The 72,089-nt window shown below is 43.0% G+C and overlaps 1 protein-coding gene across 1 annotated transcript; it reads right to left on the bottom strand.

Moving 5' to 3' along the window:
• Positions 1-21,328: 21,328 nt before the first annotated feature.
• On the bottom strand, positions 21,329-45,876 carry LOC123396694 (serine carboxypeptidase-like 9; the record flags this gene model as incomplete). The annotated part of the gene is made up of 14 exons (XM_045091552.1): positions 21,329-21,528; positions 21,608-21,806; positions 21,905-21,950; positions 22,040-22,153; positions 22,237-22,358; positions 42,301-42,372; positions 42,488-42,622; positions 42,716-42,796; positions 42,898-42,999; positions 43,138-43,175; positions 43,377-43,479; positions 43,566-43,691; positions 43,773-43,849; positions 45,657-45,876. Coding segments are annotated over 13 exons (1,320 nt in total), but the record flags the coding sequence as incomplete, so codon positions are not given.
• Between the last annotated feature and the right edge of the window lie 26,213 nt (positions 45,877-72,089).

Genomic DNA, 72,089 nt, shown 5'->3' with positions numbered 1-72,089 from the left:
TTTTCTCCTTCTCCTTCTCCTCTTTAGCTCCACAATGGCATAATTATCCTCCAAAATGACATAATTAGCTACTTTAGCTCAAAAATGACATAATTAGCTACTTTAGCTCCACAATGGCATAATTAGCCTAGTTAGATAAAAAAACATGACAAGAACCTTGGTTAGCTCATAACTTAGCGTATATTCCTCCTAAATTACATAATAAGCTCAAAATAAGAAAAGTATTTTTAATCATCCTCTTCCTCTTCCTCTCCTTCTTCTTCTTTTTCTCCTTCTTCTCGTTCTTCTTCTCCTTCTTCTTCTTCTTCTTCTCCTTCTCCTCCTCCTTCTTCTCCTCTTTCTTCTTCTACTTACCTTATTTTACCCAACAAAGACATAATTAGCTAATTTAGCTCCAAAATGACATAATTACCTATTTTAGCTCCAAAATGACATAATTAGCTTAGTTAGGTAAAAAACATCACAAGAACCTTGGTTAGCTCATAACTTAGGGTATCTTCCTCCTAAATGACATAATAAGCTCAAAACAAGAAAAGTATTGTAATCATCCTCTTCCTCTTCCTCTCCTTCTTGTTCTTCGTCTTCTTCTTCTCCCTCTTCTTATTTTTCTTCTTCTTCTTCTCCTCCTCCTCCTCCTCCTCCTTCTCGTCCTATTTCTTCTCCTCTTTCTTCCTCTCCTTACCTTATTTTACCCAACAAAGATATAATTAGCTAATTTAGCTACGAAATGACATAATTAGCTAGTTTAGCTCCAAAATGACATAATTAGCTTAGTTAGGTAAAAAAACATCACAAGAACCTTGGTTAGCTCATAACTTAGCGTATCTTCCTCCTAAATGACATAATAATCTAAAAATGGCATAATAACCTTGGTAAGCTCATAAATGTTATATACTCAGCTTGTTTTCCTGTAAAATGACATAATTAGCTTAGTTAGGTCAAAAATGGCATAAGAACATTCGTTACATCAATGTAAGATAGTTAGCTTATTTTCATCCAAAATGACATAATTAGCTTAGTTAGGTCAAAAATGGCATAATAACCTTGGTTAGCTCAAAAAGGTCATATACTTTGCTTATATTCCTCCAAAATGACATAATAAGCTCAAAATGTTATATATTGTTCTTCTTATTCTAACTTTCATATTCCCATTTTGCAAATTAGATTTGCTACATGGAAGCTGGCATTGATGGAGTGCTTTAGTTTTTGTTTTCATTTGGTTGATGAACAATGTGGAACTATATGTATGTATATATGGATGGACAGTGTAAAAATTTGTATGTTGGTTCTTTCGATCTATGTGTTGTGATTGATGAACAAATGGAATTGGTGAACTTTATATGTATATCATATATCTGATGTGAATTATATATATGTGTTGTGAACTATATATCATATATGTGTTGTGAAATAACATAAAATAAACAAAGGGGCCACGTGGAAGTGAGTTGTGCAACCTAGAGCAACAGGCGGCTGACCCATAAGGTTAATTTGCCGTCTGCTGCCCCAGCAAGATGACGACAAAGGGCTGCCGTGGCAGACGGCAAAGAACTTAAAGAAGGAAAACAGCAAAGGTCTTAAAGAAGGCATACAGATCAGATCTTAAAGAAGGCAGACGACAAAGGTCTTAAAAGAAGGCAGACGGCAGATGGCAAAGCACGAGGCTGACGGCAAATACTTCGTTAGCCACCTAACGGATTAGTTGCCTGTCGGCTGTCGTCTAAAGGGCTTTGCCGTTTGCTTGCACCGCTGGCTGACGGCAAACTCCTTTGTCGTCTATTTTGCTCAGGAAGACGACAAAGAAGGGCCTTTACCAACGAAAGTAGTCATAGAAGTTTTGCCAACAAGAGGCTCACGGCAAAGCAGACGGCAAGGAAGCTGATTCCTATAGTGTTGCTTGCGATAAGTTCAGACCTTATATTGTTGATTCCAAAATAACTATTCACAATAATCACGCTGCTATTAAATACCATATGGAATAGAAAATGCTAAACCTAGACTTATTAGATGGGTTCTCCTGCTACAAGAATTTGATCTGCATATTATTGATAGAAAGGGTGCTCATAACCACGCTGGAGATAGAACTGCACACAAGGTATTACAATCTGGTTTTTATTGGCCTACTCTCTTCAAAGATGCTCGTAAGTTTGTCTTATCTTGTGATGAATGTCAAAGAATTGGTAATATTAGTAGACGTCAGGAAATGCCTATCACTACTTGAAAACAGTTATTTGCCATCTGTTGCTTCTTTGCCGTCTGTTGGCTGATGGCAAAGACCCTCTTTGCCATCAGCTACCAGAAACCAGACGGCAAAGAGCAGGCTGATGCCAAAGGTACTATTTGCCATCAGCCAGCTCTTTGCCGTTTGCCAGCTCACGGCAAAGAGCATGCAGGCAGACGGCAAAGAGCATGGGCGGCCCACCCCGCAGCCCCTCTCTCCCCCCTAACGGCCACTTTCTTTGTCGTCTGCGTGCATGCTCTTTGCCGTCGGCAGGCGGACGGCAAAGAGGGTGCCCCCCTAACGGCCGTTAGCCCCACCCCCACCCCCATGCGCCTCTCTCTCCCCCTAACGGCCACCCCGACTCCCCTCTCTCTCACCCCCAACAACACCACCACCGCCGCGCCCTCCTCCGGCCTCCCTGCGCCGCCCTGCGCCCTCCTCCCCCGACCGCTCTGCGCCCTCCTCCTCTCCGGCCGCCCTGCACCCTCTCCACCGCCGCCCTGCGCCCCCTCCTCCACCCCGGCCGCCCTGCACCCTCCTCCACCGCCGCGCCGCGCCCCCTCCTCCTCCCCGGCCTCCCTGTACCCTCCTCCACCGTGGCCCTGCGCCCCCACCTCCACACCGACACCCCTCTCTCTCACCCCCGACACCACCACCGCCGCCGCGCCCTCCTCCGGCCTCCCTGCCCCGCCGCCGCCGCCGCCGACGTCACCCCCACCCCAGCGCCTCACCCCACCACCACCGCCCTCCTCACGCCCCTCACCGTGCCCCTCCTCCCCCTGCTGGCCTCCTCCCCCTGTGGCCTCTCCTCCCCCTGCGACCCTCCTCCCCCTGCGGCCCTCCTCCCCCCGGTTAGTTTTCTTTCTTCTTTTTTAATAGTTGTTGTTTAATTAGTTATATGTTTTACTCAGGTTTTGGTTTAGTTTTAGTTTAGTTTAGGTTCAGTTTTAGTTTAGGTTTAGTTAGGTTAGTTTCCTGTTTAATAAAGGAGAAAAGGAGAAGAAGAAGAAGGAGAAAGGAGAAGAAGAAGAAGGAGAAAGAAGAAGAAGAAGAAGAAGAAGAAGGAGAAAGGAGAAGAAGAAGAAGGAGAAAGGAGAAGAAAAAAATAAGAAGAAGAAGGAAAATAAGAAGAAGGAAAAGGAAGGGAAGGAGAAGAAAGAAGAAGAAGAAGAAGAAGAAGAAGAAGAAGAAAAATAGGAGAGGAAGAGAAGAATAAGAGGAAAAAAGAAAATAATAATAAGAATAAGAAGAACCTTGGTTAGCTCATGAATATTATATACTTAGCTTGTTTTCCTTTAAAATGGGATAATTAGCCCATTTAGCTCCAAAAAGACATAATTAGGTAATTTAGCTCCAACAAGAGGAGAAGAGGAGAAGAAATAGGAAAAATGAAAAGAAAGAAGAAGAAGAAGAAGGAGAAGAGAAGAAGGAGAAGGAGGAGGAGGAGAAGGAGAAGGCCAAGGACCTTCTAGTCCTTCTCCTCCTCCTCCTTCTCCTCCTTCTTCTTGATTTCTTCTTCTTCTCCTCCTCCTCCTCTTTCTTATCCTCTTTCATATTATCCTTGCTTTAATTTCCCCAACAATGACATAATTAGCCCATTTAGCTCCAAAATACCATAATAAGCTCAAAATGTCATAAGAACCTTGGTTAGCTCATGAATATTATATACTTACCTTGTTTTCCTCTAAAATGGGATAATTAACCCATTTAGCTACAAAAAGACATAATTAGGTAATTTAGCTCCAACAAGAGGAGAAGAGGAGAAGAAATATGCAAAATGAAAAGAAAGAAGATGAAGAATAAGAAGAAGAGAAGAAGGAGAAGGAGGAGGAGGAGGAGGAGGAGAAGACCAAGGACCTTCTAGTCCTTCTCCTCCTCCTCCTTCTCCTCCTTCTCCTCCTTCTTCTTGATTTCTTCTTCTTCTCCTCCTCCTCCTCTTTCTTCTCCTCTTTCATATTATCCTTGCTTTAATTTCCCCAACAATGACATAATTAGCCCATTTAGCTCCAAAATGCCATAATAAACTCAAAATGGCATAAGAACCTTGGTTAGCTCATGAATATTATATTCTTAGCTTGTTTTCCTCTAAAATGGGATAATTAGCCCATATAGCTCCAAAAAGACATAATTAGATAATTTAGCTCCAACAAGAGGAGAAGAGGAGAATAAATAGGAAAAATGAAAAGAAAGAAAGAAGAACAAGAAGAAGAGAAGAAAAATACCTTCTCCTCCTTCTCCTTCTTCTCCTCCTCCTCCTTCTCCTCCTTTTTGATTTCTTCTTCTTCTCCTTCTCCTCCTCTTTCTTCTCCTCTTTCATATTATCCTTGCTTTAATTTCCCCAACAATGACATAATTAGCCCATTTAGCTCCAAAATGCCATAATAACCTCAAAAATAGCATAAGAACCTTGGTTAGCTCATGAATACTATATACTTAGCTTGTTTTCCTCTAAAATGACATAATTGGAATATTTGTGTTGATCGGGTGGATTTACATGTGATAGCTGTCTCGTCGCTGTGAGGTCTGCTGTGCGAAGACCTGCCCGTGCGTTGTACGAGCTCCGCCCCTGCATTCGTGGGTCGGTTCAAATTTCATCTCCTCCCCGCCCCTTCATTTACTGTGGTTCGGTTTCCGGATGAAAATTTCTAGATTTAGGTAATTCAATTAATTTATCAGTATGCGTGACCAGTATGCGTCTCCCGTTCGAAAGGGCGACATCTATAAATATGCATGTCTTTGCATATTTATAACCGCCATCCTTTCGAATTGTCCAACATTATCCATCGACAACCCGAGTATGTGTAGCTTGGGTTCGTTTTCCCGTATGCTGTGCTCTGAATCCGATGCGGAATTTCGTCAGTGCCTCCCTGTTGTTCTCCGGATGCACATCCTCTTTGTTTATTGCGGAGACGTGTATCAGGAGAATAGCGGGGAGGTGCTGCCGAAATTTTGCGTTGGATCCGGAGTAGAGCATGGGAAAACGGACCCAATCTACACATACTCGGGTGGGATTAGGACCTATCTTTACCTATTAGCGTGTAGGTTGCCTGGACGTAATAAAAATGGCGAACCTGATTAACCGATGAATATAAATGCTAAATTATATATAAATATATTTCTTCTGTCTTTAGTAGCTACGCAAGATGAGTGATCGTGCGTGAATGTATACCGGTCACCCTAGTCAGAAAGAGATGACGAAAGAATGGTTTGTAAAAACAAAGGAATTTTTGAAAGCCGCATTTGCAAATGGCCAGGAAAGATACTATTGCCCCTGTCCTGGATGCGACAACTATAAAAAGACGACAGAGGCTGTAATGATTAAACACCTGCAGAGGAGGGGTTTTAAGCCTAATTATACGGTGTGGACATTTCATGGTGAGTCTATACAACGCACAAGAGCTGAGGTGGTCCGTCGTCGCACGGACGACCATGGTACCGGGATCGAAGACATGGTGCAAGACTTTGATGATGCTCGGGATTCGGAAGATGAGATGGAGCAATCTGCAAAGGCCTTTTATGAAATGTTGGAGTCTTCAAAACGTCCTCTCCATGAGCACACTGAGCTCTGTCAGCTGGATGCAATTGCACAAGTAATGGCTCTGAAGGCTCAGTTCAACTTGGGAAGAGAATGTTATGACGCGATGATGAGACTATTTGGATGCTTCCTACCCAAAGGCAATGTCATGCCTGCAAACCTGTACCAGTCGGACAAAATACTTCGTGTACTTAAGATGCCCTATGAGAAGATAGATGCATGTGAGAAAGGATGTGTCTTATTTAGGAAGGAGTATGCACACTTGGACTATTGTCCCAATTGTGAGTCTTGCAGGTATCTTGTGGTAGACAACGGTATGGGTGAGAAGAGGCAAACCAAAATCACAGTTAGTGTTCTTCGGTATATGCCAATCGTAACAAGACTTCAATGTATTTTCATGGTCGAAGAGACAGCCAGGCAGATGACATGGCACAAATTGGGCAAAAGAACCGAACTAGATGCGGATTGTAATAAGATGGTGGTACACACATCGGATGGGGAAGCGTGGAAACATTTCGATGGATTGCATCAAGATAAAGCGGCAGATCCAAGGAATCCTCGAGTCTGCGCCGCCACGGATGGTTGTAATCCCTTCGGCATGACGGCAACCCAATACAGTTGTTGGCATGTATTTGTCATTCCACTCAATCTCCCCCCAGGCAGATTATGCAAAGAAAGAACATATTTCTGACGTTGATAATTCCAGGGCCCAATTATCCGGGGAAGAATATGAACGTGTACTTGCAACCGCTTAAGGATGAATTGGAAGAAGCTTGGGATAATGGGGTCAAGACATACGATGCCGCTAGAAAAGAAAATTTCAAAATGCATGTGTGGTACATGTACTCTATGCATGACTTGCTAGCGTATGTGCTATTCCCTGGATGTTGTGTGCATGGAAGGTTCCCGTGCCCCCAATGCAAGGCAACTCTTCAGTTTCATTGGTTGCAGGAGGGTCGGAAGTATTCTTGCTTTGACTTGCATAGACAGTTCCTGGATCCTGACCATCAGTTCAGAAAAGACAAGAAGAACTTTACGAAAGGTAAAGTTGTCAAAAACTTGGCACCACCTGCGTTCACAGGCCAACAGATCCTGGATCAGTTAAACGCCCTCGAGCCTGATCCAGAGCGTCGAGGGTATTTCAAGGGGTATAATTCAAAACACGCCTGGACTCACAAGCCATGCTTCTGGGATCTGCCTTACTTCAAAGACCTCCTTCTTCCACACAATACCGACATGATGCACACTGAAAAGAATATCGGAGAGGCTATTTTTGGTACATTGTTCGACATAGATGGCAAGACAAAGGATAATACTAAGTCTAGAGTCAATCAAGAGACACTATGTCATAGACCGTTACAAAACATGCGAGAAGGCGAAGGAAAGCATAAGTGGTCGAAGCCAAAGGCCTGGTTCAATCTTGGAAGACCAGCTATGAGGGAAATTATCTTGTGGGTCAAAATGCACTTGATGTTCCCCGATGGGTATGCAACGAATCTAAAGAGGGGAGCGATTCTTGAAAAAATAAAAATCTTTGGTCTCAAGAGTCATGATTGGCACATATGGCTAGAGCGGGTAATGCCGGTGATGTTATGTGGCTTTATTACTGAGGATGAATGGCTAGTACTCGCGGAGCTGAGATATTTCTTCTGTCTTCTTTGTGTGAAAGAATTGTCGCCTGGCATGGTAGAAGACATGGAGGAGTTTGCGCCGGAGTTGTTGTGCAAGTTAGAGAAGATCTTTCCACCGGGCTTCTTTAATCCAATGCAGCATTTGATTTTACATCTACCAACCGAGGCAAGATTGGGTGGGCCCGTGCAAGATCGTTGGTGCGATGCAACTGAGAGGATGCAGAAGACCCTTCGAGCTAAATGTAAAAATAAGCGTAGAATTGAAGCATCGATGGCTGAGGCATTCATTACTGAGGAGGTGGCAAACTTTGTGACAGCACACTACGAGGCCAAAAATCATCATTTGCATAATCCGAAGCCTCAGCACAATGATGAAGACCCTAAAAAGGTGGGTCCAACATCAGCCTATTCAAGGGGAAGCTCGCACCAGCCGGTGCTTCGAAACCAATAACGTTGGATGTTGAAGAATGGCGGAACATTTCGTTGTATATCTTCAACAACCTAACAGAAGTGCGGCCGTACACCGAGTGAGTTCTCGGCACATTTTCCCATAACTTCTAAGTCATTTGAACTGCTCTTATTCCCGGATATTTCAAACAGCCGTTACGTTGCCAAATTCTCGGATGGAGCGGTCATCGAAAATGATTCCGTCGAAGAGTATGAGCTTCTGTCAAAGACAGGAGGCGGCTATCCCGGTTTCATCTCTTGGTTCAAACAAACGGTAATTATCAATAATGGACCATTTCATTTCTTGGTCTAACTTGCGGCTAATGCAACAATCATTTCGTATTAAACTTGTAGGCTAATTCAGAGTCTATGGACGCCGAATTGAGACAAGTCGCTACTGGTTTTGACTATAAGGTCCGTTCATTTGAGAAATACAACATCAATGGGTATCTCTTTCGTACCTTTGGCAAAGAGCTATCTATGCCCGACCGGAAATCTACAAATTGTGGTGTCTCTGCTATCGGCGAAGGCGTTATCGAGTATTATGAAAGATTTTAAGCAATTTATGAACTTCAATTCTATGGCGAAAACCCACCGAACGTCGTAGTCTTCAAATGTTATTGGTTCCAGCCGAAGGAGACTAGAAGGACTCATGAACATATAGGACTAGTCGAAATCAATCCAAACACCCATTTAGATGTTCTTGATGTCTATATTACGACTCAACAGGCGACCCAAGTTTTCTATCTACCGTGGGCATGCCAAACGGATAAGAATTTGGAAGGTTGGTATGTTGTTTATGAAGTGCCGCCACATGTCAGACCACCTCTCCCAAATGAACAGGATTATGAACCTGACATTAACCCAGACACATATGATGGAGAATTCTTCCAAGAAACACGTCTTTCCAAGAAACGTTTCAAGAACCGCCGTGCTTCACCCAAGAACATGGAAGTAGACAACGACAATGAATCTGACTCCACCCCTGAGCCGGAACCAGAAGACCTGGAACTCATAGAGGTTACTGATGCGGATGACCTGTCAATGCTTCAACGATTAAAGAAAGGCCTTTCACAACTTCACGCCGTTGAACCCGACGAGCACGTCATTCATGAAGACATGGGTGATAGTGATGATGATGATACATTTATTGATGATGATTATTAGTTTGTAAGATTCACAACTTAAATTATATATTTTTTAATCTTTATTATTCATGTACATATTATTATTCATGTCAGTTATTCAATTTTTTTATGTTGTACTATTTTCTTTTAATCTTTATCATGGCAGGTCACCAGGTGTTGAAAGATGGTGGGCGCTGGTCCAGAGCGCTCGACGGGTTCTTCCCAGCCGCCCCGCACGTGGGGTGGTACTTCCCTTCCACCCCTATCTCTCCGTAGAGCCTTGGCAGACAGTCTGTCAACACCACCCGTGGGTTCTTCTTCGTCGGCGGCATTGCCCACTGGGAGAGGTGCTGGTCGGGTAGGGAAGAAGGGGAAGGGTATAGGGAGAGGTGGTGGCCGCGGAAGATCCAGGAGGACTGTTGAGCCGTCCTCGCCACCACCACCAACTCATTCACCCGGGCATAGGACTACTATGGTCGACCCGTTTGCGGAGGAGGCTATGGGGACTCCGGTCCAGGAGCCTGGTGTTGACGGGCATTCGTCCCATGATAATCCGGTCCAGGATCAGCCTCGGGGCGAGGTGCATTCGGCCCACGAGACTACGGTTCCGGAAGCTTCACCCGATGTGGAGAGGCCCGGATGGGATACCTGGCCGGATCGGACCAAGTTGCCGGATTGGGCCGAGGGTCCGGGTGGCTCAGGGGGCGGGGATGAGTTTACGGATAGTGAGGGCGATGTGCAGGTGGACGGGGCCACCGTGTACAAGCGTGGTAGTACATGTCTCCTGGTCGTGCCGGCTACCCGCGAGCAGAGGCCGGTGATTAAACCTGAAGGAGATAGGTAAGTACATTTACTCTTTTTTTAGCTTTTTCCTTCAAGTTTGTTCAAATATCTAATGCGTTGACCTTATCATACTGCAGGGGATGGGTACACCCTCTTGGAGTCCGCAGGCCGAACTCCGTCCTTGGTGTGCTTTGCCGGACAAATTTCCCGGGGTTTGTCACATTGCCTGGTGAGGCTCAGGTTCCTACACTAGGATTTTCCTGGGAGCACTACCAGGCTGCGCAGGCCCCCGTCGGAGGAGATTATAGATGGTGTCTTGTGCCACACGAGGGACGAGATGGTGATCAAGAGATTTTGGGTAAATTATCCTTTTACACAATCTAAAATTAACAATATAGCTAATTATTGTACTAATCGGTGTTTTCACGTTTGATTGCAGACCTTCTATAGGTGTGAGGATGGATATGAGGAGGAGGCGGCCAAGGTTCTCAAGGCCGAGTGTAGGCGGTTACTACAGAACTTATGCCACGAGGCTCGACCGCAGGCTATTCGAGACTACTACGCCACGCGTGGTATTAAGAAGCAGAAGAAGGATTGCCACGGAAAGTTTCTGAAGAAGGAGCAATACATGAAGGTAATTACCTATTCTTAAGTCCTTCTACGTAGTTTTCTTAATTTCATTCACACGCGTAGCGCTCAAAATTCTTTCTAATAACTTACAGGTGCCCCCGAGATGGTGTGCGGATAAGATGGATTGTTGGGAGGCGTTGGTTGATGAGTGGTGCACAGGCAGCTGGCGAGCCGTCCACGAGAATGCGAAGGATCGGCGTAGCCAAATGGTTGGTGTGCCACACCATCAAGGCAATGCCAACTTACTTCAGTTCGGACGAAACTGGGTATGTGATTTGCTTCATGATTCATGCAATTCATTCTTCATGCTAATATTTTGTTCCTCTCTTTTAGGCGCGTCACAATAAGACGGAGATGCCACACTTGTACGACCTTTATGGCATGGCCCATACTGCCTCGTAAAAGAAGGCGAAGGCATTCTCTGAGTCTGACCTGGATGATCCAAATAACTTCACCAACATATCATCCCACCACAAGCTCGTGGCATACACGGACACGGGGAAGGCTACGAAAGGGGATGACTTTAACCCTAGCCAGGAACCTTTGGATCCAGAGCTGGTGATGATATCTGGTGGCGGGAGGCCCCATGGCTCGATAGCCATTGGAGATGGGATAATACGTTGTCCACTCACTCTCCCGGAGATCAAGGTGCGCCAGTCGAGCTGCTATCCTGAGATAACGCGTCGTCCACGGCCAGTCGATCTTGCCATCGAGGTTAGTTGTACGGACTAAGAACACTTTCATCCAGTTCATTATGTGTGTCACCATAGATCATTACTGTGGTAATGAGAATGGTGTTTCAGGCTGCTCTTCAGAAAGAGAGATTGGCAAACCAGGCTGTACTTGAGAAAGAGAGATTGGCAAGCCAGGCTGCTCTTGATGAGAGGGACCAGACCACGGCACGATTGATTGAGGAGGAGAGGGCCCGGAATGAGGCGGGTCAACGGGCCTTGTACGAGCTTTTTGTGGTAAGTTTTTTTTCACATTAGCCAAATCAAGTGTGTAATGTCTGTTTCATTACTACGACCCACTCCTCAGGGTCTGTGCGAGAAGAGCGGTCAAGTCCGTCCGCCGATGCCCGTCTTCTCTTTGATTGACACGGTGAGTTTCATTATAAACTAGTATTAATAATTGACTGTCATCATGCTAACTGAGACATTGCAAAATATCTAATCTGCAGAATAACTCCCGAGCGGCATCGCACGACCCTTCTCCAGGTGTTTCTCCTCCTTGATGACCACTACGGTAAGTTTCTCTTCTCCTCTTTCATATTATCCTTGCCTTAATTTCCCCAACAATGACATAATTAGCCCATTTAGCTCCAAAAAGACATAGTTAGCTAATTTAGCTCCAAGAAGAGGAGAAGAGGAGAAATGAAAAGGAAGAACAAAAAGAAGAAGAGAAAGATAAGAGAAGGAGAAGGAGAAGAAGGAGGAGGAGAAGAAGGAGAAGGAGGAGGAGGAGGAGGAGGAGAAGGCCAAGGACCTTCTAGTCCTTCTCCTCCTCCTCCTCCTTCTCCTACTTCTTCTTTATTTCTTCTTCTTCTCCTCCTCCTCCTCTTTCTTCTCCTCTTTCATATTCTCCTTGCCTTAATTTCCCCAACAATGACATAATTAGCCCATTTAGCTCCAAAATGCCACAATAACCTCAAAACGGCATAAGAACCTTGGTTAGCTCATTAATATTATATACTTCGCTTGTTTTCCTCTAAAATGGGATAATTAGCCCATTTAGCTCAAAAAGACATAGTTAGCTAATTTAGCTCCAAGAAGAGGAGAAGAGGAGAAGAAATAGCAAAAATGAAAAGAAAGAAGAAGAAGAAGAAGAAGAAGAAGAAGAAGAGAAGGAGAAGGAGGAGGAGAAGGAGGAGAAGGCCCAGGACCTTCTAGTCCTTCTCCTCCTCCTCCTCCTTCTCCTCCTTCTTCTTTATTTCTTCTTCTTCTCCTCCTCCTCCTCTTTCTTCTCCTGTTTCATATTCTCCTTGCCTTAATTTCCCCAACAATGACATAATTAGCCAATTTAGCTCCAAAAAGACATTATAAGCTCAAAATGGCATAAGAACCTTGGTTAGCTCATTAATATTACATACTTAGCTTGTTTTCTTCTAAAATGGGATAATTAGCCCATTTAGCTCCAAAAAGATATAGTTAGCTAATTTAGCTCCAAGAAGAGGAGAAGAGGAGAAATGAAAAGGAAGAACAAAAAGAAGAAGAGAAAGAGAAGAGAATGAGAAGGAGAAGAAGGAGGGGGAGAAGAAGGAGAAGGAGGAGGAGGAGGAGGAGGAGAAGGAGGAGAAGGCCAAGAACCTTCTAGTCCTTCTCCTCCTCCTCCTCCTCCTTCTCCTCCTTCTTCTTTATTTCTTCTTCTTCTCCTCCTCCTACTCTTTCTTCTCCTCTTTCATATTCTCCTTGACTTAATTTCCCCAACAATGACATAATTAGCCCATTTAGCTCCAAAATGCCATAATAACCTCAAAATGGCATAAGAACCTTGGTTAGCTCATTAATATTATATACTTAGCTTGTTTTCCTCTAAAATGGGATAATTATCCCATTTAGCTCCAAAAAGACATAGTTAGCTAATTTAGCTCCAAGACGAGGAGAAGAGGAGAAGAAATAGGAAAAATGAAAAGAAAGAAGTAGAAGAAGAAGAGAAGAAGGAGAAGGAGGAGGAGGAGAAGGAGGAGAACGCCAAGGACCTTCTAGTCCTTCTCCTCCTCCTCCTCCTCCTTCTCCTCCTTCTTCTTTATTTCTTCTTCTTCTCCTCCTCCTCCTCTTTCATATTCTCCTTGCGTTAATTTCCCCAACAATGACATAATTAGCCAATTTAGCTCCAAAAAGACGTTATAAGCTCAAAATGGCATAAGAACCTTGGTTAGATCATTAATATTATATACTTAGCTTGTTTTCCTCTATAATGAGATAATTAGCCCATTTAGCTCCAAAAAGACATAGTTAGCTAATTTAGCTCCAAGAAGAGGAGAAGAGGAGAAATGAAAAGGAAGAATAAAAAGAATAAGAGAAAGAGAAGAGAAGTTGAAGGAGAAGAAGGAGGAGGAGAAGAAGAAGAGAGGAAGGAGAAGCAGGAGAAGGAGCCCTCCTTATTCTCCTTCTTCTTCCCTCCTTCTTCTCCTCTTCTTCTTCAATTTAGCTTATTTTCCCCAACAAAGACATACTTAGCCAATTATCATCCAAAATGACATAATTAGCTTAGTTAGGTAAAAACATCATAAGAACCTTGGTTAGCTCAATAAAATGACTAATTAAGCTCCTAAAAGACATAATAAGCTCAAAATGCATAAGAACCTTGGTTAGCTCATTAATATTATATACTTAGCTTGTTTTCCTCTAGAATGACATAATTAGCCCATTTAGCTGCAAAAAGACATAGTTAGCTAATTTAGCTCCAAGAAGAGGAGAAGAGGAGAAATGAAAAGAAGGAAGAAGAAGAGGAAGAAGAAGAGAAGAAGAAGAGAAGGAGAAGGAGAAGGATAAGAAGAAGGAGGAGGAGAAGAAGAGAAGAAGAAGGAGAAGGAGGAGAAGTAGGAGAAGGAGCCCTCCTTCTTCTCCTTCTTCTTCTCTCCTCCTTCTCCTCCTTCTTCTTCTTCTTCTTCTCTTTTTCTTTATTCTTCTTCTCCTCCTCCTTCTCCTTCTCCTTCCCCTCCTCCTCCTCCTCCTTCTTGTTTTTATTCTCCTTGTTCTCTTCTTACTTCTTCTCTTTCTTCTTCAATTTAGCTTATTTGTCATATATATGTTGTTGTTGTTCTTTTTCTGACTTTCTTATTCCCATTATGTAGATTGGATGTACTACATGCATGGAACCTGGCATTGATGGAGTGCTTTAGTTCTAGTTTTCATTTGGTTGATGAACAATGTGGAATTATATGTATATGTATATCTGGATGAACAGTATATGTGGAACTATATGTATATGTGTTGTGACCTATATGTGTGCTATGAATATGGATGAAACTTTGTGCTATGAATATGTGTTGTGACCTACATATGTGCTATGTATATGTATATGTGTTGTGACCTATATATTTGCTATGTATATGTATATGTGTTGTGAAATAAACAAAAAAATAGAACTGTGACAATATGGGCTCTTTGCCGTCTGCCAGCTGATGGCAAAGGCCTTTGCTATCAGCTGACCGACGACAAAGGTGCCACGTGGTGCCCAGCTGTGCAACCTGGACAGCAGCAGCTCGCCATATAGTATCTTTGCCGTCTGCTTCCAGGGGGAGGACGGCAAAGAAGAGGGCACAGAGGAGGTGGGAGGAGGGGTAGGCAGACGGCAAAGAGTGGAGGGGGGGAGGAGGTGGAGGCAGACGGCACAGAAGAGGGGTTAGGAAGACGGCAAAGAGTGGGGGCAGGAGGTGGAGGCAGACGGCAAAGAAGAGGGGGGAGGCAGACGACAAAGAAGAGGGGGGGACGTAGACGGCAAAGCCTCCGTTAGCCCCTAACGGAGGCAACGCCTGCCGGCTGCCGTCTCGACATATTTGCTGACTGCTCTTATGAAAAGCTGACGGCAAAGCTCTTTGCCGTCCGCTTCGGTGAGGCAGACGGCAAAGAAGCTACAATGGCGTCGTAGGCTGACGCAGAAATTTTGCCGACAATGGGATTCTTTGCCGTCTGTGATTTACTCTTTGCCGTCGGTGGTTTACTCTTTGCCGTCCGTGATGGCAGACGGCAAAGAAGCTAATTCCTGTAGTGTGGTGGAAGATCATATGTTCAGATCCTTAATGATTATCAATACTCCTCTGGTTATGAACATGAATATGATTTTTGAGTAATTACGTTTGTTCCTCAGGACATGGGATAAGTCTTGCTATAAATAATCATGTGAATTTGGTATTCGTTCGATATTTTGATGAGATGTATGTTGTCTCTCCTCTAGTGGTGTCATGTGATGGTCGATTATATGACACTTCACCATTATTTGGGCCTAGGGAAAGGCATTGGGAAGTAATAAGTAGATGATGGGTTCCTAGAGTGACAGAAGCTTAAACCCTAGTTTGTGTGTTGCTTCGTAAGGGGTTGATTTGGATCCATATGTTTCATGCTATGGTTAGATTTATCTGAATTCTTCTTTCATAGTTGCGGATGCTTGCGAGAGAGGTTAATCATAAGTGGAATGTTTGTCCAAGTAAGGGCAGCACCCAAGCACCGGTCCACCCACATACCAAATTACCAAAGTAACAAACGTGAATCAATGAGCATGATGAAAACTAGCTTGACAGTAATTCCCATGTGTCCTTGGGAGCGTTTTGCTTTATATAAGAGTTCGTCCAGGCTTGTCCTTTGCTACAAAAAGGATTGGGCCACCTTGTTGCACCTTTGTTACATTTTTTACTTGCTACCCGTTATGAATTACCTTATCACAAAACTATATGTTACCGATAATTTCAGTGCTTGCAGAGAATACCTTACTGAAAACCGCTTGTCATTTCCATCTACTCCTGGTTGGGTTCGACACTCTTACTTATAGAAAGGACTACGAGAGATCCCTACACTTGTGGGGTCATTAGGGAGGCACAGCTACTCACCTTGGGGAGCTTGACGTGGTCGAACAGGCTCGGGGACGAGAGCAGTGGGCGAATTTAGCCGGCGACGAGCTCTGCCCGAGGAAGAATACCAGCATGGCACGACATTGTCTTCGCGTCCCACGGGGCCGTAGTAGACATCGAGTAAGGAGTCAACCCTGGCGGAGCTCCTGGACACACTCGCCTTGTGGGATATCACCGGAGAGCGCACCGACGACGATCCCCGCTCTCTGACTCGCTCGGCTATGACGGCGAAAGACGGATCTGGTGTCTATCTCACCTGGTGGGGTTGAGGAGAGGGAGAGGGAAACTCTAGCGAGGGCTCAGATGTCGAGGGGGCTTTATAAGGGGGATATTAACGGCTGGCTACCGCCATGGCCCTGGCATTGCAGCCGCATCACCTTTCTGCTAGAGTGCGAGGACGGGACCGGGGGGACGACAATGCGTGCATTCGCTGGCAGGTGGGGCCAAGTAGCTACCTCGTAGGAAAGGTGCGCGCGGGGGCTCGCTGACGCTAGGATGACTACACTGTTGGGCCGTGAGGAGCACTTGGGTTGTGGCTCAGACTAGGTTGCACTCTGCTCTCTCACTCTTAGGGAAAACAAAAGGGTTTTCCCTTTAAATTTACAACAACTATTTACAAAATCCACAGAGAAAAGAGAGGGAGGGTGTTGGGTGGAACAAAAATATATTTGAACTCCCTAAATCATGAACTAACTAATAAAAATGGTCTGGGAATTTTTAGAGAAAATAAATAAACCACCTATTTATTTACTATTGAAGTTGTTTTGTAAAAGCTACAAAAGAAAAAAATACACACATGGCAAGGTACTATTTTAAAACACCCTAGAGAATATTAGACAAAATAGCAACATTTATGTGAGTGGATTAGGGCGAGCAAAAAAGAAAACCACTATTCAAATAATTTGAATAAAAGAGACAGGTGGAGGAATAGGGGAGAATAAATGGTATGAAGGTTTCACACAAGGACAACCACTTAGGTTAGCAACACAACATCACAACACACACCACAACATAACACTTCACACAACCATGATGCACACTTATGAATTATGACATGATGCCATGATGCAAAATGATATGAGGCAAACTTAATTAAACCAAACCACATTATGGCATACATGAAGGGATCACATGGAAAAAATATATTACAAAGATGGCAAGGGTTGCACTTGGTCTATTACATTAGCCCGATTGGAGTAGTTTAGGTGCATAAAATAACCATGTGCATTTTCTGTCCATAGCTGTATTTTTGCAAAAATTGCATTGGCAAGATTCAACTTTCCTCAAACCAAGCACACGTCATCTATTTGACCTAAAGAGACACCATCCTTAGAATTTTGGTAGTCAACTAAGACACCTATAGGTCCATGGATCACTTCATCAAACACCTTATGGGCATGACAGATATTGGCAATATGCTAAACCTGCATTGGGAACTTGGTTATATGGCTGAGAAGATATGTCGTCTAGACCATTTTTACCCAAAACCATCACCGTGTTAACTCCTACTTTCATCAAAGCGTTATTAGTCACCGCGACATTCCGTGGAGCACTTGTCGTGCGTACCCGGAGCACGAGTAGAGTGCGCCTTTTGTACGTTCTCGCGTCTGAGCCGCCGCGTCCCAAGGTCGTCCCTAGCCCCCACTCATTCTGATCTGTTTGTTTCTCCCCGCATCGCACCAAGCCCGCAACCGACCTCCCCCTCCGCTCTGCTGTTCCCACCATGCCCCGGACGCATCAAGCGCTAGACGCCACCGTCGCATGATGTGCCCAGTATCGACCTAGCCACCCGGCATGCCCCGAACACTCCAGCTCATCGACCTCACTAGCATCCGCCAGGCGGTAGCGAAGTAGCTCGCGTGCCATGAGCAATGCGGCCTGCGCATTATCGTGCCCAAGGCGGGTGTGGGAGGAGGAACTCATGGCGGTGCAGCCATCCTACTGCACAGAGGGGTGTATGGAGGAGTCCTGCTACTCGCGGGCAACAAGGTCGATTGCGGCGGCAGCCCCATCATTAGCAGAGTGGTGGCTACCGTTGCTGTTGTGGCCGGAAGACGCGGTTTGAGTGACGCAGGCCGCCCGGCAATCGACACACACACGGTGAGCGTCAGCCATAGGGTTAGCAGAGCTGGAGCCGAAACGGAGCTCGAGAACCATAGTGCACCCCTACCTGACACGTCAATAGGAATTGGGGCTCTCCGGACCCAAAGAGGTTTCAAATCTGGGGTGCCTAGGTTCTCCCTCCCTACTCTAGCATGCAACCTCACGGCGACCCTTCGGCATGCTCGAGCAAAGGGATAAGAATGATGAACACAACAGTTTACCCAGGTTCGGGCCAACTCGCGATGTAAAACCCTACTCCTGTTTGTTAGGATTTCTTGAGGGTGAGAGAGAGTACAAAGGTGGGTTCTTGCTAGCTCTAGGATCCATCCCTCTCTACGGCAGTAGCCTGCCCTCTCTTATTCTGGCCACGCTCCTCTTCCCCCAAAAATCCAGGCAAAAAAGGTTGCCACAACGACCAGTTTGACGGGGGACATGACTGCAGCTTATCTTGACAAAAGCAGTATTCGCTTGCAAAAGCCTCCTACTGTGACGCGTTGGCAGGCTCAGGCATGACCTCCATCCTGACAAGCTCCTAGCCTTGGTCTTCTTGCATCGAACATGAAACCTTTGGAGATTACTTTGGGATCTGGCAAGCCGGCCCCATTACCTTAACATAAAAAAAGGAAAGCCTCCTTATCTATGTGTGTCGGCATGGCCCCTGGCACCGCTCGGCATGGCGCAAGTCACCCATGTGACGATGCAAGACCGAGCGACCCGGCCAAGCCACCCTTGACTAGTCCGTCCGCCAAGAGCCTCGGGAGGCGACCTTGTGAGGGGGGCTTCACGCGGCTCCTAATGTTGCTTGCTGATGTGCACCTGGCGGGGCAGGGGCCCTTGCGAGGCTCTTGCCTATGAAGTCCCAGGATGGGTCGTGCTGGGACCATGGCTTGCCTCGCCTCTTGGGACGCAGGTAGACAGGTCTGGGTACCCCTAGTCCCATGGGCTTGATAGTGACCCCTCCCCTTGTCCTTGTTGCCCTGCTACACTATCGGAAGATTTGATCCAGGATCGATGAGCCAAGACCGACACATCACTCCACCCCCTCCTTAGTTGTACGAATCTACAAAACTACTATCGACGGTCGAAGATGACGGAAGATTCAATGCAAGTGATCGACGAGGAAAGATCGACACATCATCGCACACCCCCTTGGAAGAACGATGCTACAATGCTACTATCGACTGTCGAGGGTGATACCTTCAAGTTCACCATGACAGTTACATCAAATGGAAATCCATCGATGGTGATTCTTCAGAATTCCCTCTTCATGACAAGGACACACTGTTACCTTTACCCGTTGCCCCTATTATTGTTATTGTGGGACTGAAGGACTGGGTCGTACATATCACCACGATTGAGGTGGACCAGAGTTCCAGACAATCTCATGGAGTCGGGTTATCCTGGAGGGTACAGCCGCGAGATAGTTATGCGACACGGCCAGGCATTCTTTGCCCTTGTTTTAAGTCCGCAAGACGGGGTGACGGGATCAGGAGGATTGTTGATCATTACCGCGAGCTAGCAAGATACTAATGGGTTTGGATATGTGATCTGAGTAGGCCTCCGTCCTTTATCGCACTAACCACCACACAGGAATAAGTATGGGCACTCTTCATCGTACATTCTCCCGAAATCTCTTTAGATGGCATAGTTGAACACGTGCCCGGGTGGCCCGCGTAAGCACCATCTTTGTATAAAGAGGTGCCAGTACTAACATCGGCTGTCCACACAACGCGTAGGATTGCAAAGGGTGATTGGCCCATAAACTCTTCACATTTAGGATGTAGACCAGCGTGTGTCCTCTTTGTTGAGCCTAGGTAGGACTACAACATGTCAATCAGCCGAGGTCAGGCATGACCTAGGAAAGTGTGTCCGGTCGGAGTTAATCGAGCGTGTTGGGCAAGTTTGTGCACCCCTACAGGGAAGTATATCTATTCGAATAGCCATGTGTATGATAACGGACGCTCGGAGAGTATCCTGATCTACTGCAACTAGAACTAGATACCTGTGATATTAAATTGAAATATTGGATCCGGGATAGCTTCCTCGCAGGGAGTCGTGGATGGATCTCTTGGCCTTGTTACCACATGCTGCATGTGTTATACTAACCAATACTCTTCTAATGCTGCAAAACGCTAAAGATGCTAATCTTTGATAGGACTACGATTTTCGCTTCTCTTCTGGCATTTCTATAGTTTAGTCCAAAGATATAGCCCCATTCCTTTGATACCGATGCATATTTAGCATAGATCTTATGTAAGTCTTGCAAATTCTTTGGATGAGTACTCATTGTTGCTTTGCTCCCCTTTTCCCTTGCTGCGATTTCTGCGACCAGATGACGGAGCCCGGGAGATGGTTGATCCCACCGACGACTAATCCTACCCCGATGGAACTTACTACTACATGGAGGTTGATGAGTAGTTAGGACGCTCCGAGGCAGGAGGCTTTACCATTATGATCTGTGATGATGTTTGTGCTAGCCTTCTTAAGGAGAACTTGTTTGTTCATGTCCGTACTCAGATAATGTTTCTTTCGCTGACTCGTTTGTATTCGATATTATGTATTCGAGCCCTCCAGGCCCCTGGCTTGCAATATAAATCTTGTATGACTTTAGTATATATCTAGAGTTGTGTTGTTATATGTTCTAGTGAGTCCCTAATCTTTATCGTGCACAATTGCATGTATGATTAGTGTATGATCAAGGCGGGGGCGTCACATGTTTGTTAGGATCCGATCAATTGTGGGTTATGATCAGATTATTCATTGAAAGTAATTAAGTATTATTTGAACTTTATTGTGCATGATCGGTATAGCTTCGTATTTCTAATGGGTTCAATCTTATGGTGCTCCATATAACAATGACAGAAGGGCAGAAGACATGTATTTATATTGTTGATATTAAGGGTAAAATGATGGGGTTTATTCATATTGATTTGGTTTATGTTGTCTACATCATGTCACCTTGCTCCAAGCATTACTCGGTTTGCATGAACGTAATACCTAGAGAGGCAAGCAGATAAGAGCTCTCGAAGTGGATTAATTGTAGTAGATGCAAAATCTTTCTGGTCTAATTGTTTATGGACGTGATGCCTATATACATGATCCTTGCAAGTAACAAGTTCAAGGGGATTGGAAACCCTCTTGCCCGTGTGGGGTGCAAGTGTTTGGTTTTGTGTGTGTAGTTGCAGACGACAAGAGTTCTCCTTGATTCTCCTTTTGGTTCGATAAACCTTGGTTGTCACTAAGAGAAATACTTACCGCTACTATATTGCTTCACCCTTCCGCTTCGGAGAAAAATCCAACATAGCTGACAAGTAGGAGAACATCACAAAATAGCACACATTTTGTATTGCTATTACATTGGCTATAGATGACATAACAACATGCTACAGCCGACTTTTGGCTATTTTATTAACCATGCTCTAAAACGAGTAATCCGCCTCCTACGTGGGGTAGCATCGTTGCATAGCAACAATCTTTAATGCCTGGTAGTGACCAAAAATGTATTACTTCGAGCAATGTTCACGGATAATAGGCGAAAGGAAGATTTTGCTACGGGCGTACCTTGTATAAAACCAGGCCTTCATTTGAAAATAGTTTGTGTAGGTCTAGAATTTTATTGAACATTAAAACCCCACGTGATTAGATTAGGGTGGAAATGGTAATTAAATAGGGCACATCAGAGAGGCTCGTTATTCAGCCACCGTTCAGCCATGGCAAGACATTCCTTAGGTCTGTTTTCTATGGATATGTGGCCACCACCCTGCAATTAACCAATTCTTATTGTAGTATTACATTATCTTGCTATCCAATCAACTGAGTGACATTATACCACTCAACAAAAAATACAAGATATCATACCTTTACCGTCACAAATGTGATATGGTTGGCATATGTGATTGTAAATCTACACCAAAGACAACACATGTGTTCCTTGTCAAGTGACCAAAAACTGAAATATCAACAATATAAACAACAAAACCCAGTTTACTTTACCCGACAGCCTGGCCATCGATATGCCATGCTCTCCAATCATCAACTATAGAGAAGTTGAAGGATCTAATCCATGCTTGTGTGCTCAAAAATGGTATTATAATATCATGGTCTCCACTGCACTTAGAGTTTATTATTTCAAGACATGTTGATAAAGTTTCTATCAACATATGTAAATACTGAGGAGAAGAGTACTCCACCTAAACACAAGTGCATGGTAGCCCCTGCTTATGAGGCTGAAATGGTGCTTTATGCTGCTGGGAACCTCAGATGGTGTATAGGGAATACTTTTCCTGCATCTTATAAACTCTCCGGATGTTCCCTAAATGGATCAATTGTGTCAATAATGATTGGAACATGTTAAGAAAAAGTTAGGGTCTTTCTCGTATAGTTTCAATATAGCTAGAAACTCCAATATTATGGAGCATCATTTATTTCGGTGGGTCTAAATTACAGCACCGTGAAACGACCGTGTTACCCAATTCTAGGACCACTTAGTCAATGTTTCACACTGAGTTGTGCCAAAAGGCCCACTAAATCAGCATCCCAATGAAGTGACACATCAAATCAAGTACCTCATATGCAAGCTATTTGATCATGTGTAATAGCCAAAGAGTAGTCATCCAACCATTTCCATGTTATTTTATTTTTATTCATCATCATATCATCATGCCGTCATTTCATTGCATCATACTAACTTGATCGAACTAATCTAAACAACATTTCCAAACATTATTGATATTGATATACTCATTATCATGGAATAGTACCACCCCTATACCTTTTGGTCTTCCTCAATGATATTAAGTCCCAAACATTGCTTAACATGTGGTGTTCTTGTATAATGTTTGAGGTACCATACAAAGTTTAGAGTTTTAGCAAACCCCTAAATTTGTACCTCTTGTTCAAACACCTAGGAAACTGGAGATATTTTCAAAATGGACATTTATGAAGTCTGAACGACCGAACCATTTTGTGTCGCGTTGTTTGATCCTAGAGAGGCTACATTTAAAATTTCTTCTCAATCTGAGTTTGGGTACCCGAATGGATTAATACGCAAATGATATAGTTGGTGAATGAAATAAATAAGATTTGTTCACAAAAATGTAGATAGGTTGTCACTTCACTCTCTCTTATAATCCCAATAGCCTACCTAAAACCCCCTTCAAAACTAGCCCATCTATCCTCATAATCCCTTGCCTATATAAGGCATGTCACCCGCTCTGAAACAAACCCATTCCTTTCCCTAAGCCGCCACCACCCTCCACAAATTCCACACTTCCCGACCGCCATTCTCCACCATGCATCTCTATCCGCCAACCATGCATGTCTATTTTCGTCGTTCGTGCAAGACCTAATGGGTGTGAGAGCGTCGTGGATCCTCTCCACCGTGCGGACCCGGGGGAAATTCCACAAGTAGAATGGGGTCCAATCAGGCCCACCTCATGCCCTACATGGTTCGCCCTTTTTCTCCACAACGGTTCCGCCGTGCTCTGCTCTACCGAGATTCTCCACCAGCGCTGCAACTTTTCATGCTATCACGCTTGTCGGCCCCTTTCTTCCCTTTTCCTCGTGCATCACCATGAATAGCCACTTTTGTCGCCGCTACTACTTGTAGAGATTGTCACGCCGCTCCTCCAGATATTTACCAACCGCCCGGAAGACGCATCACGGCCACCATCGCTGACCAGATCGAGAAGCCACGATGTTGCACAACAAAATCCAGGACGCATGTCGCTCCTAGCATCATCTCCGCCAGCCATTCCTCCATCACGAATGAGCTTAATGAGCTCCTCCCATCCTCGAGTTGACTTGAGCTAGGCGACTGTCTCGGTATGGACTTTTTCATTGACCGATATGATTCAAAGGAGTTGGATGGTTTCGCTGGAACCAATTTGGTTTGTTTCATTTAACATGACTAGATCTAGGGTTATATTATGTCACACGAACAAGTGGGGCCACACATCATATTGTACCGACCGATTAGGCCCTATAGGCCTTAGTCTATTTCCGTTTAGCATCGCGGCTCACCCACAAGCGGTGGATAGCTAAGGTGTGTCCGAGCATAGCCAGGATGGCATAATGAATCTGGTCTCACTCTTTCTATAAATCACACTCATGTGCATCGTATATTCAGCCTTTCTATGCACTGCCTGGCCTGATCATAGTTTTGGCCTCATTTATTATGTGGTTATTTGTTATTTTCAGAAGAAAAAATATTGTCAATTTTGCATTATTCACGTCATATTTGAAAGTGTACTATAGGAAAATTGTCTAGTAAAATATGAGGATCCCATATCTCAGTTCAGTTTGCACTTCTCAGCACTTGACATTTTGCACCTTGTGTAGTTATGCGCTTTAATCCCTAAAACTAGCACCCTTTGTAACTTTAGCATGCTAGCTCCGTGTTAAATATGTAATACATGGATTTTGTTAAAAAAAACATGAGTAATCTGAATATGTCATTTTCATGCATGAATAAGGAACTACAGCTAATGTTGTTAATTAATTTCACTCTAATACAATGTTAAACACAAAGTTCAATTGGAAATTCCAACACACATGGAATTCCCCTCCATTTAAATTAATTATACAAGTTTTGTGTATTTCATTATCATTTGAGCTTGCCATGTATTACCCCATGTTTGAGCATCTAACATGTTTTCTACTCTATGTTTCCCTTTCTGGTATATTCTTTCTTCTCCATAGACACTCGATCTGAAGACACTCATGTCGATGCTTACTATCACCACTACGAGGAATCTACCTAGTGGTAATAAGTAGGTTAAGTAGGCAAGGCTCACCCCTTTTTTCTCATGTTTATCACATGCTATCTTTCTTATGTGTGCACTAGGATATGATGATGTAGTTGGGTTATGATACATATCACATGCATCGCCTGTTTAGCCCCACATATTGCCATGATTGATATCCTTTACTTATGTCATGTTGCTTTACATGTTGCTCACCAGCATGCTTATGTTGTATCATGCATGATTAGGTTGCTACTTATGCCATGTTATATTATTATGGCATGCTTCTGTTGGGTTCTGATAATCATTATAAGTACCTAGAGATGATGGTTATGTTATGAAGCGGACTATGGTTGTGAGTAGGATGGTAACACTGGGAGGCCATGCGCAGTGTGTGCATTGTTTTGTTCTATTCGAGACAAGCAGGACCTGAGTTTTTGGGAACATGATTCAATATGAGTGTGCTGACCACATGTGCGGGTAATTTATGGGCCCCTTCGATGAGTACCCAGAACAATAAAAAAATAAAAGAGTTGTAACGTTAGTTTTACTTTTGCTTCTTGTGATGGAGCCACTAGGAGGTTGACCCTCGACGAGGGAAACAACCTCTCTTATGGTTCTCACTTATAATGGAGTAGTCCACAACTAGCTTGGAATAGACTTAGCTACTCGTAGCCGCTCACATATCCGGTTGAGACCGATTTAGAGCTTTGGGGGGCCTCGAGTTGGATATCAACTCATAGCATAGCTTCCTGGACTTGGATTTAGCTTGGGGGGTCATTTAATTTTGAATCTTGGATCATTCTGTCAAGACGGTTGACATTCCGACCAACTATAACTACTGCCTCCCTCCCGGTGTTCTAACACAACACTAACATTGATCGTGTTTCTCTCCTTGTGCGTCCTCACCACCAAATTGTTTGCCTTGCACCTTGCTTAGTCAGTCAAGGGCCTTTCCGTCCTTAGCATGAGGAGGATATGTCGTCACTGCCACTCGGCAAGGCAAATGTCATTTGGATCACATGTACTCCATCATCGAGGATGTATTAGTCTATACACATATATACGGGAATTGCGATTGGAGCTCGGACTCCATAGAGGCCTTTAAATTTGAAATTAAAATTTTATGAAAATTCATAATTTTACATTTCAAAAAAATCTGAAAAAATACAGAGATAAGTGAGGGTGTAACACATGTGTGTGTAAATTTTTAGAAAAAAATGCATTGAAAATAAGGGCTATTCATCGTCTCAGGGCATGATTTTGTCTTTTTTCTGGAGATCATATTTTAAGGTATTTCAACCTAATTTCTTACACAAATTCACACAATATCCTTCTTTACTTGCATATTCTTTTCATATTTTTTTAAAACCGAAAGCTTAAACTTTGAATTGTTCAAAAAAATTGACCTCCGTGAAGGCCGAGCTCCAAATATGTATATGTGTGTGTATGTGTATACACACACACACATAAACATATACATATATATGTAAAGGTCTTTATTTGGTCTTTATTTAGGTGGTCTCTATATATATACATATACATACATACATACATACATACATATACATATACATATACGTATATATGGGGAATCCCACCGCGGTTATCTAATTGTATTAGTTAGTCAGTCCATACTATTCATCGTCCATGCCCCCTCAGACCAATTAAAAAGTTGTATAATGCATCTACCTAATAAACTTCACATAATTTTGAGCTTATCATGGCCTATTTGTTTGGGCTACGGTTTCCTAAGAATCATTATGACTACGGATTCCTAAGAATCATTTGCGGCTATGGATCCATGAGAAAAAGAATCTAGTTGTTTATTTACTCCATGTTGATCAGCTCTAGCGGTTGAGAGTGTTGTGAAATTTCAGTAATATCCTCTAGTGCTGACTATGATGTTTATATGCAGATTAACATACATGGCATTCATAAGGTACTTAACAAGCAAACAAAACATTTCATACTACTTCCAATGAACACATTTGATCATACTATTGACAATGAACAAATTTGATCATACTAGTGCAAATGAACAGGAAATGGAGACATCATATATACATTCCATCAATTTTTAAATGACAAAATAAGTGCATCCTCCTCAATATGCATACACTTGTGCTACTATCCAAAGAATCCATTTTTTGGGAGATAAAACCGTAGCTCGTTCGTCCTTCTGCGGGTCAGGGATCGGACAACAAGGGTGGAGTAGGGGACCAAGGCGAACCTATGGTGCATGTAGCTCGACCTCTGGCTAGAGAGGGGCGATGGAGCCGCCGGCGGACATCAAGATCGGTACGGATGTTGAGATTAGGGACGCTGGCACCACCGGTAGAGATTGGGGGTGATGGTAGATGCGAAGATCATGGGTGACACGGCTTAGGTGGAGCTACAGAACGGACACACATAATAGCTTGTGGTCGGAGTATGTGGATGGGTAGAGTCGTCGAGGCTGGCGAAGGTGGCGGTTGACAAAATCCTAGAAAGACACTACCTCTTTTTTCTTCTACGTGTGTTAGGTCGGGGAAGAAAGAATGAGGTGGAGGAAACTAGGGTGTGGGTGCGGTAGCATTTCGATCGAAATAACATGGATATCTAGGCCTATTTTTCAACCTAGTTAAGTGGCAACTCAGTAATTAGCAAAATCGATAATTTCGGCTTCTGGCTGCGGGTAGTGCATTTTTCAGAATCGATTCTATATAAGTAATGTGAAAATCTGACTGTTTTCTAAGATTCAGATTTTTGAATGGGGTAGAATATGAGAATCTCTAGCTAAAGCCGAGATAAAGACCATCTAAATAACTACCAATACTCATTAACTAGGATTGGAGATCCCCCATTACAAGGAATGAAGTGCTTCTCCTCTGGCGTCGCCTCCTTATAAATAGCTTGCGCAAATATGACCCTCGCTACAATTGTCTTCCTTGGAATCTAGCTAATAGGATCCATGGGCAAAGCTAGCATGAACCACTACACTAGAATCCAGTAGATGGCCTTCGTCTCCGACAACAACCATCCCCACATTGAAAATAGGATCCTCACCTCGGGAGCATTCCGCTCTCTCTAGATCTAGTAGTTTCATCGTAGGTGGTGGGGGAGGATGGAGAAGGCAAGGTGTGTGTTGACAGGTAACTGTATGTGTCCCACACGTATACGTACATGTATTAGGTGTAGTTTCCTCTAAGGTTACTCTTAGTCATCTCCTCAAGGGATTTTCTTTTTCATGTAATAAAATAGATGCTCACACATGTCATGCTTGTCTTGTGGGTAAACATGTTCGGGTTCTGTTTAACTTGTCATCCATCATAGCATCGTTTCTCTTTTAGTTAATCCATAGTGATGTTTGGACCTGTCTTTTGATTTTGGATGATTTTCCCACTATGTGTGGACATTTCCTCTATGCCATAAGGTTGATGTTGCACACACCCTCATTCATTCTACTCTTATGTGTCCGCCTAATTTGGTCGCTCCATTCATGCACTCCAACCCGACAATGGAAAGGAATTCGACAATCTTGCCATCCGCACACTTCTTAGCTCCGATGGCACCATCTTCTGCCACATGTGTTCTTACGCTTCCCAACAAAACGGGCACTCTGAACGCATTCTACATACCCACAATGATTGTGTTCGCACTCTTTTGTTTCATGCCAACACCCCTCCTCGGTTTTGGCCTGACGCCCTAGCTACAACATCTTTGCTCCGCAACCTACGTCATTGTCGCATTCGTTGGAATTATGTGATGTATCACCTTCCCTTTGGATCACCACCATCATATGATGAGTTACAGGTTTTCAGGTTCCTTTGGTATCGTAGTGTCGCCTCCACTTCACGTCGTAAGTTGGCACCGTGATCCATCGCCTGCATATTCCTTGGTTATCTCGCTAAATCAAAGGGATATCGTTGCTATGACCATGTATCTTATTGAGTCATCAACTCACGCCACATTTACTTTGCTCAGAGGTGTTTTCTGTTTCATTAGGTACCGCCATCGAGGTCCTCTTTTTGTCCAGACCCGATGGGCTACGTCGTGTGCCACCTAGGCGAGCCCTCCCGCCATCTTCAGTGGCCCCGTCAGTTGTTCCAGCCTCCATGTCGTCTACACTGGCCACTCTGACATCCGTGTCGGTCTCGTCGACCATGTCAGTCATCATGGCTGCTTTGCCGAGTACCTTGTCGTCCACTCACGCATTCACGCTATCTTGCCAGCTGCCTCGTTGGCGGCTGCTTCGGTCGTCGTACTCGTACCGGTGACTCAGGCACGTGTGGGCGTCTTTCACCTGAGTAACTGCTATCCCGACGACGATCATGTCTACACTACATTGACTTTTGTGCTATTTCCGGTTCCTTCCTCCACACGTGCCGCTCTGTGCGATCCTCGGTGGCTTGTGGACTTACAGAAGGAGTTTGGTGCCTTGTCGTGGAACCAGACATGGCACCTTGTCCCTCGACCACCACATACCAATGTCATCAGCGGTAAGTGGGTGTTTCAGCATAATCTCCGCCCTGATGGCACACTCGAGCAGGCTCGATGGGTAGTATGCATCTTATGGCAGCATGCCGACATTGACTTCACCGGCACCTTTGCCCTGGTTGTAAAACCAGGCACGATTCGCACTGTCCTCCACCTCATAGTCTCATGTGCTTGGGAAATTCACTAGATGGATGTCTCCAATGCCTTTTTTCATGGTCATTTTTATGAATAGGTGTACTGTGAACAACCTACCGGCATCGTCAACGATGTGCAGCCCGATCATGTCTGCTTGCTCTCACACTCTTTATATGGCCTCAAGCACGTGAAGCGCGTCTTGTACTAGCGCATCGCGACCTTTCTTCATCAACTTGGATTTTGCTCCACTCGCTCAGATGCCTCATTGTTTGTTTACAACCAGGGCGCTGCTACAACCTATGTGTTCCTCTATGTCGACAACATTATCCTGATAGCGTGCACCACCGACCTCCTTCAACAACTCAATGAGCGTCTTCATGCGAAGTTTGCCATCAAGGACTTGGTGTCACTCTAGTACTTCTTCGGTGTCGAGGTGGTACGTTGTACGAACGGCTTCTTCCTTCATTAGTGAAAGTAAGTTCATGAGCTCCTTGACTGCGTTGGCATGCTTAATTGCAAGCACACAGCTATGCATGTGTATACGAAGGCTAAGATTTCCACCACTCATGGAGCTCCCGCCGTAGATGCCTCCTTCTACAGCTCCATCGTTGGTTTTTTCGAGCAATTGGTCCATCATTGGTGCATTGTAGTACCTGACTCATGCTTGGCCCGAGTTTCAGTATGTTGTTCAGCACGTGTGTTTTCACATGCATGCTCCTCGTGATGCTCACTGGTCCTTGGTGAAGAGGATTCTCTGGTACATCCATGAACGCATGGACCTCGGCATCACCATGCAGCCATCGCCCTCCATCGACATTGTCACTTACTCGGATGTTGATTGGGCTAATTGTCCACACACTAGCTGCTCTACATATTGATAATTTGTGTTCCTTCGACCATCACTCATCTCGTGGCCAACTAAGAGACATCCCATAGTTCGTGCTCCAGTGCTAAGCAGAGTATTGTGGCGTGGCCAATGTCGTCGCTTGAGTGCACATGGCTTCAACAGCTTCTTCATGAGCTTTGTCATCTCGTTCACAAAGCCATTTTTGTCTATTGTGATAATGTATCTCTTATATACCTCTCTACCAATATGGTTCATCATCGTCGGACCAAGAATATCGAGTTAGATATCCATTTTTTCGCAAACAGGTTGCGCTTGGGAAGATTCAAGTTCTTCATGTTCCCACGATGCAACAATTCACCGACATCATGACCAGAGGCTTGCCGAGTCTACCTTTGAAGAGTTCCGGTCCAGTCCTTGCATCGCCACGCATGGTGTTTTGACTGTGGAGGGGTGTTGACAGATAATTATATTTATAAGTGTTCCATATGTGTATATGTATGTCTATTATGTGTAGTTGTAATGCTTATTTCCCAAATTTGTATTGTGTAATTTGGGTTCTAGTTATGAACAAAACTACCCCTACATGTGCTATATTTGGGCACTCCATGAACTGAATACAATTACCTTGCACAAATCATTATTATACAATGTGGAATGTGGATGAGGAGGGGAAGGTGGGGTCCATGAAGGTAGTGACGGACGGTTAGACTACCCACAATGGGAAGTAACATAGAGTAATAATATGCATATGTTACTAGTCTAAATTACTACCTCCACAACGGGTAGTAACATAGAGATGATAACATTGAGCCTTTCATTTATTAGCTTATAGACTCATATTGTGTTGATATGTACAATGTTACTCATAGTATGAGTAACTAGCTATGTTACTCAATTTCTCTCTCTTCTCATTAATTAGCTGTCACATCATATTTTCTGTTTAGGTGGCATCTATATTACAACCTATGTTACTCTCGCTGTGTGTAGTTTTAGCAGAGACGAACTAAACTAGAGGGTATCACAGGACTTGGTTTTTTTTCTCTTTGAATATGTATGCCAACTACTCGATTGGTGGGTCCCTAATTGGATTGGTCAAAGAAGTCTCCTGTGCCAAAATAAAAAATGGAAGGCAGATTGTGTAGTTGATAAACTAAACTAAAAGTACAAAAATAACAAAAGAAACTCAACATCATCATGATGAAGTGCAGACAATATACATTCCTAGTTATTACAAGTTCAGAATAGTTCAAAGGAGTCTGGGTCTTCTTCACCGCCCGACTATCCGATATTCACACATAAAAGATCCAATGTAAATTAGAAAATATCCATTGTAGTGGGCAGTTTGGACACTCGGATTCATCCAAAATTAATGGCCCCAAGTGCTCATCGGTATGCGAATTTTGTTCAATGAGGCAATTCCAACGCGTTGCTCCTTCGGTGCTCTTCTTTAGTGTCCACTTAGAGCGTGTTCGGGAGCAGTCTTGCTCCTGAACTCCTCGACTCCAAGTCAGGAGCCGAGCCGAATCTTTCAAATCATGGTTATGGGAGTGACAAGCTGGCTATTACCTATGTACAAATCGGCCGGGGTTGTGGCGCGGGGTATTTGCTACTCCTAGAAAATGAAGGAGCTGGAGTTGGTGGTTTTTACGGCCAGCTATCACCGTCAAGTGACTTTGATGAAACCGGTACGATGAAACAGTCATGAATGCCTCTTTCACATCCACCCACCCAACCTAGCCTATTAGCCCATGCCTATTCTACAAGCCACTTGGGCTATTAGGCCACTCCAAACGGGTGGAATATGCATTTTTGGTCTTTTGGCCTCGCCGATCGCTTGTTGCACCGAACCGATCCATCGCTCCTTGAGTTTATGTGGGAAGCTGACTGCTGGAGTTGGGTGTTGGAGTTGAGGATTTTGCAGACATGGGCGGACTATTTCACTCTTTTGACCCTTTTTACATAGTTTAACCCGAGCTGATCCCGTTTGTGATTTTTTTATTCGACCCTTTTTCCTAACGCCACCCGCTATAGCGGCAGGCATACACGTACTACCGTCACAGACAATGACAATAGGGTTGTTTGACTCTGTTGACTCGGAGGAACCATCCGCATTGACCCGACCCCTACCGTCACTGCTTGTGGCGGTAGGGTGTGTATGCCTACCGTCATAGCGAGTGACGGTAAGAAAAAGGATCAGATCCAAAAAAATCACAAACAAAAATTAGATTAGGCTAAAGTTAGCAAAAAAAAAAGTCAAAACCGTGAATTTGTCGGTCGTGGGCAACTACCGACCATGCCATTAATATGTTGGAATTATGCCCTAGAGGCAATAATAAATGTATAGTTATTATTATAATTCCTGTATCAAGATAATAGTTTATTATCCATGCTATAATTGTATTGAATGAAGACTCATTTACATGTGTGGATACATAGACGAAACACCGTCCCTAGCATGCCTCTAGTTGGCTAGCCAGTTGATCGATGATAGTCAGTGTCTTCTGATTATGAACAAGGTGTTGTTGCTTGATAACTGGATCACGTCATTGGGAGAATCACGTGATGGACTAGACCCAAACTAATAGATGTAGCATGTTGATCGTGTCATTTTGTTGCTACTGTTTTCTGCGTGTCAAGTATTTATTCCTATGACCATGAGATCATATAACTCACTGACACCGGAGGAATGCTTTGTGTGTATCAAACGTCGCAACGTAACTGGGTGACTATAAAGATGCTCTACAGGTATCTCCGAAGGTATTAGTTGAGTTAGTATGGATCAAGACTGGGATTTGTCACTCCGTGTGACGGAGAGGTATCTCGGGGCCCACTCGGTAATACAACATCACACATAAGCCTTGCAAGCAATGTAACTTAGTGTAAGTTGCGGGATCATGTATTACGGAACGAGTAAAGAGACTTGCCGGTAAACGAGGTTGAAATAGGTATACGGATACTGACGATCGAATCTCGGGCAAGTAACATACCGAAGGACAAAGGGAATGACATACGGGATTATACGAATCCTTGGCACTGAGGTTCAAACGATAAGATCTTCGTAGAATATGTAGGATCCAATATGGGCATCCAGGTCCCGCTGTTGGATATTGACCGAGGAGTCTCTCGGGTCATGTCTACATAGTTCTCGAACCCGCAGGGTCTGCACACTTAAGGTTCGACGTTGTTTTATGCGTATTTGAGTTATATGGTTGGTTACCGAATGTTGTTCGGAGTCCCGGATGAGATCACGGACGTCACGAGGGTTTCCGGAATAGTCCGGAAACGAAGATTGATATATAGGATGACCTCATTTGATTACCGGAAGGTTTTTCGGAGTTACCGGGAATGTACCGGGAATGACGAATGGGTTCCGGGAGTTCACCGGAGGGGGGCAACCCACTCCGGGGAAGCCCATAGGCATTTGGGGGGGGTCACACCAGCCCTTAGTGGGCTGGTGGGACAGCCCACCAATCCCCTATGCGCCAAGAGAGAAAAAATCAAAGGAAAAAAAAAGGAAGAAGTGGGAAGGGGGAAGGACTCCCTCCCACCAAACCAAGTAGGACTCGGTTTGGGGGGGGAGAGTCCTCCCCCCTGGCTCGGCCGACCCCTTGGGGATCCCTTGGACCCCAAGGCAAGGTCCCCCTCCCTCCTCCTATATATATGTGGCTTTTAGGGCAGATTTGAGACGACTTTCTCACGGCTGCCCGACCACATACCTCCATAGCTTTTCCTCTAGATCGTGTTTCTGCGGAGCTCGGGCGGAGCCCTGCTGAGACAAGATCATCATCAACCTCCGGAGCGCCGTCACGCTGCCGGAGAACTCTTCTACCTCTCCGTCTCTCTTGCTGGATCAAGAAGGCCGAGATCATCGTCGAGCTGTACGTGTGCTGAACGCGGAGGTGTCGTCCGTTCGGTACTAGATCGTGGGACTGATCGCGGGATTGTTCGCGGGGCGGATCGAGGGACGTGAGGACGTTCCACTACATCAACCGCGTTCTCTAACGCTTCTGCTGTGCGATCTACAAGGGTACGTAGATCACTCATCCCCTCTCGTAGATGGACATCACCATGATAGGTCTTCGTGCGCGTAGGAAAATTTTTGTTTCCCATGCGACGTTCCCCAACAGTGGCATCATGAGCTAGGTTCATGCGTAGATGTCTTCTCGAGTAGAACACAAAAGGTTTTGTGGGCGGTGATATGCGTTTTGCTGCCCTCCTTAGTCTTTTCTTGATTCCGCGGCATTGTTGGATTGAAGCGGCTTGGACCGACATTACTCGTACGCTTACGAGAGACTGGTTTCATCGTTACGAGTAACCCCCTTTGCTCAAAGATGACTGGCAAGTGACGGTTTCTCCAACTTTAGTTGAATCGGATTTGACCGAGGAGGTCCTTGGATGAGGTTAAATAGCAACTCATATATCTCCGTTGTGGTGTTTGCGTAAGTAAGATGCGATCCTACTAGATACCCTTGGTCACCACGTAAAACATGCAACAACAAAATTAGAGGACGTCTAACTTGTTTTTGCAGGGTATGATTGTGATGTGATATGGCCAACGATGTGATGTGATATATTGGATGTATGAGATGATCATGTTGTAATAGAAATATCGACTTGCATGTCGATGGTACGACAACCGGCAGGAGCCATAGGGTTGTCTTTATACTAACGTTTGTGCTTGCAGATGCGTTTACTATTTTTCTAGGATGTAGCTTTAGTAGTAATAGCATAAGTAGCACGACAACCCCGATGGCAACACGTTGATGGATGATCATGGTGTGGCGCCGGTGACAAGAAGATCGTGCCGGTGCTTTGGTGATGGAGATCAAGTAGCACGTGATGATGGCCATATCATGTCACTTATGAATTGCATGTGATGTTAATCCTTTTTTGCACCTTATTTTGCTTAGAACAACGGTAGCATTATGAGGTGATCTCTCACTAAAATTTCAAGACGAAATTGTGTTCTCCCCGACTGTGCACCGTTGCTACAGTTCGTCGTTTCGAGACACCACGTGATGATCGGGTGTGATAGACTCAACGTTCACATGCAACGGGTGCAAAACAGTTGCGCACGCGGAACACTCGGGTTAAGCTTGACGAGCCTAGCATGTGCAGACATGGCCTCAGAACACATGAGACCGAAAGGTCGATCATGAATCATATAGTTGATATGATTAGCATAGGGATGCTTACCACTGAAACTATACTCAACTCACGTGATGATCGGACTTGGGATAGTGTAAGTGGATCATGAACCACTCAAATGACTAGAGAGATGTACTTTTTGAGTGGGAGTTTAGCATATAATTTGATTAAGTTGAACTCTAATTATCTTGAACATAGTCTAAGTCCACTTTGAATATATTTGTGTTGTAGATCATGGCTCACGCAAGTGTCATCCTGAATTTTAATACGTTCCTAGAGAAAGCTAAATTGAAAGATGATGGAAGCAACTTTGTAGACTGGGCTCGTAATCTTAAGCTAATCTTACAAGCTGGAAAGAAGGATTATGTCCTTAATGCTGCGCTAGGAGATGAACCACCCGCTACGGCTGATCAGGATGTTAAGAACGCTTGGTTAGCACGTAAGGAGGACTACTCAATAGTTCAATGTGCAGTCTTGTATGGCTTAGAACCGGGACTTCAACGTCGCTTTGAGCGTCATGGAGCATTTGAGATGTTCCAGGAGTTGAAGTTTATCTTTCAGAAGAACGCCCGGATCGAGAGGTATGAGACCTCCGATAAATTCTATGCTTGCAAGATGGAGGAAAACTCGTCTGTCAGTGAATATGTGCTCAAAATGTCTGGGTACTCAAACCGTCTAGCTGAACTGGGGATTGAACTCCCGCAAGAAGCTATCACTGACAGAATCCTTCAATCACTGCCGCCAAGCTATAAAGGCTTTGTGTTGAACTACAACATGCAAGGGATGAACAAGTCTCCCGGCGAGTTGTTTGCGATGCTAAAAGTCGCAGAGTCTAAACTCCGTAAAGAGCATCAAGTGTTGATGGTGAGCAAGACCACTAGTTTCAAGAGAAACGGCAAAGGCAAGAAGGGCAATTCGAAGAAGAGCGGCAAGCCTGTTGCCAATCCGCCGAAGAAACCCAAGGCTGGACCTAAGCCTGAAACAGAGTGCTTCTATTGCAAGGGTATGGGTCACTGAAAGCGCAATTGCCCCAAGTATCTGGCAGATAAGAAGGCGGGCAAAGAAAAATCAGGTATATTTGATATACATGTTATTGATGTGTACTTAACCGGCTCTCGTAGTAGTGCCTGGGTATTCGATACCGGTTCTGTTGCTCACATTTGCAACTCGAAGCAGGAACTGCGGAATAGACGAAGGCTGGCGAAAGACGAAGTGACGATGCGCGTAGGAAACGGTTCCAAGGTTGATGCAATTGCCGTCGGCACAGTGTCACTTCAACTACCATCGGGATTAGTGATGAACTTAAATCATTGTTATTTAGTGCCTGCGTTGAGCATGAACATTATATCTGGATCTTGTTTAATGCGAGACGGTTACTCTTTTAAGTCTGAGAATAATGGTTGTTCTATTTCTATGAGTAACATCTTTTATGGTCATGCACCGAATGTGAGAGGATTGTTCATATTGAATCTTGATAGAGATACGCATATACATAACATTGAGACCAAAAGAGTTAGAGTAAACAATGATAGCGCCATATTTTTGTGGCACTGCCGCTTGGGTCATATTGGTGTAAAGCGCATGAAGAAACTCCATGCTGATGGACTTTTGGAGTCACTTGACTTTGATTCACTTGACACGTGCGAACCATGCCTCATGGGCAAGATGACTAAGACTCCGTTCTCCGGAACAATGGAGCGTGCAAGTGACTTGTTGGAGATCATACATACCGATGTGTGTGGTCCAATGAGCGTGGAGGCACGCGGCGGATATCGTTATTTTCTCACCTTCACTGACGATTTAAGTAGATATGGTTATGTCTACTTGATGAAGCACAAGTCTGAAACATTTGAAAAGTTCAAGCAATTTCAGAGTGAAGTGGAAAATCATCGTAACAAGAAGATCAAGTTCCTACGGTCTGATCGTGGGGGTGAATATCTGAGTTTCGAGTTTGGTACTCACTTAAGACAATGTGGAATTGTTTCGCAGTTAACACCGCCTGGAACACCACAGCGTAATGGTGTGTCCGAACGTCGTAATCGTACTTTGTTAGAAATGGTGTGATCTATGATGTCTCTTACTGATTTGCCATTGTCGTTTTGGGGTTATGCATTAGAAACAGCTGCATTCACTTTAAATAGGGCACCATCGAAATCCGTTGAGACGACACCATACGAACTGTGGTATGGCGAAAGGCCAAAGTTGTCGTTTCTTGAAGTTTGGGGATGTGATGCTTATGTCAAAAAGCTTCAGCCTGAAAAGCTGGAACCCAAAGCGGAAAAATGCGTCTTCATAGGTTACCCAAAAGAGACAGTTGGGTGCACCTTCTATCTCAAATCCGAGGGCAAAGTGTTTGTTGCTAAGAACGGAACTTTTCTCGAGAAGGAGTTTCTCTCGAGAGAATTGAGTGGGAGGAAGATAGAACTTGACGAGATTGTCGAACCTCTCATCCCTCTGGATGGTGGCGCAGGGCAAGGGGAAACCTCTGTCATTGCGACGCCGGTTGAGGAGGAAGTTAATGATGATGATCATGAAACTCTAGTTCAAGTTTCTGTTGAACCACGCAGGTCGACGAGATCACGCGCTGCTCCAGAGTGGTACGGTAATCCCGTCTTATCAATCATGTTGTTAGACAACAATGAACCTGCAAATTATGAAGAAGCAATGGTGGGCCCACATTCCAACAAATGGCTAGAAGCCATGAAATCCGAGATAGGATCCATGTATGAGAACAAAGTGTGGACTTTGGAGATACTGCCTGAGGGCCGCAAGGCTATTCAGAACAAATGGATCTTTAAGAAGAAGACGGACGCTGACAGTAATGTGACCGTTTATAAAGCTCGACTTGTGGCAAAGGGTTTTTCACAAGTTTCAGGAATTGACTACGATGAGACTTTCTCTCCCGTAGCGATGCTTAAGTCCGTCAGAATCATGTTAGCAATAGCTGCATTTTTCGATTATGAAATCTGGCAGATGGATGTCAAAACGGCGTTCCTTAACGGTTTCCTTAAGGAAGAGTTGTATATGATGCAACCCGAAGGTTTTGTCGATCCTAAAAATGCTGACAAGGTGTGCAAGCTCCAGCGATCCATTTATGGACTGGTGCAAGCATCTCGGAGTTGGAACAAACGCTTTGATGAGGTGATCAAAGCATTTGGGTTTATACAAGTGGTTGGAGAATCTTGTATTTACAAGAAAGTGAGTGGGAGCTCTGTGGCGTTTCTAATATTATATGTGGATGACATATTACTGATTGGAAACAACGTAGAGCTTTTGGAGAGCATAAAAGGATTAGTTGAATAAAAGTTTCTCTATGAAGGACCTAGGAGAAGCTGCTTACATTCTAGGCATTAAGATCTATAGGGATAGATCAAAACGCCTGATAGGACTTTCACAAAGCACATACCTTGATAAAGTTTTGAAGAGGTTCAAAATGGAACAGTCCAAGAAAGGGTTCTTGCCAGTGTTACAAGGTACGAGATTGAGTAAGACTTAGTGCCCAGCAACTGATGAAGATAGAGAGCATATGCGCTCCGTCCCCTATGCTTCAGCCATAGGCTCTATCATGTATGCAATGGTGTGCACTAGACCGGATGTTAGCCTGGCCATAAGTATGGCAGGTAGGTTCCAGAGTAATCCAGGAGTGGATCACTGGACGGCGGTCAAGAATATCCTGAAGTACCTGAAAAGGACTAAGGAGATGTTTCTCGTGTATGGAGGTGACGAAGAGCTCGCCGTAAAAGGTTACGTCGATGCAAGCTTTGACACAGATCCGGACGACTCTAAGTCGCAAACCGGATACGTATTTATTCTTAATGGGGGTGCAGTAAGGTGGTGCAGTTCCAAGCAAAGCGTCGTAGCAGATTCTACATGTGAAGCGGAGTACATGGCTGCTTCGGAGGCGGCTAAGGAGGGTGTCTGGATGAAGCAGTTCATGACGGATCTTGGAGTGGTGCCAAGTGCACTGGATCCAATAACCTTGTTCTGTGACAACACTGGTGCCATTGCCTTAGCAAAGGAACCAAGGTTTCACAAGAAGACCAGACACATCAAACGACGCTTCAACCTCATCTGCGACTACGTCGAGGAGGGGGACGTAAATATATGCAAAGTGCACACGGATCTGAATGTAGCAGACCCGCTGACTAAACCTCTTCCACGGCCAAAACATGATCGACACCAGAACTGTATGGGTGTTAGATTTATTACAATGTAATTCACATGGTGATGTGAGGGCTAGATTATTGACTCTAGTGCAAGTGGGAGACTGTTGGAATTATGCCCTAGAGGCAATAATAAATGTATAGTTATTATTATAATTCCTGTATCAAGATAATAGTTTATTATCCATGCTATAATTGTATTGAATGAAGACTCATTTACATGTGTGGATACATAGACGAAACACCGTCCCTAGCATGCCTCTAGTTGGCTAGCCAGTTGATCGATGATAGTCAGTGTCTTCTGATTATGAACAAGGTGTTGTTGCTTGATAACTGGATCACGTCATTGGGAGAATCAAGTGATGGACTAGACCCAAACTAATAGACGTAGCATGTTGATCGTGTCATTTTGTTGCTACTGTTTTCTGCGTGTCAAGTATTTATTCCTATGACCATGAGATCATATAACTCACTAACACCGGAGGAATGCTTTGTGTGTATCAAACGTCGCAACGTAACTGGGTGACTATAAAGATGCTCTACAGGTATCTCCGAAGGTATTAGTTGAGTTAGTATGGATCAAGACTAGGATTTGTCACTCCGTGTGACGGAGAGGTATCTCGGGGCCCACTCGGTAATACAACATCACACATAAGCCTTGCAAGCAATGTAACTTAGTGTAAGTTGCGGGATCTTGTATTACGGAACGAGTAAAGAGACTTGCCGGTAAACGAGGTTGAAATAGGTATACGGATACTGACGATCGAATCTCGGGCAAGTAACATACCGAAGGACAAAGGGAATGACATACGGGATTATACGAATCCTTGGCACTAAGGTTCAAACGATAAGATCTTCGTAGAATATGTAGGATCCAATATGGGCATCCAGGTCCCGCTGTTGGATATTGACCGAGGAGTCTCTCGGGTCATGTCTACATAGTTCTCGAACCCGCAGGGTCTGCATACTTAAGGTTCGACGTTGTTTTATGCGTATTTGAGTTATATGGTTGGTTACCGAATGTTGTTCGGAGTCCCGGATGAGATCACGGACGTCACGAGGGTTTCCGGAATAGTCCGGAAACGAAGATTGATATATAGGATGACCTCATTTGATTACCGGAAGGTTTTTCGGAGTTACCGGGAATGTACCGGGAATGACGAATGGGTTCCGGGAGTTCACCGGAGGGGGGCAACCCACTCCGGGGAAGCCCATAGGCATTTGGGGGGGTCACACCAGCCCTTAGTGGGCTGGTGGGACAGCCCACCAATCCCCTATGCGCCAAGAGAGAAAAAATCAAAGGAAAAAAAAAGGAAGAAGTGGGAAGGGGGAAGGACTCCCTCCCACCAAACCAAGTAGGACTCGGTTTGGGGGGGGAGAGTCCTCCCCCCTGGCTTGGCCGACCCCTTGGGGATCCCTTGGACCCCAAGGCAAGGTCCCCCTCCCTCCTCCTATATATATGGGGCTTTTAGGGCAGATTTGAGACGACTTTCTCACGGCTGCCCGACCACATACCTCCATAGTTTTTCCTCTAGATCGTGTTTCTCCCGAGCTCGGGCGGAGCCCTGCTGAGACAAGATCATCACCAACCTCCGGAGCGCCGTCACGCTGCCGGAGAACTCTTCTACCTCTCCGTCTCTCTTGCTGGATCAAGAAGGCCGAGATCATCGTCGAGTTGTACGTGTGCTGAACGCGGAGGTGCCGTCCGTTCGGTACTAGATCGTGGGACTGATCGCGGGATTGTTCGCGGGGCGGATCGAGGGACGTGAGGACGTTCCACTACATCAACCGCGTTCTCTAACGCCTCTGCTGTGCGATCTACAAGGGTACGTAGATCACTCATCCCCTCTCGTAGATGGACATCACCATGATAGGTCTTCGTGCGCGTAGGAAAATTTTTGTTTCCCATGCGACGTTCCCCAACATAATAGCATCCCACAAGTGCCCCCTAATTATTGCAAGCGACAATGCAGCTGGGATCAGGGGACCTTCGCGGCTCGGAATTGTGCATCAGGCTGCACGTAATGGTAGTATCATAGGTAGTATCATGCATGTCAACTAGGCAATTTCGATGAGGTGGCATAAAATTAAATAAATAAAAGAGGGTTGAGTATCATATCATGATACCGTATCATATTAAATGATGTGCTACTACGTGTCTTGCATACCAATAAATAAACTACTCTATGATACTATACATTACGGATGTGGTGTCATAGACTAGTATCATATGCATGATATTATTATATGATATTACCCATTACAACCAGCCTTGGAATAGACTGGATGGCAGCGGCGTACCAGATGGAATGTAATGGACTGAATGACAAAGTGATGGATCTCAAATCATCAATTGCTGGGCGTCGTTGCGGTTGACGTGGCGAAAGACGACGTGCAGGGCATGCAACTAATTTCTTCGCATTTGATAGTGGCACAGACCGAATTCATAAAGTTTGATTGGCAGCCATCAAATAATGAATTATTTAATGGCACGAACTAGGGATGGGACTGGGCCCCGTTTAATCCCATCTAGACCCACTAATAAACTAACTGTTCAAAATTTTATATTTTATTTAAAGAAAATGAACTATAAAGCTAGATAAAGCTAACTAAACGGGACTTGCGTACACAACTTATTTGCTAATTACATCCCTACCACGAGCCCAAATTTCCTATAATTTTTTGAAATATCTATGCAGACATAGTATAAAGGGGAAATGTGACATATATGATTCTTACCTGCTTCACCCCAAGAGCATCTCTGGTGGAATCGTCATCCGCCCAAATATGACATAGATAGTCAAAATATTCCTACACATTAGAGGACAAAATTCACATCATCAGAATGCCGAAATGAAATTTGTACCCAACTAAAAACGAATCTTCTTCAAAATGATCACCCAGGGTAAATGCTAGAGTAACTTACAGAACATTTTAGGGTAGGTTGTTCAGGAGACGTCTCACTTAACTGACTGTACTCTTCTGACAGAAACCTATGTGGTAACATACCCTGTCCACAACGGACACTCAAGATATGTCCTTGATTAATTTCAGACATGAGCTGCAATTAAAACAAGGGACCGATATAATATACGTAGGTCCAACGGGAGCTCGTGTAAACTAATTTGGAACCTATTAGTAGCAGGAGTCTTACATTTGCAATGGTGTCTAGCACCATGGCGCACATTTTGTCCGTTGGTCTTATATAGCTTCCTTTACAGTTCCGCATTGCAGCCTTTGGAATGAAGAAAATGGAAAATAGCGTTACCGACTAGATATACTTCCAACACATGATTGTCACACAAGCCTGTAATTGCATCTTATATGTGGAATTACCTCATATAGTTGATCAGATATAATTCCAACACCATGAGCATATGGTACTCTGAAATTGTCATCATAATCGGAGCCTGTAACAGGGTTGCCGACTAGATAGCCCTATAATTTGTTGGATTAATAATGAACAGAACAAAGAACAAAAGATAATTGAAAGCACGACTTTTATTCAGTACAGTTACTTATTCTAGTTAATTGAATGGAACTATTAGTTGCTTGAAGCCTAATGAATTCACTTGCCTTGAGATTAATCCTGGGTTGCTTCCCCTGTTCGATTTCTGAAACCAAAATGAAGATCAAGATAAGAGGCCATGATCAATCACAAGCAACTCCAAACGTGAATTGGAACAGTTGATTATTTACTAAAGATGCTGACTGATGAAGTCCTGCAAATTTGTATCTTATATTTTCTTTGCTGCAAATAAAGTTACCAGATTATCATATCCTTATTTCCTTTTGGAATCCTTGTCCGGACTTACCTTCTGAAATGTAGTCTGCGATAATTGGAGACATCTTTCCAGCATATGAACTTCCTCCAATAAAGAAAGGATTTGTTTGGTAGCGTGGGTGATCGATAAACCACTGCATCAGTATGTATAGAACGATAAGAAAATCACACGCAATTTTTTTTCCAACTTCAACTGTTGAACATAGAAAATCAGTTTCACCTTGTTGAGAAATATTAAGACATGCAAAGAAAAGGAGAAATCCCCAATATCACGATAACCTTCCATATCACGAGCGTACGAGAAACCAGTACCCACTGGTGAATCCAACAAGATGATGTTTGCTGTCTGCAATTACTAATATGAGTACATGCTTATTTGAACAGATATAAGGAGCGTCATTAGTGTTAAGATTAAATAATATCTCACCTTGGACCATGTATATGGATTATAGGCCAACTGTGGCAAACTACCATTATAAGGTGCCAGCACAAATTTCATAGGTCCTGTGGAGCAAATATCACTGATGTATATCTCATGTAAAAATGAAATACAAATAAACATCTATCTGGTGGCAAAAGGGACCATGAGGTGTTCAGTGGGATAAATTAGTTATTTTAGTTGATCGAAACTGGGAAAACATGACATAGTGTTCTTCATTTCTTAAAAAAAAACACATGCTGGCATATATATTTTTTAGGGAAACACCAGGACTATACTGCATATTTCTATTATTTTTAAAAAATAATACAAATAGAGTTCCAAAATAAATAAACTATACAGTGCAAAAGGAATAAAAAACTAAACCAGACTTAAGCTAATGAAAATACAACAACAAGGGAAACACCAACAATCATCTGAAAGCCTCGACCCACTCCTCTATCTGATTCAGATGTAGTAATTTTTTTCTTGAACTTTTTTCTGTTGTAGGAATTGACAACAAGGGAAACAACAAGCTGACATATAGTCGTTTTCAGCAACAAAAAAAATGTATGTGCGTTCAATCATTTAGAGCAACTCTAGCAGACCCCGCAAAACAGCTGACCCGCAAAAAATCCGGCGACTATACGGGTTTGGGCTGGTTTTCCTGTCAGAGCAGACACTGCAAACACGGTCCGACCCGTAAATTTTTTGCGGTAGCCCGTAAACGCGACCGCTCGACCGGTATCACTGCGGGTTCGACCGCTGGATGCGGGTCGAAACCCTATCCCTCCGTCGCAAAAAGCCCCCCCCCCCCCACCACCTCACCGCCGGCGCCTCCAATCCGCCGCGCCGCGCCTCCATTCCGCCGCGTAGCCGCTCCAATCCACCGCCCTTGATGGCCAGCTCCGGTAGCCGTAGGAACGACGACCCCGAGAGGGCTCGTCGCGTCAGATCAGACGCCGCCCGTAAGCGTGCCGCCCGCCGGTACACGCAGTGGGGCCTGACGCCGCCGTCGTCGCTCCTCCGTCGCGAGACAGAGGAGTACGACCGCGCGCGCGGTCGCCTCTTCTCCGACAGCAGCTCATTCGAGGCGTCAAGCTCGTGCTCGTCCTCCTCCCTCCCACTGGTGAAGAGGAAGCTCGAAGAGCTCCCTTCGGTGAAGATGGAGCCGGAGGCCGAGGCAGAAGCGCATCTACGTCAAGCTCTCCTCCGACGAGGACGACGACTGAATGTAGGATATCTACTACTCCACGAGCTCGACTCCGGTGAGCTCCATTTTACGTAGTGCGGTAGGATAGGTACTAGCTCTGGTGAGCTCCGATGAGCTTCAGTAGGTGATGCCCCCCTCTAGTACTGTATGTAGTTTCTATAATCATGACTGTGGTTTCAATTTCGCCCGCGAATGTTTATTTTTCAAATTATACAGTTTTATTATGTGGGGTATGTTCTGCAGCGCAACTTTTCGTTCCGCAAAACCCCACTTTATCAAACTGCAAAACGCGTTTGGAGGCTGTGATTATACAGGGTCTGCTAGAGTTGCTCTTAGAACAGACCGGCAAAATGCCTTCCACCCTCTAAAACATGAAGGCTGTATCCACTCGTTGGTCTTGCTAGGTAGGTTGCTTTGTTGGCTTGGCCCTAGCCAAGAGTAAGAAGGACAAGAGAGATAAGGCGCAGAATTTTGTAACACATCCTGATAAACATTTGCAAACTCGGATGATTTGTTCAGCGCCATCACTGAATTGGAGATTAATAAAAGGTGTACTTCAGTCTTCATCTTAAACTGGCTCCATGTAGTTCTAGCTACTTCCTCCGTCCCCTAATTTAAGCGCATTTTTTACATATTACGGAACGGACGGAGTAGTAAACACAAGAAGACGATGTTCTTACCAACTTCAAAGAAAATCATGTCAGAGCAGAAAGGCCCTCCCGTCATCCACAGGATCACGGGGTCCGTGTCCGGCCTCCTCTCCGACTCCACGAAGTAGTAGAAGAGCTCCGCTCCCGTCTCCTCGTCCACGCTGATGTACCTGCGGAACATCACTTGAAACTTGTAAAAGGAAGAAGCATGGAAGCTTGCAGTTGCCGGAAGAGGTTGTGTTGTGGCCAATCATTGTATGTGCATAACGGAAATACACAGTTTTTTCCTCCGAGCTAGAACAAGAACAAGGAAAAGAGGGAGAAGCAATTTCGGGGCAATACCAGAAAACCCACCGTCTGCGCCTGTCATCAGGAACACAAGACTATGGGACGAAAACCTAGTACGTGTAAAAACCAAGGTACGTGTTATCTTCTCCGAGTTAAAACCAAAATTCAAAAAAGGCTTCTCCGAGTAAAATCTTGGTTTTCATTCGGAGAAGCCTTTTTTGAATTTTGCAAGGTACGTGTTATCCTATATATTGCAATATGTAAGGGGACAAACAAGAACACAAGACATGCTGCATGTGATGGATTGATGGGCTCCGTGATTATTCTTGCTCAAGACATACTGGGTCTTCCTTCACTAGATTTACCATGGATCTCATAAAATGTAGCTTTCTGTAATGGAATTTCATTTATATCATGTTAGTCACTTAGATGCAAGACATGAACATGTTAAAGATGACTAACATGGAAAGCATAGGCATGACTGAACGTATACATTATGTAGTGCAAAACTCATGTAGGATTCAAATACATAAGAGTTATAGGTCAATGGCTATCATCATGCCAAATTTAAGTCTTAAAAATATGGTTAGTTATATTATGATGTATTTTTATAACATATTTTTCATTAAAAAATTATCCTAATATAGTTTAAAATGTCATTATTGCGTAGAACACGAAAAATTACACAATATTCATATAAGGCACGTTTTCATCGGATGTACGGATTAAAAGTTACATCAGTTTTAATATAAGATAGTGTGACTCCTTACAGTCAGGCGCCACACAATGTAGTGTGGCTCATTACTCTTAGGCGCCACACAACCACGAGTGTGGCCACGGATGCCACGTTGGCCAGAAGTGTAACGCCCATATGCTAGGCGTTACATAGTGTAGTGTGACGCCCGACTGTCGGGCGCCACACAAAAGGGTCAGCTGAATGAATTTATTTTGAACGTAGTCCAGTTTATGAATTTGCTTCGTTTAGGGTCAATTTTATCGATTTTGCCCAGCTCAGGTACCTATCTACATTGTCGAGGTGGACCATCAGAAACTGTTAACTCCAGCTACCTTGATTGGACAACTCCAGCTACCTTGATTGGACAGGTATATATAGGGACCGGCCACCTACAATGACTACTGAGACCACGTGCGAAATAGACACTGGAGATGGGCGAAAATATCCAGTCATACCAACACTCCCATGCTCCCATGCTGCCAACTTAAAAAATTCAAATTTAAATATTCCAAAATATTCTGAAAAAGAATCATGAATGTTCGCAACACATATGTCGACAACCCTTAGTAAAACTCAGATCAGAATTTCAAATACACATGAAGAAGTAAAAAAGACAAATTCAGACATGAATAATATCATTTCTGTTTTTGTCTTCTTTTGACACTATTCATAACTAGTCATCAATCCGTGCATATTCATGCCTTGTTTTGAAATAGATTCCGTATTTGTTTTAAAGACGATTTTTCATGGATCAATAAATTCACAGATATCATTTCTGCTTTAAAACATATCTATGAATTTATTAATCCATGAAAATTTGTCTTTAAAACAAATATCTATGAATTTATAGTATCATTTCTGCTTTTGTCTTTTTAGATTCATAGATATTTTGTGATCAGTGTAAATTTATTCATCTTTTCCTCCTTGTTTTGCAATTAGGTGATTTCATATATACGCGTGTCTGATTTTTTTTTAATTAACTGGGTCTTCATTTTGTACGTCAGCATTGTGAAAAATAATAATTAAACATAGGCTTTCTTTTTAATGTGATGCATCTGGACTTCGTATGTTTTTTCCTTCAAGTGGACATGCATGTGATTTATGTATACGTAGTTGGAAACTGGAGTAAGCACTCTTCTTTCAGCATGCGGAAAAGTCAAATGTTCTGTACGTACTTTTGTTTTCCTTTTTCTTGGAAAGGGTAAAGGCACCTTATTTATTGGAAATTTGACGTAAGTGAACATGGCTCTCCTCTTTTTTAGCATGAGGACTTCCTAATTTTCCCGAAAAACGTGGAGAATTCTTTTGTTTATTTTTCACGTGAGAATATCTAGGTTTTTTAAAACCAATTAAACATAGGATTTCTTTTTAACGTGATGCATCTTGGGTACGTACTTTTATTCTTCAAGCGGCCATGCACATGGTTTATGTACAGTGAAAAATTGGAGCGTGCAGTCATTCTTCTAGCATGGGCAAATGATAGATGTTTTGTACGTTTTTTTTTCTTTTTTTCGAAAGGGTGAAGGCACGTGATTTATTGGAATTTGGACATAAGGGAACATGGCTGTGCTTTTTTCTAGCGTGAGGACTTCCTAATTTTGTGGAAAAAGACGGATCCTTGCTTTTTTTTTTCTTGTGAGGATATCCTTGTTGGTTTTTTACGTGGGCATTTCCTTGTTGTTTTGGTCCATTAACATTGCGCGCAACACGCACTGTGGAGCTGTCGCGGCCGTTTGCCGAGACCATGTAGAAGCCTATTTAGGGTCTTCGGCGGTCGTGGTCCGAGGCATTACGGACTCGATAATCCTGGAGATTTTTGCTTATAGAGAAGCTTTGTCACTTGCAGAGGATCTAAATATCGAAAGGCTGCAAGTTGCTTTGGATTGTCTGGGTGTGGTGAAGGATAATTCGGGAACAAGAGGTCCTCATTCAGCAACAGTGTATCAAATTATGGAACGTAGCAATAGCTTTACTATCATTGTGTTCCAATTCAATATTTTTACGTGAGCATCATTGAAATCATCATGCCTAGCTAAAAAGGTTTTAAAGAAAAGCGCTTGTTGGGAGACAACCCAACACTTTTAAATTATGTTCTTCTGTGTTAACATCCCTGTTCAAGAATTCGACCGACTAACAAATTAACTTGTCGATTAATCCCTACTCGTAGGGTCAGTGAGTAGCCGATTAACTGATAAATTGCTCGATTAATGGATTATATGGTTGATTAACTTGTCGATTAGCATATTAATCCCCTACTCGCCAGCCAACCGAGCAGTTACCAGTTAACAATTTCCTCAACAATGGTTAACATGATTAATCTACTTTATTAATCATTTTTTGTGTATTTTATTTCAATAAAGTGCCAAATAAAGCCTTTGGGATAGTGTGGAAACTTGTTAGTTTGAATCTGTGCAAAAACAAAAACTTTTGCCTCAAGTATATGAGTTATGAGATTTTACTGGAAAGTCAAAAAATTCTGAATTTTTTACACAGTTTTTCTATGCAAATTCTATGCGCTTTCCTAATTGTTCAGAATTTTTAGAGTCGGGTAAGTATGGTGTTCAGTAAGATCTTCACAGACTGTTTGGTTTTTGACAGATTCTGTTTTGCATGCATAGTTTGCTTGTTTTAGTGTTTCTATAGCTTACATTGAGTGATATAAATTATGGGATTGGTAGAATATGGTAGGTATCATGTGGTAAAAATTATGAATCTTGTCTTGACAGTATCTAAATGAATGATCTATCTTTATTATAGTAACCCATCTCACGAAGTTCCGTTAAGTTTTGTGTGATTGAAGTTTTAAAGTTTTGGGTGAGATACCGATATGAGGATAATAAGGAGTGGAAAGACCCTAAGATTAGGGATTCCCAGGACACCCCCAAGGTAATATTCAAGGAAGACCCAAGCGTCTAGGCTTGGGGATGCCCCAGAAAGCATCCCCTCTTTTGTCTTCGATACTATTGGTATATCTTACTTGCATCTATATTTTTATTCATCACATAATATGTGTTTTTCTTGGAGCATCATTTTATTTTGTTGTTCTCTGTTAGATGTTATTTATAATCTTGCATTTCAATAAAAAGTTTTAAGAATTGCCTTTAGAATGCTTGAATTGCATGTGTGATTTGTGCTGTATAAAAACAGAAATTGTTGCTGTAATATTTGAATTATGTAATTTTACTAGAACGTGGAAAGTTTCTGAAATTTTTACACAGCAGGTTCATACAAATTTTGTATCATGTCCTAAATTTTTATAATTTTCGGAGATAAAGAAGTACACTGTTTCAATAAATTGCTACAGACTGTCCTCTTTAGATAGATTGTTGTCATAGTTTTGTTATCTACTCTCCTATAGTTTTCATGACTTATATTGGTAGTTATAAATTGTGGAAATGATAGTATACAGTACCTAATGTTTAAAAAATATTATACAACTTGTCTTGGCAGTACATGAAGTGTTGATTTATTCTTATGTGTACTAAACCTATCTCACGAGTTCTTTTCAAGTTTTGTGTGGATGAAGTTTTTGAGACATAGGTGAAACCGGGACATGAGACGATTGAACAAGATACAAAAGCTCAAGCTTGGGGATTCCCAAGGCACCCAAGACAATATTACAAGAAGTCTCAAGCATCTAAGCTTGGGGATGCTACGCATCCCACCCCTCTTCGTCAACTATCGGTTAGCCTATGTTGAGCCTAAATTTTTATTCGTTCAAATGATATATGCTATTCTTGGACTGCTATTTTTGTTTTGTATGTTGTTTGAATAAAATATCAAGATCTAAAAATCTTTACTGAGAAAAAGTCCTCATATAGCTACTTAATTGTTTGACTATTCATTGATCTTCACTTATATCTTTTGAGAGTAGTTTGATGTTTACTCTTGTGCTTCATTTATATCCTAAGAGTAATACGTTGAATGAATTGAATATCATAAATTTGAAATTATATATATGCTTCATATGCTTATCCCATGGGGGGTAGTGACTTCACATACTAGGAGTATAAGCGGTAAAATTTATTGGAAGTTAGCAAACATAACATTGGTCATTTAAACGATTCATGAAAGAACATTGAAGGAATAGAGGTTTCGCATATAGATTTACTATCTTGGACATCTTCTATGATTTTGAGACCCATTAATTATTTTCAAGCTTGATCAAGTATTTGACGTTGGACAAGGAAGAAAACTTAATGGTTATGTTTGTTTATATTCACATAACAGTTATATTGTCATGGATCCTCTAACATGTGGTGCTTGTTTAGAACCTTTTGCTAGCCAAAACTTCATACTAAGTAGAGATACTACTTGTGCATCCAAATCCTTGAACCTAGTTTCTTGCCATGATAGTCCACCATATCTACCTATGGATTGTATAAGATCCTTCAAGTAAGTTGTCATCGGTGCAAAAAGCAATAAAAATTGCTCCTAAAAATGTATGATCTTTTATTGGAAGGGAAAATAAGCTTTGTACAAACTTGAGATGGTGAAGAAATAAAAGTGATGGACTGCATAATAAAGGTTGCCATCACAAGGGGCAATATAAAGTGACATTCCTTTTCATTAACAGATTACACATCCAAAAATAAAAAGAGCATGACAACCTCTGCTTCACTCTGCGAAGGGCCTATCTATTACTTTTCATGTCGAGTCAACTTCTTATTCCAATCTATTAATTCCTTAGTTGGTAAGCATCATGTGGTGGGGAAAGATCGAGACACATATATCCAATTGAATATAAGTGATCATGATTCATTATTTGTTGACATTATCCCCGAGATAAATAAGTTGGGAGGCGAAACTTTAAGCCCTATCTTCCTTGTGTTTGACTGAAACTGTTTTTTCTAAAAATATACTTTGAGTATCAGCAATCATGGAAGACTAAATGATAGTTGAGTATGTGAAATTTTTTGAACCAAAGCTCTTACATAGACCCTTCCTGAAAATAAGATGAATTGTAATTGTTTGATGACTAAAAACATAGTTTGCTAGTTTTTTCAAGAAAGTTTATGGTCTATACTTTAACATGTGAATAACTTGCTACTCGATATTGAGAAGCTTTATGAGAAATACTTGCTGGTTATGATGCTAGAAAAATGGCTGAAATTATCCTTGATCAATATTATACATTATGCTAGCATTCACACTATATAAATTATTACTTTTATCATTTACCTACTCGAAGACGAGTAGGAATTAAGCTTGGGGATGTTGATACGTCTCCAACGTATCGATAATTTATGAATTATTCATGCCATATTTGCCTATGCTTATAATAACTTTATATGGTATTGATGCACTTTATATGATTAATTTAGAACTAACCCAGACTGACGTTGTTTTCAGCAAAATTATCGTGGTGTTGTTTTTTGTGCAGAAAATGGAAGTTCTCGGAATCGCATGAAACATTTTTATGATTTTTTCTGAAACATGTGAGCAACGTTGGAGCAAAGAACCACCAAAGGAGGGCTTCCACGAAGGCACAAGCCAATAGGGCATGGCCTGGGCCTTGGTCGCACCCTGATGGCTTGTGGGGCCCACGTGGCTCCGTTGCGCATGATTCCAACGCTGAAAAATCCTATAAATCCCAGAACCCCAGAAATAAAGAGAGAACTTCTGCTTCGCCGCCGCAACTCTCTGATCACCGAAAAACCAACTGGAGCGATTCCAATACCTTGCCGGAGAGGGTAAACCTGTTGGAAATATGCCCTAGAGGCAATAATAAATTAGTTATTATTATATTTCTTAGTTCATGATAATCGTTTATTATCCATGCTATAACTGTATTGATTGGAAACACAATACTTGTGTGGATACATAGACAAAACACTGTCCCTAGTAAGCCTCTAGTTGACTAGCTCGTTGATCAAAGATGGTCAAGGTTTCCTGGCCATAGGCAAGTGTTGTCACTTGATAACGGAATCACATCATTAGGAGAATCATGTGATGGACTAGACCCAAACTAATAGACGTAGCATGTTGATCGTGTCATTTTGTTGCTACTGTTTTCTGCATGTCAAGTATTTATTCCTATGACCATGAGATCATATAACTCACTGACACCGGAGGAATACTTTGTGTGTATCAAACGTCGCAACGTAACTGGGTGACTATAAAGATGGTCTACAGGTATCTCCGAAGGTGTTAGTTGAGTTAGTATGGATCAAGACTGGGATTTGTCACTCCGTGTGACGGAGAGGTATCTCGGGGCCCACTCGGTAATACAACATCACACACAAGCCTTGCAAGCAATGTAACTTAGTGTAAGTTGCGGGATCTTGTGTTACGGAACGAGTAAAGAGACTTGCCGGTAAACGAGGTTGAAATAGGTATACGGATACTGACGATCAAATCTCGGGCAAGTAACATACCGAAGGACAAAGGGAATGACATACGGGATTATACGAATCCTTGGCACTGAGGTTCAAACGATAAGATCTTCGTAGAATATGTAGGATCCAGTATGGGCATCCAGGTCCCGCTATTGGATATTGGCCGAGGAGTCTCTCGGGTCATGTCTACATAGTTCTCGAACCCGCAGGGTCTGCATACTTAAGGTTCGACGTTGTTTTATGTGTATTTGAGTTATATGGTTGGTTACCGAATGTTGTTCGGAGTCCCGGATGAGATCACGGACGTCAGGAGGGTTTCCGGAATGGTCCGGAAACGAAGATTGATATATAGGATGACCTCATTTGATTACCGGAAGGTTTTCGGAGTTACCGGGAATGTACCGGGAATGACGAATGGGTTCCGGGAGTTCACCGGAAGGGGGCAACCCACTCCGGGGAAGCCCATAGGCATTTGGGGGGGTCACACCAGCCCTTAGTGAGCTGGTGGGACAGCCCACCAATCCCCTATGCGCCAAGAGAGAAAAAATCAAAGGAAAGGAAAAAAAAGGAAGAAGTGGGAAGGGGGAAGGACTCCCTCCCACCAAACCAAGTAGGACTCGGTTTGGGGGGGGAGAGTCCTCCCCCCTGGCTCGGCCGACCCCTTGGGGATCCCTTGGACCCCAAGGCAAGGTCCCCCTCCCTCCTCCTATATATATGGGGCTTTTAGGGCAGATTTGAGACGACTTTCTCACGGCTGCCCGACCACATACCTCCATAGTTTTTCCTCTAGATCGTGTTTCTGCGTAGCTCGGGCGGAGCCCTGCTGAGACAAGATCATCACCAACCTCCGAAGCGCCGTCACGCTGCCGGAGAACTCTTCTACCTCTCCGTCTCTCTTGCTGGATCAAGAAGGCCGAGATCATCGTCGAGCTGTACGTGTGCTGAACGCGGAGGTGTCGTCCGTTCGGTACTAGATCGTGGGACTGATCGCGGGATTGTTCGCGGGGCGGATCGAGGGACGTGAGGACGTTCCACTACATCAACCGCGTTCTCTAACGCTTCTGCTGTACGATCTACAAGGGTACGTAGATCACTCATCCCCTCTCGTAGATGGACATCACCATGATAGGTCTTCGTGCGCGTAGGAAATTTTTTGTTTCCCATGCGACGTTCCCCAACAGTGGCATCATGAGCTAGGTTCATGCGTAGATGTCTTCTCGAGTAGAACACAAAAGGTTTTGTGGGTGGTGATGTGCGTTTTGCTGCCCTCCTTAGTCTTTTCTTGATTCCGCGGTATTGTTGGATTGAAGCGGCTTGGACCGACATTACTCGTACGCTTACGAGAGACTGGTTTCATCGTTACGAGCAACCCCCTTTGCTCAAAGATGACTGGCAAGTGACGGTTTCTCCAACTTTAGTTGAATCGGATTTGACCGAGGAGGTCCTTGGATGAGGTTAAATAGCAACTCATATATCTCCGTTGTGGTGTTTGCGTAAGTAAGATGCGATCCTACTAGATACCCTTGGTCACCACGTAAAACATGCAACAACAAAATTAGAGGACGTCTAACTTGTTTTTGCAGGGTATGATTGTGATGTGATATGGCCAACGATGTGATGTGATATATTGGATGTATGAGATGATCATGTTGTAATAGAAATATCGACTTGCACGTCGATGGTACGGCAACCGGCAGGAGCCATATGGTTGTCATTATACTAACGTTTGTGCTTGCAGATGTGTTTACTATTTTGCTAGGATGTAGCTTTTGTAGTAATAGCATGAGTAGCACGACAACCCCGATGGCGACACGTTGATGGAGATCATGAGGATGGAGATCATGGTGTGACGCCGGTGACAAGAAGATCGTGCCGGTGCTTTGGTGATGGAGATCAAGAAGCACATGATGATGGCCATATCATGTCACTTATGAATTACATGTGATGTTAATCCTTTTATGCACCTTATTTTGCTTAGAACGACGGTAGCATTATGAGGTGATCTCTCACTAAAATTTCAAGACGAAATTGTGTTCTCCCCGACTGTGCACCGTTGCGACAGTTCGTCGTTTCGAGACACCACGTGATGATCGGGTGTGATAGACTCAACGTTCACATACAACGGGTGCAAAACAGTTGCGCACGCGGAACACTCGGGTTAAGCTTGACGAGCCTAGCATGTGCAGACATGGCCTCGGAACACATGAGACCGAAAGGTCGAGCATGAATCGTATAGTTGATATGATTAGCATAGAGATGCTTACCACTGAAACTATTCTCAACTCACGTGATGATCGGACTTGAGATAGTGGATTTGGATCATGTACCACTCAAATGACTAGAGAGATGTACTTTTTGAGTGGGAGTTCTTAAGTAATATGATTAATTGAACTAATTGTCATGAACATAGTCTAATGGTCTTTGCGAATTACGATATAGCTTGCGCTATAGCTCTACTGTTTTTATATGTTCCTAGAGAAAATTTAGTTGAAAATTGATAGTAGCAAACTTTGCAGACTGAGTCTGTAAAACCGAGGATTGTCCTCGTTGCTACGCAGAAGGCTTATGTCCTTAATGCACCACTCGGTGTGCTGCACCTCGAGCGTCGTCTGTGGATGCTATGAACATCCGACATACACGTTGCTGATGACTACACGATAGTTCAGTGCAAAATACTTAATGGCTTAGAAGCGAGGCGTCGAAAACGTTGTAAAACGTCACGGAACATAAGTGATGTTCTAAAGAGATGAAATTGTGATTTCATACTTGTGCCCTTGTTAAGAGGTACGAGACCTCCGACAAGATTCTTTGTCCACAAAGCACAGGAGAAAAGGCTCAATCGTTGAGCATGTGCTCAGATTGTCTGAGTACGACAATCGCTTGAATCAAGTGGGAGTTAATCTTCCAGATGAGATAGTGATAGTTCTCCAAAGTCACTGCCACCAAGCTGTGAGAGCTTCGTGATGAACTATAACATATCAAGGATACATACAATGATCCTTGAGCGATTCGCGATGTTTGACACTGCGAAAGTAGAAATCAAGAAGGAGCATCAATAGTTGATGGTTTGTGAAACCACTAAGTTTCAAGAAAGGCAAGGGCTAGAAGGGATACTTCGTGAAACGGCAAAACAGTTGCTGCACTAATGAAGAGACCCAAGATTAAACCCAAACCCGAGACTAAGTGCTTCTATAATGAGGGGAACAATCACTGAGGCGGAGCAACTCAAGATACTTGGTAGATAAGAAGGCTGGCAAAAGTCAAAAGAAGAGTGTTTGATATACATGATGTTGATGTGTACTTTACTAGTACTCCTAGTAGCACGAGGGTATTGGATACCGGTTCGGTTGCTAAGTGATTAGTGATGCGAAATGAAAGCTACGGCATAAACGGAGACTAGCTAAAGGCGAGGTGACGATACGTGTTGGAAGTGTTTCCAAGATTGATATGATCAAACGTCGCACGCTCCCTCTACCATCGGGATTGGTGTTAAACCTAAATAATTGTTATTTGGTGCTTGCGTTAAGCATGAACATGATTGGATCGTGTTTATCACAATACGATTATTCATTTAAGGAGAATAATGGTTACTCTATTTTCTTGAATATTCACCTTCAATGGTTTATTGAATCTCGATCGTAGTGTTACACATGTTCATGATATTGGTGCCAAAAGATACGAGTTAATGATGATAGTACCACTTACTTGTGGCACTGCCGCTTGAGTCATGTTAGTATAAATTGCATGAAGAGGCTCCATGCTGATGGATCTTTGTACTCACCTGATTTCGAATCACTAGTGACATGCAAATCATACCACATGAGCAAGGCCTTGTTTTCATTGAGATGAAATAAGATAGTAACTTGTTGGAAGTGGTACATTTTGATGTATGCAGCCCAATGGGTGCTGAGGCACGTAGTGGATATCATTATGTTCTTACTTCACTGACGATTTGAGTAGATACAGGAGTATATACTTAATGAATCACAAGTCTGAAATGTTGAAAAGTTCAATTCCGTTACAGAGTGAAGTTCATCGTAACAAGAGGATAAACTGTCTACGATATGATCATGGAAATGAATATCTGAGTTACGAGTTTTGGTACGCAGTTAAGACAATGTGGAAATTGTTTTGCAGTTCATGCCACCTGGAACATCATAGTGTGATGATGTGTCTGAACGTCATAGCCACGCACTATTTGGTATGGTGCATACTATGATGTCTCTTATCGAATTACCACTATCGTTTATGGGTTATGCATTAGAGACAACCGCACTCACTTTAAATAGGGCACCGCGTATTTCCGTTGAGATGACACAGTATAGACTGAGGTTTAGAGAAATCTAAACTGTCCTTTCTTGAAAGTTTGGGGCTTCGACACTTATGTGAAAAAGTTTCAGTCTGATAAGCTCGAACCCAAAGCAGATAAATGCATCTTCATAGGATATCCAAAACAGTTGGGTACATCTCCTATCTCAGATCCGAAAGCAAAGTGTTTGTTTCTAGAAACGGATCCTTTCTCGAGGAAAGGTTTCTCTCGAAAGAATTGAGTGGGAGGGTAGTAGAACTTGATGAGGTTATTGAACCATCACTTCAACCAGTGTGTAGCAGGGCGCAGGAAGTTGTTCATGTGGCGCCTACACCAATTGAAGTGGAAGCTGATGATGATGATCATTGAGCTTCGAATCAAGTTACTACAAACCTCGTAGGTCGACAAGGTCGCGTACTGCTGCAGAGTAGTACGGTAACCCTGTCTTGGAGGTCATGTTGTTGAGCAACAGTGAACCTACAAGTTATGGAGAAAGCGATGGTGGGCCCAGATTCCGACAAATGGCTGGAAGCCATGAAATCCGAGAGAGGATCTATGTGTGAAAACAAAGTGTAGACTTTGGTAGAACTACTTGATGGTCATAGGACTATTGAGTAAAATGGATCTTTAAAAGAAGACAGACGATGATGGTGATAAGTCACTATTAAGAAACGCTCGACTTGTCGCAAAGATGTTTTCGATAAGATCAAACAGTTGACTATGATGAGACTTTCTCACTCGTAGCGATGCTAAAAGTCTGTCAGAATTATGTTAGTTGTTGATGCATTATTTATGAAATATTGCACGTAGGATGTCAAAACATTGTTTTCTCGACGGTTTCCTTGAGCAAACATTGTATGTGATACAACTAGAAGGTTTTGTAGATCCTAAAGATACTAGCAAGTATGCAAGCTCCAGCAATCCTTCAATGGACTGGTGCAAGCATCTCGGAGTTGGAATATACACTTTGATGAGATGATCAAAGATTTTGGGTTTGTACAAGGTTTATGAGAAACTTGTATTTCCAAAGAAGTGAGTGGGAGCACTATAGAATTTCTGATAAGTATATGTGGTTGACATATTGTGGATCAGAAGTAATGTAGAATTTCTGTAAAGCATACAAGGTTGTTTGAAAGGAGTTTTTCAAAGGAATACCTAGATTGCGCTACTTGAACGTTGAGCATCAAAGATCTATGGAGATAGATCGAGAGCGCTTAATAGAAGTTTCAACAAGATGCATGCCTTGACAAGTTTTTGAAGGAGTTCAAAATAGATCAGTAAAGAAGGAGTTCTTGGTTGCGTTGTAAGGTGTGAATTTGAGTAAGACTCAAAACCCAACCACGGCAGAATAAAGAGAATAGACGAAGGTCGTCTTCTATGCCTTAGCCGTAGAATCTAAAGTATGCCATGCTGTGTACCGCACCTGATGTGTGCCTTGACTCAAAGTCTGTTGAGAGGTACAGAGAGTGATCCATGATTGAATCACTAGCAGCGGTCAAAATTTATCCTTAGTAACAAATGGACTAAGGAATTTTTCTCGATTATGGAGGTGGTTAAAGATTTCGTCGTAAAGGGTTACGTCGATGCAAGCTTTGACACTAATCCGAATAACTATGAGTAGTGAAACGGATTCATATAGTAGAGTAGATATTTGGAGCATTTCCGAATAGCACGTAGTAGCAGCATCTATAAGATGACATAAAGATTTGTAAAGAACGCACGGATCTGAAAGTTTCAGAACCGTTGACTAAAACCTCTCTCACGAGCAAGACGTGATCACACCCCATAACTATATGGGTGTTGGATTCGTTGGAATCACATGGTGATGTGAACTAGATTATTGACTCTAGTGCAAGTGGGAGACTGTTGGAAATATGCCCTAGAGGCAATAATAAATTAGTTATTATTATATTTCTTAGTTCATGATAATCGTTTATTATCCATGCTATAATTGTATTGATTGGAAACACAATACTTGTGTGGATACATAGACAAAACACTGTCCCTAGTAAGCCTCTAGTTGACTAGCTCGTTGATCAAAGATGGTCAAGGTTTCCTGGCCATAGGCAAGTATTGTCACTTGATAACGGAATCACATCATTAGGAGAATCATGTGATGGACTAGACCCAAACTAATAGACGTAGCATGTTGATCGTGTCATTTTGTTGCTACTGTTTTCTGCATGTCAAGTATTTATTCCTATGACCATGAGATCATATAACTCACTGACACCGGAGGAATACTTTGTGTGTATCAAACGTCGCAACGTAACTGGGTGACTATAAAGATGCTCTACAGGTATCTCCGAAGGTGTTAGTTGAGTTAGTATGGATCAAGACTGGGATTTGTCACTCCGTGTGACGGAGAGGTATCTCGGGGCCCACTCGGTAATACAACATCACACACAAGCCTTGCAAGCAATGTAACTTAGTGTAAGTTGCGGGATCTTGTGTTACGTAACGAGTAAAGAGACTTGCCGGTAAACGAGGTTGAAATAGGTATACGGATACTGACGATCAAATCTCGGGCAAGTAACATACCGAAGGACAAAGGGAATGACATACGGGATTATACGAATCCTTGGCACTGAGGTTCAAACGATAAGATCTTCGTAGAATATGTAGGATCTAGTATGGGCATCCAGGTCCCGCTATTGGATATTGGCCGAGGAGTCTCTCGGGTCATGTCTACATAGTTCTCGAACCCGCAGGGTCTGCACACTTAAGGTTCGACGTTGTTTTATGTGTATTTGAGTTATATGGTTGGTTACCGAATGTTGTTCGGAGTCCCGGATGAGATCACGGACGTCACGAGGGTTTCCGGAATGGTCCGGAAATGAAGATTGATATATAGGATGACCTCATTTGATTACCGGAAGGTTTTCGGAGTTACCGGGAATGTACCGGGAATGACGAATGGGTTCCGGGAGTTCACCGGAAGGGGGCAACCCACTCCGGGGAAGCCCATATGCATTTGGGGGGGTCACACCAGCCCTTAGTGAGCTGGTGGGACAGCCCACCAATCCCCTATGCGCCAAGAGAGAAAAAATCAAAGGAAAGGAAAAAAAGGAAGAAGTGGGAAGGGGGAAGGACTCCCTCCCACCAAACCAAGTTGGACTCGGTTTGGGGGGGGGGGGAGAGTCCTCCCCCCTGGCTCGGCCGACCCCTTGGGGATCTCTTGGACCCCAAGGCAAGGTCCCCCTCCCTCCTCCTATATATATGGGGCTTTTAGGGCAGATTTGAGACGACTTTCTCACGGCTGCCCGACCACATACCTCCATAGTTTTTTCCTCTAGATCGTGTTTCTGCGGAGCTCGGGCGGAGCCGTGCTGAGACAAGATCATCACCAACCTCCGGAGCGCCGTCACGCTGCCGGAGAACTCTTCTACCTCTCCGTCTCTCTTGCTGGATCAAGAAGGCCGAGATCATCGTCGAGCTGTACGTGTGCTGAACGCGGAGGTGCCGTCCGTTCGGTACTAGATCGTGGGACTGATCGCGGGATTGTTCGCGGGGCGGATCGAGGGACGTGAGGACGTTCCACTACATCAACCGCGTTCTCTAACGCTTCTGCTGTACGATCTACAAGGGTACGTAGATCACTCATCCCCTCTCGTAGATGGACATCACCATGATAGGTCTTCGTGCGCGTAGGAAAATTTTTGTTTCCCATGCGACGTTCCCCAACAAAACCATCACCGGTGGCCATCTTCATCATCCCGTCGGAGGCCATGACGAGGAGGGAGTAGTTCACCCTTCAGGCTAAGGGTATATACGAGTAGCTATGTGTTCAATATCTCTCTCTCTCTCTCGTGTTCTTGAGATGGCATGATCTCAAGAACACGCGCTTTGTTAATACAGTTGGATCATATGATGTATTTCCCTTACCATCTAGTTGTGATGAATTGAGTCTTTTCCTTTAAGATCTCGTCATGTTGGATTGATCATACTGGTATGACAGCACTTGATGTAAGTCTTGCGTGGTATACTCGTAGTGACATTGGGGTATTCTATTGATTCACTTGATATATGTTGAGGCATCAACTTCCGGGTTCCCGTGACCTTGGGGATCTATGCATAGGGGTTGATTGCACATTTTCATACCATGTTCTCTGATAGAAATCTTGGGGTGCTCCTTGCATGTTCTTTGTGTTGGAATGAATATGATAGCTCTGAAATTAATTGATGCATGTCGCATAATTTACCCACGGATACTTGAGGTGACATTGGAGTATATAGATGACATTAGGGTCGATTGATATGTATCATTGATGTTATTCTAGTACGAACTCTTAGATAGATCGAACGAAAAGGATAGCTTGATGTTATCTTAGTACGAACTCTTGAATAGATTGAACTGAAAGGATAGCTTGATCTTATCTTAGTACGAACTCTTGAATAGATTGAACGGAAAGGATAGCTTGATGTTATCTTAGTACGAACTCTTGAATAGATTAATTGGAAAGAATAACTTTGAGGTGGTTCTACTACCTACACCAATTCCATCTTATTGTTCTCCACTAGATAGGAACTTTGGAGTGATTCTTTGTTGCACGTTGAGGGATCCAACTATGTTAGCATTGTTGAGAGATTGCACTAGTGAAAGTATGTACCCTAGGCCTTATTTCCAAGCATTAATACAACATTTTACTCGTTGTTTTCCACTTGTTACCTTGTTGTTTTTTATATTTTCAGATTGCAAAAACCTATATCTACCATTCATATTGGACTTGTATCACCATCTCTTCGCCGAACTAGTGCACCTATACAATTTACCATTGTATTGGGTGTGTTGGGGACACAAGAGATTTCTTGTATTTGATTGCAGGGTTCCTTGAGAGAGACCATCTTGATCCTACGCCACCCACAGATTGATAAACCTTAGGTCATCCACTTGAGAGAAAGTTGCTATTATCCTACAGAACTCTGCGCTTGGAGGCCCGACACGAGTCTACAAGAATAAAGTTGTGTAGAAGACATAAGTTAGCGATGGCTTTGGGTAGCTTGATGTATGTTCTTGTTAGACCTTCATGAAATAATTAAAAAGATAGTTGTATGCATCGATTGATGCAGAGGCTGGGGGTTTTACCTCCTTTTCTAGAAAACATCTAACATGAACTATTTGTACGCACACGGAACAATCTTTTGTTGTGTAGGAAAGAGTCTCCCTGTGATCTCTTTAGTTTAACAACATAAAGGGATTCATTCATCTCAAATAGCTACTATCAAAGTCCAATAATGTTAAAAATTCAAAAAAAATGCAACAATATTAGGATAAAAGTGCAATGCGAGCTTCATGTGGACGTCGCCAATGAAACTCGCACCAAGCAAGCCATAAGCAGAGCCAAATCTTTTTTAGAGTAATGGGTCTTTCATTCGGCAACAAAATATGATGATTTCAAATCACTGTGTATCGTGGGGGTGCTGAGTAAACCCTAGTACATCTCATGTGATTCAAGTGGCAACATCGGTAAGGCATGAGCCACGCAGAGCTAAAGTTAATACTGATGCTCCAATAGGTAGAGGATCAGGAACAACAACTCATGAACACTCATAAAAACTCAAAACCCACTGGAAAACAGAAACTTGCCAACCCAAGAACTAGTTCTAGTATCTCTGGTTCCAAAGGCAATCTGACAGCTAACCTCGATGTGTCCCTTCAGTAGCATCTTCATCAATCCCTTGGTGAGGTCTTACCTAGGTACATCAGGCAAGTGATGGCAAAGAAAACCGCATAGAACTACTCAGTCATTTAAAGCTGGTGGGTGATTTTGAGCAAATCCAGGGATATGACTGTGATCTACCTGGTAAACCTAATGGGATTGAGCAAATTCAAAATGATCTTCTCCCTACAAGAGATGGTATTGAGCCTGTCCCTAACATCAACAAGAACCAGAAGAGTTGGGGCCCAATCCAGGCTGATAGGCGTAGTGGAAGATTTTCTAAAGATGGGAGAACTATGATGGAGATTGCTCAAGATATGAAGAAAGCTCAAGACACGGGGATGCAAGGGGACTACCACTCCTGGCTACAAGGTGTAATTTCAAAAAGAATTTTTTTAATGTTTTACCTCAATCTAGACTAGTCGGTACGGCTAGTCAAGTAGTTAAAATAGATTGTGTGCATGCTAAAGGCTCTCGGGATTCTTTTGGCAATCATGTTCCCATTGAACCTTCTCCTATCTTAGATAGTAAAACTATTTGTGTTGATAAAACTCCTAGTGAGGGCTCTGAGACTGTTGTGGGAAACTTTGATCACGTTTTTCTATTTGCATAGATAATTCTTGTAGCTATATTTCCCTTAGTCCAATTAGTAAACCTGCTTTGCAAATCTCATCACCTGCTTGCATGTCTTCTCAAACCTATGATTACCTAAGGGAGGATTTTGACGACTTTGATGAGTCCATATGGTATATGGAAAGTAAAAATAGGAGGGGCAAGGACCCGAGGAAAAAGTTATCAATGAATAGTCTTTTCTGGAATGTTAACGAGATCAGTTCCCCTCATAGAAAGCAGAATTTGATTGATTTGATAAACAAAGTTAAACGGTGAGTCATTGGGCTACACGAAACTAATAAGGAGCAAATTGTTGAATCTTCCCTTAAATTGTTAGTCGGTATTAGAATATTTTCTTGGAAAATCTTCCCTTCCAAAGGCTCTGTTGCTGGCATCCTCATGGGAGTGGATGATGATATTTTTTATATTCACAGATTGAAAAGCGGTGCTTTTTAGTTTTATGTCTACTTCCATGTTAAAGTCAAACCCCTTGTATTTTCATAATTTTTTTCATATGAGGAGGAATGATGACCCACAAGTATAGGTGATCAATTGTAGTCCTTTCGATAAGTAGGAGGGTCAAACCCAATGAGGAGCAGAAGGAAATGAGAAGTAGTTTTCAGCAAGGTATTTTTTGTAGGCATTGAAATTGCCGGTAACAGATAGTTTGATAGCAAGATAATTTGTAAAGAGAAAGTAATAATAATGGTAACAAAAGTGCAGCAAGGTAGCCCAATACTTTTTGTTGCAAAGCACAGGTCGGAACGGTCTCTGATAATAAGTGAAACATGGGAATTTCATGTAGTCACTTTCATCATGTTTGTTTGATTCACGTTCGCTACTTTGATAATTTGATATGTGGGTGGACTGGTGCTTGGATGTTGTTCTTACTTGAACAAGCCTCCCACTTATTATGAACCCCTCTTGCAAGCATCTGCAACTACGTAAGAAGAATTAAGATAACATCTAACCATAGCATTGAGCATATGGATCCAAATCAGCCCCTTACGGAATAACGCCTAAACTATGGTTTAACTTTCCGTCACTCTAGCAACCTATCATCTAATAACTACTCAACAATGCATTACGTTAGGCCCAAAGATGGTGAAGTGTCATGTAGTCGACGTTTAGATAACACCACTAAGGGAATCAAAACATACACATCATCAAAATATCGAACAAATACCAAATTCACATGATTACTGAAAACAAGACTTCTCCCATGTCCTGAAGAACAAAATCTACTAGTCATAGATCATATTCATGCTCAAGATCAGAGGGATAATAAATAGCATAATGGATCTGAACATTTAATCTTCCACCACATAAAACAACTAGCATCAACTACAAGATGTAATCAACACTACTAGTCACCCACACGTACCAATGTGAGGTTTTGATACAAAGAATTAACACAAGAGATGAACTAGGGTTTTGAGATTAGATGGTGCTAGTGAAGATGTTGATTAATATTGATCCTCCCAATGTGAGATGGTTGTTGGTGATGATGATGGCTTTGATTCCCCCCTCTCAGGGATAAGTATCCCGAGCGGAATCGCTTCACCGGAGAGAAAAAGTGCTCCTGCCCAAGTTCCGCCTGGAGACGTTGGTGCCCCATCCTGATACGTCTCCAACGTATCTATAATTTTTTTTGGTTTCATGCTATTATCTTGTCAAACTTTGGATGTTTTGTATGCCTTTTATATATTTTTTGGACTAACCTATTAACTCAGTGCCAAGTGCCAGTTCCTGTTTTTTCCATGTTTTTTACCCCTTTCAGAGGAGGATTTTGAATGGAGTCCAAACGGAATGGAACTGCCAAAAATATTTTTTCCGAAACAGAAAAAGATCGGGAAGCCGGAGAATCACGGCAGGGGGCTTGCAGGGACCCCACAAGCCCTCATGGCGCGGCCAGGGGGGCTGCGCCACCCTGGCTTGTGGGCTCCCTGGGCCACCTCTGCCCTAGGTTTTGCGCCTATATATTCCCTAAAATCGCAGAAAAAATCAGGAGATCATCGAAAGTACTTTTCCACCGCCGCAAGCTTCTGCCTCCGCAAGATCCCATCTGGGGCACGTTTTGTTGCCCTGCCGAAGGGGGGATTTGGATACGGAGGGCTTCTTCATCAACACCATGACCTCTCCGATGATGCGTGAGTAGTTCACCATAGACCTACGGGTCCATAGCTAGTAGCTAGATGGCTTGTTCTCTCTCTTGGATCTTCAATACAAAGTTCTCCATGATCTTCATGGAGATCTATCTGATGTAATCTTCTTTTGCGGTGTGTTTGTCGAGATCCGATGAATTGTGGATTTATGATCAGATTATCTATGAATCTTATTTGAGTTTCTTCTGATCTCTCTTATGCATGATTTCATATCCTTGTAATTCTCTTCGAGTTGTGGGTTTTGTCTGGCCAACTAGGTCTATGATTCTTGCAATGGGAGAAGTGCTTGGTTTTGGGTTCATACCGTGCGGTGACCTCACCCAGTGACAGAGGGGTAGCGAGGCACGTATCGTGTTGTTGCCATCAAGGGTAAAAAGATGGGGTTTTCATCATTGGTTTGAGATTATCCCTCTACATCATGTCATCTTGCTTAAGGCGTTGCGCTGTTCGTCATGAACTCAATACACTAGATGCATGCTGGATAGCGGTCGATGTGTGGAGTAATAGTAGTAGATGCAGAAAGTATCGGTCTACTTGTTCACCCACCGTAATACTTGCTATTTTGAGAGAAGCCTCTAGTGAACACTATGGCCCCGGGGTCTACTCCACACCATATTTTCAGCCTTACACTTTTTACTTTGTTGCACTTTCCGCCTTCAGATCTCACTTTGCAATCAATCTTGAAGGGATTGACAACCCCTTTAAAGCGTTGGGTGCAAGCTCTTTTGTGTTTGCGCGGGTACTCCGGACTTGACGAGATTCTCCTACTGGATTGATACCTTGGTTCTCAAACTTAGGGAAATACTCACTGCTCCTGTGCTGCATCACCCTTTCCTCCTTAAGGGAAAAACCAACGCAAGCCCTGTCTCCGTCAACGCGTAAATTTCTGGCGTTGTTGTCTGTTGCCGTAGCAGAAGAATTTCTGGCGCCGTTGCCGGGGAGGATCAAGCCAAGAACTCATCCAAGTAGGTGTCGCAAACTCATCTCTTGCATTTACTTTGTTTGCCACTTGCCTCTCGTTTTCCTCTCCCACACTTCACCAATTTGCCTTATTCGTTTGCCTTTTCGTTCGCACTTTTTCCCGCTTGCTCTTTGTTTGCTTGTGTGCTCGCTTGCTTGCTGAAGTCACCATGAATGAAAACACCAAACTTTTTGACTTCTCGAATACTAATAATAATGATTTTATTAGTACTCCGATTGCTCCCGCCACTAGTGCGGAGTCATACAAAATCAATGTTGCTTTGCTGAATCTTGTTATGAAAAAGCAATTCTCCGACCTTCCTAGTGAAGATGCCGCATCCCATCTTAATACCTTCATTGAGCTTTGCGATATGCAAAAGAAGAAAGATGTGGATAATGATGTGATTAAATTGAAGCTTTTTCCTTTCTCGTTGCGAGATCGCGTAAAACTTGGTTTTCTTCTTTGACCAAAAATAGTATCGATTCTCAGGATAAGTGCAAGGATGCTTATATATCCAAGTATTTTCCGCCGGCTAAGATTATCTCTCTCCGTAATGATATCATGAATTTCAAGAAACTTGATCATGAACATGTTGCACAATCTTGGGAGATAATGAAATTGATGATTAGAAATTGTCCCGCTCATGGCTTGAGTCTTTGGATGATTATACAAATCTTCTAGACTGGCTTGAATTTCGCTTCTAGAAATATCTTGGACTCCGCCTCAGGTGGAACTTTCATGGAAATCACGTTAGTGGAAGCCACAAAACTCCTATACAATATCATGACAAACTATACTCAGTGGCACACTGAAAGGTCACCTACTAGTAAGAAGGTACACGCTATAGAAGAAATTAACTCGTTGAGTGCTAAGATGGATGAGTTAATGAATTTGGTTTCTAGTAGAAATGCTCCTTTAGATCAAAATGATATGCCCTTGTCTTCCTTGATTGAGAGTAGCAACGCTAGCTTGGACGTTAATTTTGTTGGTAGGAATAATTTTGGCAACAACAATGCTTTTAGAGGAAACTATGTTCCTAGGCCTTTTCCTAGTAACTCCTCTAATAACTTTGGCAACTCCTACAACAATACTCATGGAAATTACAATAGACTACCCTCTGATCTAGAGAGTAATATCAAAGAGTTTATCAACTCACAAAAGATTTTCAATGCGTCCATAGAGGAAAAACTACTCAAAATTGACGATTTGGCTAAGAGCGTTGATGGAATGTCTAGTGATGTTGATGCTTTGAAAGTTAGATGTGCTCCTCCCAAGATCAATATGGATGAAACTTTGAAAGCTATGCGTGTTTCCATGATTGAGAGCAAAGAAAGAACCGCCCAAATTCATGGTAGATATGAATGGCTTATAAAGGCGTGTTCTCGTGATAAGAATCACGAAGATCTTAAAGTGCTTGGTGTGACTCCCATTGAATCTTTGTTTTCTTGTGTAAAACCTAATGATTATGGGACTGGATATGAATCCACTTTGGTTGAAAAGTGCCCCAATGATTCGGAGTCCATCTATCTTGATGCTAAAAGCATTGAAAGTGGAGTAGAAGATATCAAAACTTTGAGTAGTAATGAAATTACTACCATGGATTTCAAGGAATTCAATTATGATAGTTGCTCCTTGATTGAATGCATTTCCTTGATGCAATCCATGTTAAACTCTCCACACGCTTATAGCCAAAACAAGGCCTTTACCGATCATATCGTCGAAGCTATGATAAAATATCTTGAAGAGAAACTTGAATTGCAAGTCTCTATCCCTAGAAAGCTTCATGATGAGTGGGAACCTACTATCCAAATCAAAATCAAAAACTATGAATGCAATGCTTTGTGTGATTTGGGTGCTAGTGTTTCCGTGATTCCAAAGTCTTTATGTGAAGTTCTGGGTTTTAATGAGATTGAAGAGTGTTCTCTTAATTTGCATCTTGCGGATTCTACTGTCAAGAAACCCATGGGAAGGATCAATGATGTTCTTATTGTTGCAAATAGGAACTATGTACCCGTGGATTTCTTTGTGCTTGACATTGATTGCAATCCTACATGCCCTATTATTCTTGGTAGACCTTTCCTAAGGATTATCGGTGCAATCATTGATATGAAGGAAGGGAATATTAGATTTCAAGTTCCTTTAAAGAAGGACATGGAACACTTTCCTAGAAAGAAAATAAGGTTGCCTTATGAATCCATGATGAGGGCCACTTATGGTTTGAGCACCAAAGACGACGATACGTGATTCTATCGCTTTTATGCCTAGCTAAGGGCGTTAAACAATAGCGCTTGTTGGGAGGCAACCCAATGAATTTATCTTTTTCTTTATGTTTTGTTGCATCCACACCATCATATTTCTGTTGTTATTATGTTTTTTGTGTTTCTTTTTGTGTTTGAGCCAAGCAAAACCTTTATGACTAGTCTTGGTAATGGTTGTTTGATCCTGCTGGAAAAAGACAGAAACTTTTCGCTCACGAGATGATTTTTCATTTTTATTCAGAAAGAGCTTTTGAGTTTATTCGTGTTGCTTTTGGTTGATATGCCTTTTTCCCACGCAGTTGTAATTTTTCAGAATTTTTTAGGTACCAGAAGTATAAGAAGTATACAGATTGCTACAGACTGGTCTGTTTTTGACAGATTCTGTTTTTGTTGAGTTGGTTGCTTGTTTTGATGAAACTATGGTTAATATCGGGGGGTACTAGCCATGTAAATGTAAGAATACAGTAGCCCACCACCAATATAGATAGAATTCAAGTTTGCTACAGTACCAAAAGAGGTGGTAGTTTGTTTTCTTGTGCTAATGATACCACGAGTTTCTGTTTAAGTTTTGTGTTGTGAAGTTTTCAAGTTTTGGGTGATGTTCTCATGGACAAAGAGATAAGGAGTGGAAATAGCTCAATCTTGGGGATGCCCAGGGCATCCCAAGCCAAATTCAAGGACACCAAAAAGCCTAAGCTTGTGGATGCCCCGGGAAGGCATCCCCTCTTTCGTCTCCAATCCATCGGTAACATTAATTGGAGCTATATTTTTATTCACCACATGATATGTGTTTTCCTTGGAGCATCTTGTATCGTAGGAGTCTTTTATTTTTGTTGTGTCACAATAATACTTTCTGCTCACCTTTTTTAGAGAGAGAGACATGCACTCATCGTGATTTTTCTAGAATGCTCATAGTGCTTCACTTATATCTTTTGAGCTAGATAATTTTGCTCTATGTGCTTCACTTATATCTTTTAGAGCACGGCGGTGCGTGACTTGGGAGTTGGCTTATGCTATGAAAGTAGTCCCAAAGGTGATAGGTACCCAAAGAGGATATAAAAACCTCCATCTTCATGTGCATTGAGTAGAAAGAGAAGTCTTGATTCCTCTCAATTAGTTTTGAGACATGGATTCGGTAATATTAAGAGTTATGTTAGTAGGGTGTTGTGAATCTAGAAATACTTGTGTTGAAGTTAGTGATTCCCGTAGCATGCACGTATGGTGAACCGCTATGTTAGGAAGTCAGAGCATAATTGATCTATTGATTGTCATCCTTTGTGTTGAGGTCGGGATCGCACGATGGTTAACACCTACCAACCCTTCCCCTAGGAGTATGCGTTTAGCACTTTGTTTTGATTACTAATAAAAACTTTCGCAACAAGTATGTGAGTTCTTCATGACTAATGTGAGTCCATGGTATAGATGCACTTTCACCTTCCACCATTTCTAGCCTCTCTAGTACCGCGCAATTCTCGCCGGTACACAAACCCACCATATGCCTTCCTCAAAACAGCCATCATACCTACCTACTATGGCATTTTCCACACTTGTGCTTCATAATAGCACCATGTTCTTCATGATTGAGAGCTTCTTGCTTTGTCACTACCATATGCTAGTGGGAATCTTTATTATATAACTTGGCTTGTATATTCCAATGATGGGCTTTCTCAAAATTGCGCTAGGTCTTCGTGAGCAAGCAAGTTGGATGCACATCCACTAGTCCTCCTTTTGAGCTTTCACATACTTATAGCTCTAGTGCATCCCTTGTATGGCAATCCCTACTCATTCACATTGATATCTATTAATGGGCATCTCCATAGCCTTTTGATACGCCGAGTCAATGTGACCTTCTCCTCCTTTTTGTCTCACAACCACCACCATGCTCTATTCCACCTATAGTGCTATATCCATGGCTCACGCTCATGTATTGCGTGATAGTTATAAAAAGTTTGAGAAAGTAAGACTGCGAAAACAATTACTTGGCCAATACCGGTGTTGTGCATGATTTACATTCGTTGTGTGAGGATGATGGAGCATAGCCAGACTATATGATTTTGTAGGGATAACTTTCTTTGGCCTTGTTATTTTGGAAGTTCATGATTACCTTGCTAGTTTGCTTGAAGTATTATTGTTTTCATGTCAATAGCAAATTATTGTTTTGAATCTTACGGATCTGAACATTCATGTCATGTGAAAGAAGTTGCAAAGGACAACTATGCTAGGTAGCATTCCACATCAAAAATTTAGTCTTTATCACTTCCCTACTCGAGGATGAGCAGGAGTTAAGCTTGGGGATGCTTGATACGTCTCCAACGTATCTATAATTTTTGATGGTTTCATGCTATTATCTTGTCAAACTTTGGATGTTTTGTATGCCTTTTATATATTTTTTGGGACTAACCTATTAACTCACTGCCAAGTGCCAGTTCCTATTTTTTCCATGTTTTTTTAACCCTTTCAAAGGAGGATTTTGAACGAAGTCCAAACGGAATGAAACTGCCAAAAAGATTTTTTCCGAAACAGAAAAAGATTGGGAAGCCGGAGAATCAGGGCAGGGGGCCTGCAGGGACCCCACAAGCCCTCATGGCGCGGCCAGGGGGGCCCCGGCCACCCTGGCTTGTGGGCTCCCTGGTCCACCTCTACCCTAGGTTTTGCGCCTATATATTCCCTAAAATCCCAGAAAAAACCAGGAGATCATCGAAAGTACTTTTCCGCCGCCGCAAGCTTCTGCCTCCGCAAGATCCCATCTGGGGCACGTTCTGTTTCCCTGTCGGAGGGGGGATTCGGGTACAGAGGGCTTCTTCATCAACACCATGACCTCTCCGATGATGCGTGAGTAGTTCACCATAGACCTACGGGTCCATAGCTAGTAGCTAGATGGCTTCTTCTCTCTCTTGGATCTTCAATACAAAGTTCTCCATGATCTTCATGGATATCTATCCGATGTAATCTTCTTTTGCGGTGTGTTTGTCGAGATCCGATGAATTGTGGATTTATGATCGGATTATCTATGAATCTTATTTGAGTTTCTTCTGATCTCTCTTATGCATTATTTCATATCCTTGTAATTCTCTTCGAGTTGTGGGTTTTGTCTGGCCAACTAGATCTATGATTCTTGCAATGGGAGAAGTGCTTG

This window comes from Hordeum vulgare, chromosome 5H (assembly GCF_904849725.1).
Source record: "Hordeum vulgare subsp. vulgare chromosome 5H, MorexV3_pseudomolecules_assembly, whole genome shotgun sequence".
NCBI classification, from domain to species: Eukaryota; Viridiplantae; Streptophyta; class Magnoliopsida; order Poales; family Poaceae; genus Hordeum; species Hordeum vulgare.
This window is presented reverse-complemented; position numbering and strand designations above follow the sequence as displayed.